Source organism: Carcharhinus amblyrhynchos, chromosome 35 (assembly GCF_965287045.1).
Source record: "Carcharhinus amblyrhynchos chromosome 35, sCarAmb.v2.hapA, whole genome shotgun sequence".
Classification (NCBI taxonomy): Eukaryota; Metazoa; Chordata; class Chondrichthyes; order Carcharhiniformes; family Carcharhinidae; genus Carcharhinus; species Carcharhinus amblyrhynchos.
Window position 1 is genome coordinate 18505619 of NC_137358.1, and position 72089 is coordinate 18577707.

The 72089-nt window shown below is 44.4% G+C and overlaps 2 protein-coding genes across 2 annotated transcripts in view; both read left to right on the forward strand.

Moving 5' to 3' along the window:
• The first annotated feature begins 2009 nt into the window (after positions 1-2009).
• wbp2nl (WBP2 N-terminal like) lies at positions 2010-47169 on the forward strand. Its single transcript, XM_080217309.1, has 8 exons — positions 2010-2123; positions 21053-21161; positions 22778-22913; positions 24984-25076; positions 28975-29172; positions 36541-36639; positions 41376-41452; positions 42655-47169. Exons 1-8 carry the CDS (start codon positions 2065-2067, stop codon positions 42700-42702), a joined length of 819 nt encoding a protein of 272 aa, XP_080073435.1. The 5' UTR covers positions 2010-2064; the 3' UTR covers positions 42703-47169.
• Positions 47170-71536: 24367 nt separating this feature from the next.
• timm8b (translocase of inner mitochondrial membrane 8 homolog B (yeast)) overlaps positions 71537-72089 on the forward strand; it is a 584-nt gene continuing 31 nt past the window's right edge. Inside the window, exon 1 of the mRNA XM_080217427.1 lies at positions 71537-72089. This exon is cut by the window's right edge and continues 31 nt beyond it. Within this exon, the coding sequence (XP_080073553.1) occupies positions 71809-72089 (281 nt within the window). The 5' untranslated portion in view covers positions 71537-71808.

Consider the following 72089-nt stretch of genomic DNA (forward strand, 5'->3'; position numbering starts at 1 on the left):
AGAGGCTGAGGGGAGACCTGGTAAAAGTCTACAAGATCATGAGGAGCTTGGACAGAGTGGATAGTCAGAAGCTTTATTCCCAGGTTGGAAGAGTCAATTACTCGGGGACATCGGTTTAAAGTGCGAAGGATAAGGTTTAAAAGAGATATACGAGGCAAGTTTTTTTACACAGAGGATGGTGGTACCTGGAACTCACTGCCGGGGGGAGGTAGTGGAAGCAGATATGATGGTGACTTTTAAGGGGTGCTTTGACAAATACATGAATAGGATGGGAATAGAGAGATATGGTCTCTGGAAGGATAGGGGGTTTTAATTCAGTCGGGCAGCATGGTCGGTGCAGGCTTGGAGGGCCAAAGGGCCTGTTCCTGTGCTGTAATTTTCTTTGTTCAAGAAGATGAACAATGACTAGATACCAATGGAATGAGAGAGCTGAGATGGATGTGTGAAATATTGAGAAATAAGGACATCAGGAACTAGTGGTCAGTGATTTTGGGGGTGGGCAAGAAGACATTGAAATTGTATGATCATCTGTTGTGGAGAGCAGGGAAATGTGGTGAGGCAATTGCTTTTTTATTCATTAGTGAGACATGGATGCCACTGTCTGGCCAGCATTTATTGCCCATTCCTTATTTGCCTTGGAGAGCAGTTGAGAGCCAATCACATTGCTGTGGCTCTGGCCAGACTGTAGGCCAGACTGGGTACGGATGGCCGATTTCCTTCCGTCAAGGACATTAGTGAACCAAATGAGTTTTTCCGAGTATCAACAGTGGTTTCATGTCATCAGTAGGTTTTAATTCAATATTATTTTATTGAATTCAAATTCCACCATTTGCCGTGATGTGATTGGAACCCAGGTCCCCAAAACATTTGCAGAGTTTCTGGGTTAATAGTCTAACAATAATACCAATAAGCCATCACCTCTCCAACGTTGAAATCCAAGGAAAACTTAAAACCAGCTGGAAAAATGCAACCGAGATAAAGGCACTGGGATTGGAAGATAAATAGGCAACTGACAAGAGGAGATGGAGAAGGGTAATTGACCAGCATTAAGGCAACACCAAGTAAAATAGGAGGGTTATTTAGCTATGCATTCTGTCTCCCTCAGATCAGTGGAGCTGGGCTCACTCTAATTAGATACATTTTTGATCTCCAAGGGTGGCATGGTTCATAGAATCCTACAGTGCAGAAGGAGGCTGTTTGGCCCATTGAGTCTGCACCAACACAATCCCACCCAGGCCCTATCCCAATCACTAGTTTCCCCTGACAGTAAGGCAATTTAGCACAGCCAATCCACCTAACCCGCACATCTTTGGAGTTTGGGAGGAAACCGCAGCACCCAGAGGAAACCCACGCACACACAGGCAGAACTTGCAAACTCCACACAGAGTGACCCAAGCCGGGGAATCAAACACAGGTCCAAGCGTGGTGAGGCAACACTACTGTGGGGCAGGGCAGTGGTCAGCACTGCTGCCTCAGAGCTCCTGGGTTCGATTCCCGGCTCGGGCCACTGTCTGTGTGGGGTTTGCACATTCTCCCCGTGTCTGCGTGGGTTTCCTCTGGGTGCTCCGGTTTCCTCCCACAGTCCAAAGATGTGCGGGTTAGGTGGATTGGCCGTGCTAAATTGCCTCTTAAGTGTCCAAAGTTAGAGGGATTTGCAAGGGCCTGGGTGGGATTGTTGTGGGTGCAGACTCGATGGGCTGAATGGCCTCTTTCTGCACTTTTAGCATCCTGTGATACCGTGCTGCACAAAGTGATGTGGCCTCTTTTAAGGTCAAACCAAATAAACAAACTCAGGTTAAATCAGGTCAAAGTAATGTGGAGCTAACAGGAAAGTGGAGTTGACATTACAATCAGATCAATCACCATGTTCCAGGATGGCGAAACAGACTCAATGTTCCGGAAGCAGTATCCACATGACAGCCACCTGACCGTGTCAGCTGACCCCCCCTCGATTGTGAGTCACCGGTTGCCATGGAGACGGATTCCCGGCCCCGCCCCCCCCGGCCGCGCGTGCTCTGAAAACGCGGTGACGTAGCGCGGCCTTCACCCCGGAGACGGGAAAAGATGGCGCTGAATAGGAACCATTCCCAGAGCGGAGGCATCATCATCAATAACGGCGAAAGGTGAGGAGTCCGCGCTCTCCCTCACCCCGGGAACGGGCGGGTGAAGGGAATAAAATTTAAAAACAAAAAGCGACGGGAGGCGCCTGCGGTCTGACCGTTATCTGGCTGCTGTCTTCCTCTTCCAACGACTGCGTTTAGGTTCGAGAATGTTCTGCCCTCGGTTCTGGTTTATTTCTCTGGCGGGGGGTTTGAAGCGCCAGCGCTGCTGTCAGTGCCGATAGTTATTAGAGTTTCCAGTGTTTACCCTCGAGAGAGGAAGGAGGGAGGGTGGGGGTAGCGCGACTCTCCCCGAAGCCGGGAGGACATCAATCAACCGTTAAATCCCGCCCTCCCTAAATGCTGATTGGCTGTTGACAGGTCAACCCGCGGTACTATTGGCGGAGGCGCCTGTCAATCAGATGGGTGCCCTCCCCCTCTGGAGAAGGATGTAAACATCTTTTAGAGATGGTGTCATCATAATGTTTGTGTAAGAGTGGATGGGGCCAGTCCACATCCAACTTTATTTATTTATTATTATTTTTAATTTATTATTTTTAATTTATTATTATTTAAACACTATTTATCAAGCGTTTTGTTGAAATGCTGGCATCTTCTAGATATCACTACTTTTTAAAGAGTTATTATTGCTCTTGTCATTCCAAGCACCTCTTCATTTATTTGCCTTACTTTTTTTTATTATTGTCACAAGTAGGCTTATGTTATAAACAGATCAGTTAAGTCACTGTGAAATCTGTCTGTGGGATCTTTATCATGCATCTTAGCATCCTCATTTCAGAGACATCCCAGATGCACCTTGGTGGGCCTTGCTGCCATCGGGCAGTGGAGGTCCCTTTTACGGAGGGATCTCCCCCAATTACATCAGGGACCTGGGGTGGAGGGTGATGCATGCAGCAGTTCCGCACAGTTGTTGGGTTCACAGGCTCCGAAGCTCGTCCCTTCTGTGATCTTGTGGAGTCCGTGGACCATGTCTATGTTTCGTGTCTTGGGTTGCACTCCATTTTTGTTTTCTTGAAGAACCTTTTATTGATGTTTTGTTTGCACTTCAGTCCCACGCTCCTGATCTACAGACATCTGGCGCAGAGAGGGGAGGGTCGGGGTGGCGACCTCCTTGTGAACCTGGGCCTGATGAAACATGCCATTTACAGGTCCAGGCAGTGGGCAATTGAGGGGGCTGTCCATCTTGACTGTCTACCCCTATGTTCGCGGCCAGGTATCCCTGGAGATGCCTTCCATGCCCGTTGGGCACTGCAGGGGCTGGGGTGCATTATTGACCCTAATAATCACATTTTAATTTGATGTTTTCTAACTTTCCTTTGTACTTTGATTTTGCTTGGGCTATTCTTCCTTTTGGGGAGCTGCCCCTTTCATGTTGTCCTGATTTTAATTTGCGTTTGTTTATTTGGTTTGACCTTAAAAGAGGTCTTTAATTTATTGTCCAGGTTTCTATGGTTCTATTATTGAGTATAAGAGTTGGGATGTTATGGGGAGGTTGTATAAGACATTGGTGAGGTTGAATTTATTGTGTGCAGTTTTGGTCACCTAATTACAGGAAGGATATTAATAAGGTTGAAAGAATGCAGAGAAGGTTTACAAGGATATTGCTGGGACTTGAGAAACTGAGTTACAGAGAAAGGTAGAACAAAATCAGCCTGGGAAACAGGCCCTTTGGCCCAACGAGCCCGCGCTGCCATCTCAACACCACCAGTCCACCTCTACCCACGACCCCTGTCTAATGTTTTATGGCCATCCAGATTGAGGGAAACTGATTTAGGGACACTTTATTCCTGCCAGTCAGCCTAACAGCACATCTTTAGGGTGTGGGAGGAAACCGGAGCACCTGGAGAAAACCCAAGCAAGCATGGGGAGAATGCGCAAACTCCCACAGACATCGGCCCAAATCCATGTGTCTGCACAGCAATCAGCAATAGTCACTGAGCTGTCGTCTTGCCCAGTATCTTGTCCAGTTTAGGCACACACTAACGACATGAAGCACTAGGCCAATCTCGAACAACCAAGAGCAACCCCAGTACGACCCATCGCATGTATGCCCCTCGTTGGACACGTGGTGGACTGACTTAAAACCTGTGAATGAAAAGAGAAAAAACATTATTATCATACTATACCCATTTACATTACCAGGGACACCCCAATGCTAATGACCCTTATTTAGGTTAGGACTTTATTCCCCAGAGTGTAGAATAATGAGGGGAGATTTGATAGAGGTGTATAAGATTTTGATGGGTATAGACAGAGTGAATGCAAGCAGGCTTTTTCCACTGAGGCTAGGGGAGAAAAAAAAAGTAGGGGACACGGGTTAAGGATGAAGGGGGAAAAGTTTAAAGGGAATATTGGGGGGGGGTCTTCAGAGTGGTGGGAGTGTGCAATGAGCTGCCAGGTGAAATGATAAATGTGAGCTCGCTTTTAACATTTAAGAAAAACTTGGACAGGTTCGTGGATGAGAGGGGTGTGGAGGGATATGGTCCAGGTGCAGGTCAGTGGGACTAGGCAAAAAAAATGGTTTGGCACAGACAAGAAGGGCCAAAAGGCCTGTTTCTGTGCTGTAATGTTCTATGGTTCTGTGGTTTCTGAGGCAAATGGGAAAGTGATTAGAATGTAGCAGATCATGGAGGGATTTGGTCCCTGAAGAGTAGGAGGTTTTAGTTCAGTCAGGCAGCACAGTCAGTGCAGGCTTGAAGGACCTGTATCTGTGCTGTATTTTCTTTGTTCTTTATCATGAGATTTTTTTTCCACGTTCTAAGTTTGAGTTTCATTATTGTTGACACATCTTTCATATCTTCTTCTTCACGAAATTATTTCTGACCATCTCGATCCTTTTTTTTCTAACTTTGTCATCACACCTGCTGTCTTCTGTTATCATTTGTACTCACAGTAAAAAGTCTGACAACACCAGGTGAATGTCACCTGACGAAGGGACTAACCCGAAAGCTTGTGCGTTTACTATCAAGTAAATCGGTTGGACTAAAACCTGGTGTTGTCAGACTTATTACTGTGTTTACCCCAGTCCAACGCCGGCACATCCACTTGTTCCAGTGTGACACCAGCCATTTAAATTTTCACCCTAGTTTCTTGTAATGTGTTCCTCCTGACCAATATTTTGTCTCTTTGGTGTCTGTACTCAATCCATGTTCTAAATGCCAGAAACATAAGAACGGCTGAATCTCCTGGTACTGTCTGGTAAAGTGTAGTTTGAAGACAAACTCTCCTCTTAGTTAGTGTTTAGTGAGCAATATTTTTTCTTTCCACTAATGTTTATCTCTTGTTATCCTTGAGCTGATTTGAGATTTGTTTTCTTAGTTATACATGGCTGTTTTACAGGAAGCAATAATAAATTAGGCTAGGGGAGGGGTAAAGATTGTGGGGCGGCAATGGAAATGTGGTGTTTTGGATCAATCCAGTAAACTAATAGTCTGCCATTACGACTGCAGGTGATGTTCTAGCCTCCCATTTAATGAATTGAATGACTGAATAATGTTGCATAACCAAGCTTTCAGCTGAAAGTAACTCGAGGTACAGGAAGTTGTACACATTGGAACAGTAAGTTATAAAGTGATGGTAGTTGGAATTTAGTATAAAGTGGATGGTTCTTCCTCAAAGTTGAGAGGATAGGACTCCTGCAGGAGCAAATGAATTTAGTAATCCAAAACGTAACTCACTAAAACCAAGTTCAAAGCTACAAAAAGTAATCCAAATAGGTTAATAGAATCTATATTTATCTAAAGGAGATTAGAATAGGAAATGATGCTTTGTTTAATGGTGTCTTGGACAACTCCATCCGGGAGTACTGTATACAACTTTGGGCAGTGCACCTCGGGGCAGGGGTGGGGGTGGGGGGGAATATTGTTCCAATTCACTAGAATGGTACAAGGACTGAAAGATACAATTTTGAGAATAGATTATATGAATCTGTCTTATGTTCCTTTGATGTTTGAGGAGTGATTCAACTAAGGTCTTTTAAATCGATAAAGGAATTTGACAGATTAGATGCAGTTAAACTGTTTCATAGAGTTTAACTGCACAGAAAGAGATCCTTTGATCCACTGTGTCTGTGCTGGCCATCAAACACCTACTTATTCTCATCCCATTTGCCAGCACTTGGTCTTTTATGCTATGGCATTTCACATGGTCATCTGAATACTTAAATGTTGAGGGTTCCTGCTACTACCACCCTTTCAGGCAAGTGAGTTCTAAATTCCCACCACCCTCCGGGTGCAAAGATTTTCCTCGAATCCCCTCTGAATCTCCTGCTCCTTACCTTAAATTTATGTCCCTGGTTATTGATCCCTCTACTATGAGAAAAAGTTTTTTCTTAGCTATATCCCACAGTTTCATACACCTCGTTGAGGTTCCCCCCTCAGCCTCCTTTGCTCTTAAGGAAAAAAATCCAACCTCTCTTCACAGCTGATGCACTCCAGCCCAGGCAACATCCTGATCAATCTCTCTACACCCTTTCTAGTGCAATCATGTTGTTCCTATAGTGTGGCAACCAGGACTGCACATAATACTCAAGCTGGGTGGCCTGACAAGCGTTTTATACAGCTCCTCAGTCGTATCTGTTTCTTCAGAAGGAATTAGAGGCTATTTTAGGGTGGAACCAGAAAGTGTCCTTCCATACAATGGAAAGCGACAATTTACAACTTGCTTCTTCAAAAGAGAGATGAATGCTGGGGCTCTCGAGACTATGATCGATAGATATTTGCCAGGTTATTAAGCATGAAGCAAAGGCTGAGAATTGAAATTGACGTGCAGAGACATCCAAGATCTAATTGATTAGTGAAATGAGCTTAAGACTGAACAATGTGTGTTCCCATGATGATTTTCAATATCCATGATTTGAGGACCTTTAATCATTCACCCACAAGGATATTGCTGAATTTAATGAGCAGAAAATGTGCACATTTGTGCAAAAAAAATTCCATTTCGCAGCTTATTCTGCAAATAATGATAAATACAACTCAGTTGATTATGATGAAAGCTTTGTTTAGTTTCCTACTGTCATCTGAGTCATGTTTGTAGAAAGTCCAAGTGGACCTTGGTGTGCTATGGTTGATTGCAGCTATCAGAGCAGAGTGTGACAGTTGGAAGAGTCCTATGTTTAGGATTTGCCTGACGGTATTGCATTGCTAAATCTGATACTAACGCTTGTGTATGAGAGTATCAGATTTAGCAATGCAATCCTAACACCTGCTTATGTTTTCAGGAGAATTGGGAGAAATAGGTGTGGCGTCTTTCGGCCTCATTCTGATTTACCATGGCACCTCTGTATTTTAATCTTTTTTCTATGCCTTTTTCCACATTCCTTAATATCCTTCCTTCCAAATTAAGTTCATTTCTCTTTTAAACACTGCCATTAGCATTGCATTTATATCTTTTTGGGTCAGTTTATTCCAAATTCTCAGTGATGTGATTTTTTTTTACCTCTTGTATTTCCTTTTTAACTGGCTTAGCTAAAAGTATTATATATCCTTGATCAAGATTCTGCCATTAAAAGTTAAAATTTGTTTCCTATATATTGTTTCTGGAGGCGGCACAGTGGCTAGCACTGCTGCCTCACAATGCCGTGGGCCTGGTTTTGAATGACTATCTGTCTGTGCGGAGTCTGCATGTTCTCCCCATGGGATTGCTCTGGATGCTTCAGTTTCCTCCCATAGTCCGAAGATGTGCCGGTTAGGTGGCTTGGCCATGCTAAATTGCTCCTTCGTGTCCCAAGATGTGTAGGTTAGATGGAGTTGCCATGGTAAATGTGTGGGGTTATAGGGATTAGGGCAGGGGAGTAGGTCTGGGCAAAATGAAAATTTTGGATGGTTAACACTGCTGCCTCACAGTGCCAGGGACCCAGGTTTGATTCCTGGTTTGAGTAACTGTCCGTGTGAAGTTTGCACATTTTCCCCGTGTCTGCATGGGGTTTCCTCGGGGTGCTCCAGTTTCCTCCCACTGTGTAAAATGTTGGTTGGCTGCATTTTCCTATAAAACAGAATTCAAAACCCACGGTCTTGCTTTGCAGACAAGAACAGACGTACTGACCATCTTTATAAGAGGTGCGGACCAGCATTTTATCGCCCATTCGCAGCCACTCAGTGGTGGTGAGCTGCTGCATTGAACTGCTATAGTCCATATGTTGTTATGGAGGGAGTTCAAGGATTTTGACCTCATAATAGTGAAGGAATAGTGATATATTTCCAAATCAGGATGGTGCCCAACTTGGAGGGGAACTTGCTGGTGTGATGTTCACATGCATCTACTACCTTGCCCTTTTAAGTCGTAGAGGTTGAGAGTTTGGAAGGTGCTGTTTGAGTTGTTGCGAGACTTTGCCAGTTGCTGCAGTGTAACTTAACGATAGAACATACTGCTGCCACTGTGTGATGGCTATAGAGGGAGTGAATGTTTAAGGTGGTGAGTGGGGTACCAGTCAGACAGACTGCTTCATTCTGGAAGGGGTTGAGCTTTTCTTCCTGGCTTTTGGATCTACGCTTTTAGGCAAATGGGAGTAATCCATTACGTCAGACTTTTAGATTGTTGACACTGGGGAGTTGGATGACCAGTTACTGACCTGCTCTTATAGCCACAGCATTTTCATGGTCAAGTTAAGTTTCTGGTCAATGGTAGCTCTCAGGCTATTAATAGTGAAGGATTGAGCCATGGTAATGCCATTGACTATCAAGGCGAAATGGTTAAATTCTCTTTTGTTGGAGATGGTGATTGTATGGCACTTAAATGATCCCAAGCTTGAATGTTGTCCAAGTTTTGCTGGATGTAGACAAGAACTGCTTCAATATCTGGAGTTTCAAATGGTCCCGAACACTGCAATTGTCCCAAACATCTCCACTTTTGACCTTGTGATGGAGAGAAGGTCTTTGAAGCAGCTGAAATGGATGGGCCGAGGACACTTTCCTGAAGGGCTTATCCCTCTGTGATCTGGAAACTGACCTTACTGTAGATGCCTACTCTAAGGATTTACATTATTCCCTACTTACTGTAATCTGCTTACTATTTTTAATATGGTCTTGCACAAAGATTCAATCAGTGGATGTTAAAGACCAGCAGCTTACAGACAGGGAAAAATAGGATATGAGTTGCAAAAATACAACAAATTCTGCAACAAATCTGTGTAAATATTCCAGATAGAAAGCCTGTTTACATTCAACAGACAAGGGTTACATTAATGTGGCAAGTTCAGATGTGTTAATAATTTTGGAAAACATTCTATAATATGATGCATGGGTGAAGCTTTGGCATAGTGGTATTGTCACTGAACAAGTAAGTCAGAGACCAGGGTAATGCTCTATGGGTCCAGATTTGAATCCCCATTTGGCAGATGGTAGAATTTGAATGATCATGAAATCATTGTCTTTTGTTGTAAAAACCCATCTGACTCAATAATGTCCCTTGGGGAAGGAAATCTGTTGTCATGTGACTCCAGATCCACAACAACACGGTTGACTCTTAAATGCCTTCTGAAATATGGTTAAACGGCAAGCCACTCAGTTCAAGGGCAATTAGGGATGGGCAAGAAACACTGGCCCAAAAAAAGATTTCCAGTGTATCACAGGTATGTATGTGGTGTAAACGCATTAAAAAGTCTGACAACACCAGGTTTTAGTCCAACCGATTTATTTGATAGTAATTTGGTGCGTTTACTATCAAATAAATCGGTTGGACTAAAACCTGGTGTTGTCAGACTTTTTACTGTGTTTACCCCAGTCCAACGCCGGCACATCCACATTGTGTAAATGCATACCAGAATCCCTTAGTTGAAATAATCCATTGTGCAAAATCTCACTTGTTACCTTTCCCAGTTCAAAAGCTGCCCGCATATTTACCTTGCAGATTGTTTCAGGAGAAACAAGAATGGAGGGGTGCGACAGCCAACGTTCCCGTTTCCCAATTATGAACGACCAGGATAAAATATCAAAAAGTTCCCAATTCACGGAACGTAGGGACAGGAATGCCGTGGAAGGCTGTGACAAGTGGTGTTCCTTAGAGATCAGTACGGGTTACTTTGTTTGTAATAAATAAATATAGGAAAGCATAACTGGTTTCATTAGTAAATTGGTGGATTTGCGGATAGCAATGAGGACCATCAGAGGATACAGCAGGACATAGATCGGTTGGAGACTTGGATGGAGAGATGGCTGATGGGTTTAATCCAGACAAATTTGAAGTGATGCATTTTGGAAGGTCTAATACAGATAGGAAATATACAGTAAATGGCAGGACCCTTAAGAGTATTGATAGGCAGAGGGATCTGGGTGGCAAGTCACTGATAGGGGCAAGTCAGGTGGAGAAGATAGTTAAGAAGGCATATGGCATGCTTGCCTTATTGGCTGGGGCTCTGAGTTTAAAAATTGGCAAGTCATGTTGCAGCTTTATAGAACCTTAATTAGGCCGCACTTGGAATATAGTGTCCAACTCTAGTTGCCATGCTACCAGAAGGATGTGCAGGCTTTGGAGAGGGTACAGAAAAGATTTACCAGGATGATGCCTGGTTTGGAGGGCATTCTCTTTGAGGAGAGGTTGGAGAAACTTGATTGTCCTCACTGGAGCAATGGAGGTTGAGGGGTGACATGCTGGAGGTTTACAAGATTGAGGGGCATGGACAGTGTGGATAGTCAGAAGATTTTTCCCAGAATGGAAGAATCAATTACTGGGGCAAGGTTTAAAGGGTGTATGAGGCAAGTTGTTTTACACAGTGTGTGCCTGGAACTTGCTGCCAGGGGAAGTAGTGGAAGCGATAGTGACTTAAGGGGCATCTTCACAAGTACGTGAATAGGGTGGGATTAGAGGGATATGGTCCCCGGAAGGGCAGGGGGTTTTAGCTCAGTTGGACAGCATGGTCGGTGTAGGCTTGGAGCGCTGGAGGGTCTGTTCCTGTGCTATAATCTTCTTCTTTGCTCTTTGAGCAGCTCCTCAGTCTTGTTCTGCCATTTAAATGTGACTGTGTATAACTCCAGGATTTGCCCGATATCCTTCAATAGCTAATGTAATGGTAAATGTAGCATCACTGGTCATTTGTGGATGAGAGCCCAAAGGTTCTCCATGCTTTGTAACATAGGATCATAAGATGTACGGCACAGAGATAGGCACTTTGGCCCAAACTAGTCCGTGCTGATCAAAAAAGCCCATCTAAGCTAACCCCATTTGGGTGCATTTGGCCCATATCCCTCTAAACCTTTCCTGCTGTGTATCTGTCCAAATGCCTTTTAATTGTTGTCAATGTCCCTGCCTCTGGCAGCTCATTCCACGTACATGTCACTCTGGGGAGGAAAGAAAAATTGCTCCTCAGGTTCCCATTAATTCTTTCCCTTCTTAACTTAAACCTATGATCCTTAGTTCTTGATTTCCCCAACCCTGAAAAGTAAAGTTTACTTATTAATCACACTTATGGCTTACATTAACAATGCAGTGAAGTTACTGTGAAATTCCCCTAGTTGTCATAGTCCGGTGCCTGTTTGGGTCAATGCACCTAACCAGTCTTTCAGAAGGTGGGACGAAACCTGAGGAAGCCCATGCAGACACAGGGAGAACATGTAAACTCCAAACAGTCACTCAAGGCTGGAGTCGAATCTGGACCTGTGAAGCAGCAATACTAACAACTGTGCTGCCATGCTGCCCCGTGTTGGGAAAAAGACTGAGTGCATTCACCCTATCCATGCCTCTCATGACCTTTATACACCTCTATAAGATCACCCCTCAGTCTCCTATGCTACAAAGAAAAAACGTCCTGGCCTGTCCAACCTCTCCTGATAACTTAGTACCTTGAGCCCTGACAACATCCTTGTAAATCCCATCTGCACTCTTTCCAGTTTAATAACATCTTTCCTTAGAAGGGTTTTCGAATTCACAACTGTAGCGTCTAGCTCGAATCTTTGCCATCTCCTGCACCCCCAGCCTGTCAGGTTCATTTTTCAGAGACCCTTACATACTTGATGCAAGAACAAGACACTGATCTGTATAAGAAAACCCAGTCCTTTATTCTCAAGCAAGTACAAGCTCTCCGAGGATCGTTTTACTCAGTCAGCACAGTGTCCTGAGCTTTGCCGAGTGGTACTGTCTCAAACAGGGGATTCTCCCCCTTTATACTCTTTTTACAGCAATTAGTCACGTACACACAGTATAACTTCACCCAGATCACGTGCTTAGCAACAGCAAAAGTAAGTTCAAATGCAGTATGTGAGGAAAAATATGTCAAAAACACTACCCCACCCGCTCGGTTGCCATCGAAACTGCACGACCAACATTGCTCCAGTGTGAGATAGCAACCGTTCTCATGTATCTTGGGACATTACTTTGCCCATAAAGTGAATGTTATCTCCTCCAAACAAGGACAGCATTTAGCCAAGTCCAGAATAGACTGATTTAATAAAGCATGAGTTTGTTATTTACAAGGCAAGGGTGACAATTCAAAATAAGGGAGTATGCACTGGTATCAGTACAGGTTGTTTCAAACGAGATGCAGTTAATCACAGCTTTAAGCTAATGGAGACTTTTCACTTTATCTTAAAGCAACCAGCTGCGTTTGCAATTTTGCAGGATCTCAGCTTGCAAAACCTTTTTTACAAATGGCCAAGATCATAGGAGATTCATTGGATGTTAACCCATTAACATTTAATGCCCAGTCTTCTATTTTATGTGACCCCCTTAACGTCTTAATTTTGATTAAGTGACCCCTTAACTTTCAAATTCCAGAGGATCCAGCCTTGGTTTGTGTTAAGACTCCTAATTTAACCCTGGAGTCCAAGTATCATTCTGGTAAACTTGCACTGCAGTCCCTCCAAGGCCAATTTATCTTCCCCAAGGTGAGGAGCCCAGAACTGTTCACAGTAAGCCTAGATGTGATCTAACCAGATCTGAAGCAGGCCCACTATACTGTTATGGATTCTAGTCCTATTGACATAATGGCTATCATTCCATTATTAGCCTTTTTGATTATTTTCTGACTTAGAGGCATTCAGTCCTAATACTACAGATAGTAATTTCGCACCATTGGCTCCTCAGCCAAGCAGATTTCAACATTTATCCATTATCACTGTTTCTAGATTTTCACCATTTAGGCAGTCATAGAGAGATATACAACACAGAAAAAAGCCCTTCGACCTAATTCATCCATGCCAACCAGGTTAATCAACTATAAGTCAGCCTTCAACACCATTATTCCTGCCAAAACTCATCTCCAGACTCCATGGCCTAGGCCTCAGTTTCTCCCTCTGCGACTAGATCCTGAACTTCCTAACCCACAGACCACAATCAGTAAGGATAGGCAGCAGCAACTCCTCCACAATCGTTCTCAACGTCAATACCCCACAAGGCTGTGCCTCAGACACCTACTATACTCCTTGTATACCTATGACTGTGTGGCCAAATTCCCCTCCAACTAGATTTTTAAGTTTGCTGATGACACCATCGTGGTGGGTCGGATCTCAAACAATGACTAGAGAGAATCTGGTGAACTGTGCGGCAACAATAATCTCTCCCTTAATCTTTACAAAGTAAAGGAGATAGTCATTGACTTCAGAAAGCCTAGTGGAGAACAGGCCTCAGTCTGCACCAATGGGGATGAAGAAGAAATGGTCAAGAGCTTCAAGTTTTTAGGTATCCAGATCATCGACAATCTGTCCTGGTCCCTCCATGTCTACACTATAGTTAAGAAAGCCCACCAATGACTACTTTCTCAGAAGACTAACAAAATTTGGCACGTAGGCTATTACTCTCTCCAAATTTTACAGATGCACTATAGAAAGCATTCTTTCTGGTTGTTTCACAGCTTGGTGTGGCTCCTGCTCTGCCCAAGTCTGCAAGAAACTACAAAGGGTTGTGAATGAAGCCCAGTCCATCTCAAACACGCCTCCCATCCACTGACTTTGTCTACACTTTCCACTGCCTTGGAAAAGCAGCTAGCACAATTAAGGATTCCACACACCCCAGATGTACTCTCTTCCACGTTATTCCAATGGGAAAAAGATACAAAAGTCTGAGGTCACGTACCAAGCAAGTCAAGAACAGCTTCTTCCTGTTGCCATCACACTTGAGTGGACCTACCTCACACACTAGGTTGATCTTTCTCTACACCCTAACTCTGGCTGTAACATTGCATCCTGCACTCTCTCTCCTTTCCTTCTCTATGAATGGGATGCTTTGTCTATATAGCGCGCAAGAAATGATACTTTTCACTAATACATGTGACAATAACAAATCAAATCTTCTTTGCTGATTTCTTCTGTCTTCACTATTGAGATGAGGCTTTCTTTTAAGACAAGTGTGGCTGTTACGCTGGCAGACGCAGTTGCTGTCTGTATCTCTCTCAAGCTGTGAGCTGTGGTAGTAGTTGGCTAAGGCAGTTGCTGTCTGTGTCTCTGGAGCTGGGAGCTGGCTGTTATACCCCTTAATGACATAGCAACATCCCCACAATAGGATTGGCTTACAGAATACCAAAACATCAAATTCAAATGTCTAGTTTGAATTGGTTAGAATTCAAAAACATGTTCTGATTAAAATGGCTGAAGCCTGTTACCAAGGCATCCCTCCTATTTGACCCTTCAATATGATGTTTCAGTCTGTATACTGCATGTACCTGCACCTCTTCAGTACAGAAAAAAAAAACCTTTTTTAACAGAACCGTGAAAAGTTTTTTCATAATTTTATGAATGCATCCTAAGTGATTTCAGACAGATGTCAGAGGTAGGTTCTTTTTACTCAGTAGTAAGGGCATGGAGTGCCCTGCCTGCAACAGTAGTGGACTCGCCAACATTAAGGGCATTTAAATGGTCATTGGATAAGCAAACGGATGGTATTGGAATAGTGTAGGTTAGATGGGATTCACAGGCTGGCGCAACATTGGGGGCTGAAGGGCCTGTACTGCGCTGTAATGTTCTATCTTCTGTGTTAACATTCTACTCAACTTCACAACAGTAGACACTATTTTAGTTATCTCTTTAAAACATTCAATCTGGTTGATTCTTACCTTTGTTGTCGTCGTCATTTTTCTCAATCATTCTTATGGTATTGATCGTACAGCCTGAGTTAGAGTTAGGCTCAGCGTTATATCTAGCTCCTAGTGCTAGATGTAACTATAATCCAGTAATGGACAGTGTTATTGCCTGCAAAGCATTCAGCTTGTTCCTTGTATTTCATGTGTTTTGTTTTGTGCTTATTTGGGCCAAATACTGTAACCTGATCTTCTGCTCTGTTGTTTTACGCTCATGTTTCTTGCTCCTCCTGAATGGATCTGACTCCAGTAAGACTGAGTGCCCTCAGCAGAGGGAGGAATGGAGAAAAATAGATTTGCAATTAGAGTACCGTATACAACCTCAGGATCTTCCAAAGCAGTTTATAACTCATGTACTTGAAGTTCAGGAAGCATTGCAGCCTATTTCCACAGAACAATGAAATGATTAGCCAGAAAATCTGGTTTAATCTTAGAATCTCCACAGTAATGAAGGAGGCCATTTGGCCCATCGAGTTTGAACCGACAACAATCCTGCTAAGGTCATATCCCTGTAACCCCACATAATTACCTCACTAATCCCCCTGACACTAAGGCATTCGTTAATGTGGCCAATCAACCTAACCTGCACATCTTTGGACTGTGGGACGGAATGGGAGCACCCGGAGGAAACCCACATAGACATGGGAAGAACATGCAGTCACCCAAGGCTGGAATTGAACCTGGGTCCCTGGCACAGTGAGACAGCAATGCTAGCCACTGTGCTACCATTGCCACAATCGTGCAATCTCAGTACAGTGACCCAAGCTGAGAATCGAACCTGAGGCCCTGGTACAGCAGAGCTAACCATTGCACCACCTTGCTGGTAAGGGATAAATGTTAGCCAGAACAAGACTTCTCTGTCCAAGACCGCAAGAAACTACAAAGGCACGTGAACAAATCCCAAGTCCGTCAATCAAACCAGCCTCCCACTGCCTCAGCAAAGCGGCCAGCGTAATTAAGGACCCCACGCACCTCGGCCTACTCTCTTCCATCTTCTTCCTTTTGAGGAAAAAGGTACAAAAGTCTGAGGTCACGTACCAGCCAACTCCAGAACAGCTTCTTCCCTGCTGGCATCAGACTTTTGAGTGAACCCATCATGTCTTAAGCTGATCTTTCGCTACACCCTAACTATGACTGTAACACTACATTCTACACTCTCTCTCTTTTTCCCCCCCTCCTTCCTTCTCTATATGTACAGTATGCTTTGCCTATATAACGAGCAAGAATCAGTACTTTTCACTGTATACTAATACATGTGACAATAAATCAAATCAACAGATCTCAATTCCCTGCCTTGTAATGCAGGAAAGCTCAGTAAGCAGCTCAGTAACACGGACAGTAAATTTTGGGTGTGAACTGAGTGTGAATGGAACAATCTTTTGATACAATATTATCCAGTAATTTGTATGGATGTAGAGCTATGGAATATTTCCAGCGATGAAATGGAAAGGAATTAGTTCTGTGGTAAATGCAGCACGTTGCCTATGAGACTAAACTTTCTCTGGTTAGATGGAAATTGCTCAGATTTTCCCCAAGTTTGCTTGGAGCTGAGTCTTTTCACAATGGAGCTCAGATCAACAAAGTCACTTCTGAATAAATAATTTTCCTTTTGTAATGAAAACGTGGGAACTCTCACTCCTTTTCAAATAACTCTCTGCTGGCAGTTCTAGTATTACTGTGGTACCACTGAGGAAATACAGCAGGGGGCGGCATGGTGGCACAGTGGTTAGCATCGCTGCCTCACCGCTCCAGGGAGTCTGGTTTGACTCCCGGCTTGGGTCACTATCTGTGCGAAGTCTGCATGTTCTCCCCATGTCTATGTGGGTTTCCTCTGGGTGCTCCAGTTTCCTCCCACAGTTCGATGCTAGAATCTCAAAATGTACAGGTTAGATGAATTAGTAAAAGGTAAATGAGTGGGCTGGGTAAACTTGATGTGTTAAATGGCCTCTTCTGCACTGTGGGGATTCTATGATTTTCTCAGATATTTAGATGGGTATCATCTATTCTTTTAAATTGTCAATCACTGATGAAATTGTCATTGCTGAGTTAGATGATGATGGACCCAAACTAACTGACTTTTGAATTAGATTAACAAATAACCAGAAGATGTTAGTTCACGTGTAACACCTCCTTCTCTTCCAGCTTTTTCCTTTTCCCCTCTTCTTCTCCCACCCCGACCATTGACGCACAAACTGGCAGTCGCTGTTCAGATAATCGTTTGTAGCTCTTATTCTGGTTCCAAGTTTTCATCATTGTAGGATTAGGGAGTAGAGCTGTATAGGAGGGTAAGCAGGAGACAGCAGTAGCGCACACGTTTGCAATTTCCAAATGTGAAATAAATCCTATGTAGAAGCTTAGAAATCATGAATTAAATAAGTTATTGAAACTGATTATTTAAAATAATTTGTTGGATATATTTATCCAGTTGTTGACTCCAACAGCAACTTGTGATTTAATGTAGCATCTGGTGAATAAAGTTAGGAATAGACTAAAATGTGTATGACTGTGAAGCCAAGTAAAGTAAGAAGTCTGACAACACCAGGTTTAAGTCCAACCAATTTATTTGATAGTAAACTCACAAGGTTTCGGGGTTTGCCCCTTCGTCAGGTGAATGGAGAGCTCTGGCCTCAGACAGAGCATATAACAGCACAGACAGTTTACAGATTGCTGATTAGAATGCGAGTCTTTACAACTAACCTGCTATTCAAGTCTTAGAGGCCAACAATGTGAGTGGAAAGAGCATTAAGCCCAGGTTAAAGAGATGTGTATTGTCTCCAGACAGGACAGTGAGGGTTTGCAAACCCAGGCAAGTCATAGAACCCACAGAACATAGAACATAACAGCGCGGAACAGGCCCTTCGGCCCACAATGTTGCGCCGACCAGTCTTATTTTTAAAAAAAAACATTGACCCACTAATCTAAACCAATCCCTTTTCGTCCATAAACCTATCCACCAATCTCTTAAACGCCCCCAAACTAGGTGCATTTACAACTGCAGCAGGCAGGGCATTCCAGTCCCTCACCACCCTCTGGGTAAAGAACCTGCCCCTGACATCCGTCCTATAACTACCCCCCCTTAATTTAAAGCCATGCCCCCTCGTGCTAGCTTTCTCCATCCGAGGAAACAGGCTATCACTATCCACCCTATCTAAACCTCTAATCATCTTATATGTTTCTATAAGATCCCCTCTTAGCCGCCTTCTTTCCAGTGAAAACAACCCCAAATCCCTCAGTCTCTCCTCATAGGACCTCCCCTGCATACCAGGCAACATCCTGGTAAACCTCCTCTGCACCCTCTCCAAAGCCTCCACATCCTTCCTGTAATGTGGGGACCAGAACTGCACACAATACTCCAAGTGCGGCCGCACCAGAGTTGTGTACAGTTGCAACATGACGCTGCGACTCCTAAATTCAATCCCCCTACCAATAAACGCCAAGACACCGTACGCCTTCTTAACAACCTTATCTACTTGATTCCCAACTTTCAGGGATCTATGTACACATACACCTAGATCCCTCTGCTCCTCCACTCTACTCAAAGTCCTCCCGTTAGCCCTATACTCAACACATCTGTTATTCCTACCGAAATGGATTACCTCACACTTCTCCGCATTAAACTCCATCCGCCACCTCGCGGCCCAGCTCTGCAACCTGTCCAAGTCACCCTGCAAACTTCGACACCCTTCCTCACAATCTACCACACCTCCAACTTTGGTGTCATCAGCAAACTTACTAATCCACCCAACTATACCCTCATCCAGATCATTAATAAAGATTAATATAGACCCAAGTCAGCCTCTTTAAGACTTGAATAGCAGGTTAGTTGTAAAGACTCGCATTCTAATCAGCAATCTGTAAACCGTCTGTGCTGTTATATACTCTGTCTGAGGCCAGAACTCTCGATTCACCTGACGAAAGGGCAAACCCCAAAAGCTTGTGGGTTTACTATTAAATAAATCGGTTGGACTTAAACCTGGTGTTGTCAGATTTCTTACTGTGTTTACCCCATTCTAACGCCAGCATCTCCACATCAAACCAAGCAAAGACCATGTCCATGATGGACTGGGAAACATTACTGAAAGGAAGACTGTGGACAGGCAATGGCAGACATTTAAAGAACGAATAGGTGAACTCCAGAAGTGATTCCTGTTTGTACAAGAGTGGTAAGGGAATTGTGGCCAAACCAGGGCTTACAAAGGAGATTGCGTTAGTATCAGATTCAAGGAAGTAGCATGCAAATTGGCAAGAGAAGGCAGTAGGCCTGAGGATTGGGCAGAGTTTAAAATTCAGTAAAGGAGAACCAAGAAATTAATTAAGAAGAGAAAAATACATGAAAGTAAGCTAATAGGGAACATAAAAACTGACTGTACAAGTTTCTATCAGTATGTAAAGAGAAAAAATTGACAAATGAATGTAGGCCCATTACCGTCAGGAACAGGAGAATTCATAACGGGGAACAAAGAAATGACCGAGGAATTAAATTGTATTTTGCTTCAGTCTTCATAAAGGAAGGTATGAATAAAGTAATGTACTGAGAGAAACATCGTTTAGAAAGGAGCTGAAGGAAACCAGTATTAGTAGAGAAACAGTTTTAGGGAAATTGATGGGATTTAAGGTGGATAAATCTGCAGGTCCTGGTAACCTGCATCCTACAGTACTTAAGGAAATGGCCCTGGAAATAGTAGATCCATTGGTGGTCACTTTCCAAAATTTTTTGAACTCTGGAATAGTTCCTACAGATTAGAGGGTAGCTAATGTAATCTCGCTATTCAAAAAGGGAGGTAGAGTGAAAACAGGGAACAATAGACCAGTGAGCCTAATGTCAGTACTGTGGAAGTTGCTAGAGTCCATTATTAAGGATTTGTAACTCAGCTTTTGGAAAGCAGTGGTATAATCAGACAAGGTCAGCGTGGATTTACAAAATGTTCCCAATGATGGGGGAGTCCAGACCTAGGGATCATAGTTTGAGGATAAGGGGTAAGCCTTTTAGAATTAAGGTGAGGAGATATTTCTTCACCCAGAGGGTGGTGAATGTGTGGAATTCATCACCACAGAAAGTAGTTGGAGACAAAATGTCTGATTTCAAGAAGAAATTAGATATGGCTCTTGGGGCTAAAGGGATCAAGGAATACAGGGGAAGGGGGAATCAGGATATTGAATTTAATGATTAGCCATGATCAAAATAAGTGATGGAGCAGGCTCGAAGGGTCGAATAGCCTACTGCTTCTAGTTTCTATGTTTTCAAAATATTGAGTTGGCTAAAATTAACCCAAATAATTTCTAATCGTCTTTCTCCCCAGGAAGCCTTCAGGAGCCTTTGCAGAGTTATCATTCAGTAGCCCTTTGTTACCTCACTGTTGTTTCCATCTATCATTAATAAGCTTAGGGAGTGGGTTTTCAGAAGTTTTATAACTCTGAAAGCTATCAAAGCTCACCCTGATGTTGAGGTCTACAGACCCTGATCAGCATTGGTTGTGGGTACCATGACTGACATTTCTTTCTTTCCACCTTTCAAAACCACTTCACAATCTGTCCTCATTCTGGGCAGTGGTACTGAGGCAAGAGTATTTCTGTGCTGCTGCTTTGTGTCAAATCAGCTGGTTAAGCATGGAATGAAAATCATACAATGTCTTGTAGCAACCTCTAATCGTTTTATCCATTCTCCTGTTTGGGGCAGGAAGCTTACAGCATGTCTTTGTATTGAGGCAGGTTGCTTTCAGACTATCTGATACTGTGTAAGCATAGAAGAAAATCTATCTCGTGTTTCCTGCAAGATCGGGTCCCAGTGGCTGTTGCCAAAAGAACTATTAGTAAATGTCATGTCAGGTTGGGAACAGAGGGATAGATCAGTTCAGTTTGAGGGGAAGAAAGTACGTTTACGTGTGATATTTTTTGCATTCAAAGTACTCATCCATATCTTGTTTTGCAGCTTTTTAAAGGAGTGCAAAGATGTGGAGCTCTCGTTCAGTGATATGACTGTTAAGTCTGATTTCTTCAAGGGGACCAAGAAGGGCACATTGTATTTGACCCCATACAGGGTAAGTATTACAGTGATAGGCCGCTTAGCAGTGCTCATAAATAAAACTGATTTTGCTTCACAAAAGCCTGTTTTTAATAATTGTGTTTTAAGTGATTGCAGGTGCCAGCTGCACTAGTAACATCGATTATTACTCACTTCAAGAATTATACAATTTAAATCCAATGTAAAGAAAAACTCAGACTGGATCCCTATTGGAATTCATGATCTCTACTGGGAAGAATCATGTAATTCCTAGAGTGCAGGAGAAGGCCATTTGCCCCATCGAGTCTGCACCAACCACAATCCCACCCAGTCCCAATCCCGTAGCAGCGCGTAAGAACATAAGAAATAGGAGCAGGAGTAGGCCTTCGAGCCTGTCCCACCATTCAATAAGATGATGGCTGATCTGAAGTGGATCAGTTCCACTTTCCAGCTTTCTCCCCATAACCCTTAATTCTCCTGTCTATCAGAAATCTATCTACCCGTGACTTAAATATATTCAGCGAGGAAGCCTCCAGCACTTCAATGGGCAGAGAATTCCAGAGACTCGCCACCCTTTAAATGAAGAAGCTCTTCCTCAACTCCGATCTAAACTGCCCCCCCACTGTTTTGGGGCTGTGCCCTCTAGTTCTGCTATCCTTTCTAAGCGGGACAAATCTCTCTACCTCTTCCCTATCTATCCCCTTCATTATCTTGTATGTCTCTATAAGATCCCCCCTCAGCCCCCTCAGTCCATGTTCTAAAAGCACCTATTTACCCTGCTAGTCACCCTGACACTAAAGGGCAATTTACCATGGCCAATCCACCTAACCCACTCATCTTTGGACTGTGAGGAAACTGGAACACCCGGAGGAAACTCGCGCAGACACAAGGAGAACTCCACGCAGACGGTGACCCAAGCCAGGAATTGAACACGGTCCCTGACGCAGTCTAACCGCTGTGCTACTGTGCCGCCCACAGCGCGCACATAGGGGCAGTATGAGAGAAGACAGGGTCAGAATCAGCTCACTACCCATGTAGTTGAATGTGAACTGCTGACTTTTAAATCCTTTTATGATTACTTTTGTTCCCTTGTATGGGAAGGGGTTATTACAATTAAAATGTTGATGCAGTTTTTAGTTTTTTTTAAATTGCATGTGATTAATAAATCCTGTTTATGTAAAAAAAACTGTCCAGGACTTGACACCCAAGCAAAGCACCAGAGAGCCATCAGCATCTTGGGTACTGGGCCGAATAAGGACTTGGGCCTGCAGCAGAGAGGGAGAGAAAATTGGACATGGGTTTTCTTTTTTAAGATGTGAGGTTTTCATTATTTGTGTAGTAATGGAAACAAGGTAAAGATGTAGTGTATTTGATATTGATCTGGATGTTTGCAGGTAACCAGTATGTTACTCTCTTTTTAAAGAGCCTGAACCTAGGCAGAAAATGCCATTCAAACAATCAAGCCTGCTCCGCTATTCACTTAATTCATGGTTCGTCGCCCACCTTTTTAGTGTCATTCATCTCCAGAAAACTATCAATTTCTGCCTTGAACATTAGTATATTATATACAGTTTGTGTAAAGCTACTGAGAAGCTTAAGAGCAAGGTCATAACCTCCAGGTCTTTGCTAAATCCCTTTTTTTTTGTTTTTTAGGTGATTTTTCTGGCAAAAGGCAAGGACCCCATGCAGTCATTCATGATGCCCTTCTACCTTGTGAAGGGGTGTTCTATTGAGCAGCCTGTTTTCTCTGCTAATTATATCAAAGGAACTATTCGGGCTGAACCTGGAGGTATGTAAGATAATCCTGAGAAGTATAGTTGAGGAGGGGGCAAGATTGTTTTCTGAGCAGATTGAAGAAGGAGGAATATCAGGACATTCACATGGCAAAAGAACCCATGCATGTAAAATAATTAACTCAAAAGTCCCAACAGACTTGGTGTCGCTGTCATTCATGTATTAGGTTAACTGACCGGAAGAAGATACTCACCTTCTATCCCACCTCCCAAGTAAAACTGAAACATAAACTGAAAAGGTGGGGTGGGCAGAATATAGGTTTTGTAAAATAACTTATCACCACTACACCCATTAAAAATTTTGGGAGACATTTCTTTATCTACAGTGGCTAGAATGTGGTGAGGGATTGGAATGCCTGCTGCAGTTGTAAATGAGCCTAGTTTGGGGGCGTTTAAGAGATCCGTGGATAGGTTTATGGATGGAAAGGGATTGGTTTAGGTTAGAGGGTCATTGTTTTTTAACTGGTCGGCGCAACATCGTGGGCCGAATGGCCTGTTCTGCGCTGTTATGTTCTATGTTCTATAAAGTAGCTGAGATAAATGGCAATGGCAAAGGCAAGTGTGGAAAAGTGGTTGGCACTGCTGCCTCCCCATCCCACACACACACACTATCTTAGTGGATTTCCTCTGGGAGCTTCGGTTTCCTCCCACGTTCCAAAGATGCATGGATTAGGTTTATTGGCCATGTTAAATTGCCCCTTAGTGTCAGGGCCCCAGCAGGGTTACGGGGCTAGGGCCTGGGTGGGATTGTTGTCAGTGTAGCTTGATGGGCTGAATATTATCCTTCCACACTGTAGCGATTCTATAAATACATGTTTGAGAAAGGAGTAGAAGGATATGCAGAATTGGTTATGTAAAGCAGGTTGGGGAAAGGGGTGCATGATTGCGAGAAGACCCCACGTGGAGCATAAACACCAGCATGGATAAGCTGAGCCGAATGGCCTGTTTCTGAGCTGCAGATTCTATATAACCTGTAATTACACTTGTGTCATGCACCTCATTGAGGGAGCAAAGTGGCTGACAGGTGGAGCGTGCCAATGCCATGCTTGATCTGAGTATGAGAGGCACTTGAGTAATTTGATGGAGAAGCCAAGTGGAGGGGCAGTGTTATGGGTGCAGAGGAGGAGGTGGAGGCAAGTGGTCACATTGATGGATAATGGTGAAAGCTCAGTTTAAGGTCAAACAAGCAGTGAAGGTTGCAAGCAATCTGACTCTGCTCAGTGTTTGGAAATGCAGGGAATTCATCAGCAAGGCAAGATTTTGGCTGGCCCAAGGTGTTTGACTTTGGAAAAGTTAGGACTAAGCCAGGTATTAAGATATACAACATGACAAGAGCTTGCTTTTGAATAATATAGTAAAACGTACCAAGGTGCTTCAGAGGAGTGGAACTGAGCCACTTGAGGAAACATTGGGACTGATGACCAAGGAGGTGCATTTTGAGAAATGTCCTCTTCAAGGAGGAGGGAAAGATGGCAAAGTTTAGGGCATGAATTTCAGAGATTAGGGCTGTGCAGCTAAATAAAATTTGGAGATGAGCACGAGGCCACAATCAGAAGAGAAAAGTGATCTCTTGAGGCCTAGAACAGGTTGTGGAGATTAAGAAGGACAAAACTATGATGGAATTCAACAATTAATATTTCTAATAAATTGGCTTTCATCAGGTTGCAGTCTATCAGCACAGTGACTATAACTTTGTTTCTTTCTTAACCTTGCACATGCTTTTCCCCTTTGGGTGTAGTGAGGATTGATAGGTGTTGCATCACGTTATGAACACTCTTTTTACATAGCCATCAAATCCTGGAGATCTGAAGGTGCAAACTAGGATATGGATAGCAGAGTGCTGTACGAGCTAGAGTGGAAGACCCCATCTTTGTGCTGAGTTAGCTCGTTTCCATTGGGATGTCATTCAGCACAGTAATGCCTCCTTTTTATTTTAACATTAAGAAAGTGATTCATGTAGCGGTGCTATCCATCAAAGGCAGCAAAACTATTCTCAAAGTACTATATGTTGACCTAAAGATCAAATAAAATATTTGTCTTCATGATTGAATGTGTTTGATTTTCAGGTGGTTGGGAAGGACAAGCCTCATTCAAGTTGGTTTTTAACAGTGGTGGAGCCATTGAATTTGGACAACTGATGTTCAAAGTAGCTCAACAAGGTAAATTAGAGATGATTGAACCCTGCCCATCTTATTAACATCATGAGGAAAAAAATCATTTTTGTTAACTTGGTGGAAGTACCTGCTGTTTATTAACATCAAACACAATCCAGGGCCTCGATGGAAATAGGTCCACAAATTAGATACAAGCAGGAACTGTCAAGTAGGACTTCTTCTTCAATTAAAATCAGTGTCTTTGGCAGTAAAAGTAACCCAGAAATTTCAGACATGTTTTAATTTATAAAATTTAAATACAGTTTTAAGTTTGTTTAACCAATCACATTTGTCAAAAAGTTCATAAAATGTTAAATCGTTTATTTGTGGACACCTGCATGTTGTAGAAAACAAGTATACTCGTTAACACCAGGTCTCAGTATTGGTGTTTGCACAGTACATGACAGTGTCATGGAGCCAGGCAGACAGTAAAGTTCCTTTTCAGGTGTGCCCGACAAATGAAAAATATGCATTCCCCTTTTGCATAAAAATGTAAAAAGTAGGAACAGGAGTAGCACCTGCTGAATCATAGAATCCCTGTAGCGCAGAAGGAGGCCAATAGGCCCATCAAATCTGCACCAACCACAATCCCACCCAGGCCCTATCCTATTAACTGCATGTATTTACCCTGCTAATTCCTGACACTAAAGGGGCAATTTATCATGGCCAACCAACCTAAACTGCATGTTTTTGGATTGTAGGAGGAAACCCATGCAGACATGGGAAGAATGTGCAAACTCCACAGACAGTGACCCAAGCCGGGAATCGAACCTGGGTCTCTGGTGCTGTGAGCTAGCAGTCCTAACCGCCGTGCTGCCCTGTGCTCTGCCATTCAGTCTGATCGTGGTTGATCTTTGGCTTCCATCGCCCCCCAGATCTCATGATTTTTTTCTTTACGGCCAAAAATCAGTTTATCTTTTGTCACACCAACTGCTCTTGTTGCATAAGGAACGATATACTCCTTTTTAGAGGGGGGGTGTAATAAAGTTCACTAGATTGATTCCTTGGCTGAGAGGCTTGAGCTGTGAGGAGAGATTGAATAGAATGGACTTTTATTCTGAGTTCAGAAGAATGAGAGGTTAGCTTATTGAAATGCATCAGATTATTAGCGATCTTGATAGGATACAAACCCATGACCTCCACCATCTTGAAGGGTAAGGACATCTGATACACGGGAGCATTGCCACCTGCAAGTTCCCCTCCAAGTCACTCACCACCCTGACTTGGAATTATAATGCCAATCCTTCACTTGCTAGGTCAAATTCCTAGAACTCCATTCCTAATAGCACTGTTATACCTATGCCGCAGAGTACAGCCATTCAAGAACCAGACTTGCCACCTTTTGAAGTGCAATTAGAGATGGGCAGTTAATGCTGGCCTCACCAGTGATGGCCACATCCCATAAATTATTCTAAAAACACGGTGGAGCAGGCTAGTGGGGCTGCGTAGCCTACTCTCCTATAGCTGGCATTCTTGGTTCTGCTCAAGGTCCTGTCAAATGTGGAGGTCAGGCTTGAACTTACAACTCTTGTACTGTCACAGGACAAAATTGTCACTTTAACCAGTGAAGCTTTCACACAAAATCAATCTGTCTGGCAGTGCAATTCTAGATTTTATCCTGACACACTTGTATTATGTCTGTGTTTGCTGGTGAACTGAAAGCACATGGTGGGCACAGTAAGGCTACAGATTAGTAAGAATCTCACAAGGAACACATAATGTTAAAGAAATTTGGTTAGTGTGATGTTTGTGTAAATGTATCAGTACAGATGTACTCGTAACTTTGTGCTCGATCATTTAGTAACGTTTCACCAATCATGCAGATGGAGCATGAGAAGGTAAAATCCAATGCCAGTGTCTTGTGCTTAAACAAAGGAGACTACAAAGGGATGAAGGAGGCGTTGGCTAAGATAGACTGGGAGCAAAAACTTCATGGTGGGACAATTGGGGAACAGTGGAGGACTTTCAAAGCGATCTTTCACATTGCTCAACATAAATATATACCAGTGATAAGGAAGAACTGTAGAAAGAGATAGTCAGCCCTGGATAGCTAAGGAAATAAAGGAGGGTATCAAATTGAAAGAAAGTGTATACGAAGTGGCAAAGATTAGTGGGAGCCTAGAGGATTGAGAAGTCTTTTAAAGGTCAGCAGAAAGCCATGAGAAAAGCTATAAAGAAAAGGAAGATGGATTATGAGAGTAAACCAGCTCAGAATATAAAAACATAGCAAAAGTTTCTACAAATACATAATGAAAGTAAACATTCTTTTTAGAGGATGAGAAGGGGGATGTAATAACTGGACATGAGAAAATGGCTGAGGCATTGAACAGGTATTTTGTGTTGGTCTTCACAGTGGAAGACACAAATAACATGCCAAAAATTGACAGGAAGGATATGGCAGGTGAGAACCTAGAAACTATCAGTATCACTAAAGAGATAGTGTAGGGCAAGCTAACGGGGCTAAAGGTAGACAAGTCTCCTGGTCCTGATGGAATGCATCTCAGGGTACTAACAGATAGCAGGGGAAATAGCAAATGCACTAGTGGTAATTTACCAAAATTCGCTGGACTCTGGGGTGGTTCCCACTGATTGAAAAACAGCAAATGTGACACCACTGTTTAAAAAAGGATGTAGACAAAAGGCGGGTAACCATAGGCCAGTTAGCTTAATTTCTGTTGTAGGGAAAATGCTTGAATCTGTCATCAAGGAAGGAATAGCGAGACATCTGGATATAAATTGTCCCATTGTGAAGACAAAGTAGCATGGGTTCATGAAGGAAAGGTCATGTTTGACTAATTTGGTGGACTTCTTTGCACAATGGACAATGGGAAACCTGTGGATGTGGTGTATCTGGATTTTCAGAAGGCATTTGACAAGGTGCCGCACCAAAGACTGATGCATAAGATAAAGGTGCAGGGTGTTACGGGTAATCTATTAGCACGGATAGAGAATTGGTTAATTAACAAAGCAAAGAGTGGGGGTAAATGGGTTTTTTCTGGTTGGCAATCAATGACTAGTGGCGTGTCTCAGGGATCAATGTTGGTATCGCAATTGTTTATGATTTTGATGACTTTGGAGTTGGGGACCAAATGTAGTGCGTCAAATTTGCAGATAAGATGAACGGCAGAGTACAGTGTGCAGAGGATGCTGAAAGTCTGCAAAGGGATATAGATGGTCTGGCAGCTAGAGTACAATGTTGGGAAATGTGAGGTCATCCATTTTGGTAGGAATAACAGCAAAATGGACTATTATTTAAAAGGTAAAAAATTGCAGCATGCTGCTGTGCAGAGGGATCTGAGTGTCCTTGTGCAAGAATCACAAGCATTTGGTTTGCAGGTGCAGCAGGTAATTAAAAAGGCAAATAGAATGAGGGGAGATCTTGTAGAAGCAGGGAAGTTGTTTCCACTGGCAGGTGAAACTAGAAATAAGGGGAAGCAGATTTAGGATTGAGTTGAGGAGGAACTTCTTCGTATGCATGATTGTGAATCTGTGGAATTCCCTGCCCAGTGAAGCAGTTGAGGCTACCTCATTGCATGTTTTTAAGGCAAGGATGATAAATTTTTGAACAGTAAAAGAATTAAGGGTTATGGTGAGTCCACGAAAAGATCGGTCATGATCTTATTGAATGCCGGAGCAGGCTCGAGGGGCCAGATGGCCTACTCCTGCTCCTAGTTATGCTCCTTCACCGTAAAATAACTACAAATAAGGCTTTGTACTTTTTTTTGCAAATAGTAATGAGAAATTGTCTTGTTTGTGCACGAGGCAGTGTTAGAATACACTTGTTGGTACAAGATATACTCTCACTAACCAGGGCACAATAGTTAGTTTTGAGGCACAGTTGATCCTATGTTATAATAACTTGCGGTTGTCTTTACAAAATCTAATTGTCTCTCTTTTCTTGTAGCTTCTAGAGGTACTCCTGTGCATAACACTGCTTATGGATATGAACCAATGGCCGATATGGCCTTTGGATTTGCCCCAGCTAATGGCCCTTATCCAGCAAATGGCCCATATCCATATCAACCCCCTCCCATGAATGGAGGTTATGGGCCTCCACCTGCACCAATGGGATACCATTATGGAGCACCTGTACCACAGCCAGGTAAAGAAAAAAACTTCCTAATTTACTGGTAGTAAATTTAAATGGTAAATGCATCAACGGGCAATCAACGTCATTCACTGGAATAGGAATAGCATTATTGAGCGCATGCATTCTTATTGAGAAAACCTAAATTGGAGGAATGTAGGACTTGCAAAACCTTAAAAGATCAATGTCCTTCTGGCTTGCCATCTTCCCATTCTGTTCACTGCCTGTTATGACAATGATGGACGCAATGACTACATGGGAATTGAACTGTAGCAATTGGTCTACAACAAACTCAAGTCATTTTTAAAAATTCTTCAATGGGAAGTGGGCATTGCAATTGCTTACTGATAATTCCCTAAGTTGGCAGGGTGAGTCATGAGGTAAGGAAAGCTGCTAATGATGGAGCATTCTTGGAATCATAGGTTCAAAGTCACCTATTAGCTCCAAAAGAATGCTACGTTTACTGCATCATGTCTTGCATTACTCCTGGTATATCCCACAATCTTTTCTGTGAGAAAGGGGTGGCAGTGGTTGGCATTACTGCCTCATAGTGCCAGGGACCCAGGTTCAATTCCGGCTTCAGGTAACTGTCTGTGTGGAGTTTGCACATTCTTCCCTTGTGTCTGCATGGATTTCCTCCCACAGTCCAAAGATGTACAGGTTAGATTGGCCATACTCAATTGCCCTTTAGCATCAGGGAGATGAACAGGGTTACGAGGATAGAGCCTGAGTGGGAATGTTGTCAGTGTAGACTCAATGGGTTGACTGGCTTATCATAGAACCCTACAGTGCAGAAAGAGGCCCTTCGGCCCATCAAATCTGCACTGAACACAATCCCAGCCCCATATCCTTACCTATTATAGCCACTAATCCTGCTAACCTACGCATCCCTCAACACTAAGGGGCAATTTCTTAGCGTGGCCAATCAACCTGACCTGCACATCTTTGGACTGTGGAAGGAAACCGGAGGAAACCCACGCAGACACGAGGAGAATGTGCGAACTCCACACAGACAGTGACCCGAGCTGGGAATCGGACCCTGGAGCTGTGAAGCAGCAGTGCTAACCACTGTGCCGGCTTCTCTCTGCACTGTGGGATTGTGGGATTCTTTGATTCTTCTCTTTACTTCGCAATTGGTGAATTGCTATTATTAGCTCCGACTATCTGTCTCAGAAGGCAGTTTTATAGCCACACTGGCTTAAAATCCCTGCCTCAAAAAAATTACATCATTTTTAATTTATAAAGATTTCTTCAAAATACTTCCAGGTTCCCCAGTATTGGATTTGGGAAGTACCCCAGTGATGCGCCGGGGAATTCCTCTGGGAAGTTCCCAGGTAAGGGTTTACCCAGCAATTGTCCAGAAGCACAAACTTCCCCTGGACAATCACGCTGCAATGGGAGCCATCCAACAAAGCAGTTTAAATGGCTAACTTATGCTAGTTTTACACCAATAGTTACTCTGAAAGAGTCAGAAGGAATAAAACCACGTCAGCATAATCATTTGAAACGCCAGAATGAGCCTTGCACGTGATATCGTCCTCCCACCGTGACTCTGAAGCTCAACCAACTACACTGACCCAAGCCCCACCTCTCCCGCCCCACTCAGCTCTGAACGAATAAATAACCCCAACATCCAAATTCCGTGTAGTTAACTGGACCCTTGCCCTGTCAAGTTCACTTGGCCCTTTAAATCAACGTGCTTTCCAGCAGCCATTGTAGTTAAAAAGAAGCAGTACGTGACTTTTCTGAGCTGGCTGGCGTTACTTCACTCTGTGACTTTCGGAAGCTCTTTTGCTCCAAGTAGCTCCAGCCAGCAACGGTTTCAGCAAAGTTTCTCAGAGCTAGTAAATGTGCTTTAAATCTGTATTTGCAGCAGGCCACGTCTTTACACCACTTGGTGAAAGTAATGGCCCTCGTGTTGTAAATAAATTTGTCAACCATGACATCCTTTTGCCTGAGTTTTTAAATTAGGAACCTGCCAGTAACAAACTCTTGGGGAAGATCTAGTCAGAGTTTTACAGCACAGAAAGAGATCCTTTGGCCCACTGTCTGTGCACCTATCTATTTTAATCCCATTTACCAGCACTTTGTCCATAGCCTTGTATGCCATGGCATTTCAAGAGCTCATCTAAATACTGCTTACATGTTGAGGGTTCCTGCATCCCCCTGTGAATGAAAATGTTTTTTCTTAAATCCCCTCTAAACCTTAACCAGTGGCATAAATTTAAGGATATTGACATCTCTACTAAGGGGAAAAGTTTCTTCCTATCTATATCGCTCATTATTTTATACACCTCGATGAGGTCTCCCGTGGCTGTCTTTGTCTTAAGGAAAACTATCCCAGCCTAACCAGCCACTCTTCATAGCTGAAACACTCCAGCCCAAGCAACGTCCTGGTGAATCTCATCTGCACCCTCTCTAGTGCAATCACATCCTAAAGTGTGGCAACCAGAACTGCACACAGTACAGTGACCTAACAAAAGTTTTATACAGCTCCATCATAACATCCCTTCCATATATTCTATGTCTTGACTAATAAAGGTAAGTATCCATATGCCTTCTTAACCACCTTTACTGCCTGTCAGTGTCATAGAGGTTTATAACATGGAAACAGGCCCTGTAACTTGTCCATGACGTCCTTTTTTTTAACCACTTAATCCCAATTGCCTGCATTTGGCCCATATCCCTCTATGTCCTTCTTAGCCATGTAATTGTCTAAACGCTTTTTAAAAGACAAAATTGTACCCGCCTCTACTACTATCTCCAACTTGTTCCAGACACTCATCACCTTCTGTGTGAAAAAATTGTCCTCTGGGCCCTTTTTTCTTGTATCTCTCCCTTCTCACCTTAAACCTATGCCCTCTAGTTTTAGGCCCCCTTACCTTTGGGAAAAGATATTGACTATCTATGTCCCTCATTATTTTATAGACCTCTACAAGATCACCCCTAAGCTTCCTCTGCTCCACTGAAGAAAAGTCCAGGTCTATCCAGCCTTTCCTTTATACCTCAATCCATCAAGTCCCAGTAGCATCCTAGTAAATCTTTTCTGCACTCCTTCTAGTTTAATAATATCCTTTCTATAATAGGGTGATCAGAACTGTACACCATATTCCAAGTGTGGCCTGACCAATGTCTTGTACAACTTCAACCAGATGTCCCAACTCCTGTATTCAACAACATTGGTTCTCACCAATGAAACCAAGCATGCTAAATGCTGCCTTCATCATTCTGTCCACCTGTGATTCCACTTTCAAGGAGCTATGAATATGTATCTCCTAGATCTTTGTTCTGTAACTCTCCCCAACACCCTACCATTAACTGAGTAAGTATTGTCTTGGTTTGATGTACCAAAATGCATCACCTCGCATTTATCTAAATTAAATTCCATCTGTCATTCATCAGCCCACTGGCCCAATTGATCAAGATCCCATTGCAATCCTAGATAACCTTCTTCACTGTCCACTATGCTTGGTGTCATTTGGAAACTTTCCAATTGTGCCTCCTAAATTCTTATCCAAATCATTCATATAAATGACAAATAACAGCACTGGTCACAGACCTCCAGTTTAAAAAAACAACCCTTCTCCAACCACCCTCTGTCTTCTGTCATCAAGGGCAGCACAGTGATTAGCACTGCTGACTCACAGTGCCAGGGACCAAATTAAATTCTGGCCTTGAGTCACTGTCTGTGTGGAGTTTGCACGTTCTCCCTGTGTCTGCATGGGTTTCTTCCGGGTGCTCCGGTTTCTTCCGGGTGCTCCAGTTTCCTCCTGCGGTCCAGAGATATGTGGGTTAGATTGGTCATGCTAAATTGGCCCTAGTGTCAGGGGATTAGCGAGCTAAATATGTGGGGTTACAGGAATAGGGTCTGGGTGAAATTCTAGTCGGTACAGACTCGATGGGCCGAATGGCCACCTTCTATACTGTAGAGAATCTAATGATCAAGCCAATTTTGTGTCCAATTGGCTACCTCACCCTGGATCCTGTTAAAGTTTTACATTACGCAATGTGCGTTACCTTGTCAAAGGCCTTGCTAAAGTCTATGTAGACAGTTTCGACTGAACTGCCTCATCTATCATCTTGGTTATCTCTTCAAAAAATTCAATCAAATCCACTCAAAGCTATGCTGACTGTCTGTCTCTAATCAGTCCTTAGCCCTCTAAATGCCTGTAGATCCTGTCTCTCAATACTTCTAACAATTTAACCACTACAGATGTTAGACTCACCAGCCTGTAATCCCCAGGCTTTTCTGAAATCCCTCTTAAACGAAGGCACAACATTTGCCACCCTCCAATCTTCAGGCATCTCACCTGTGGCTATCAATGATTCTAATACCTCTGCTGGGGGTTCGGCAGTTTCCTCACTAGCCTCCTACAACATCCTGTGATGCACTTCATCAGGTCCCAAGGATTTATCTCCTTGATGCGCTTTAAGACTTTCAGCATCATCTCCTTTGTAACGTACACTCTGCAAGACATCACTGTTTGTTTCCCCAAGTTCACTAGAATCCATGTCTTTCACAACAGTAAATACTGATGAGAAATATACATTTAGGATCTCTCCCTTCTCTTGTGCATCCGCACATAGATGAACTTATTGATCCTTGAAAGTCCCTATTCTCTCCCTAGTTACTCTTTTGCCCTTTATGTATTTGTAGAATCTCTTTGGATACTCCTTTGCCTTATCTACCAAAGCAATCTCATGTCCCCTTTTTGCCCTCCTGACTTCTCTCTTAACTTCAATCCCACACTTTAAGGCATCCATTGATCCCAGCTATCTAGGCATGTGATATGCCGCCTCCTTTTTGACCAGGGCCTCACTATCCCAAGTCATCCAGGGTTCCCTACTTCTACCAGCCTCGCCCTTCACTCTAAAAGGGAGTCCTGTTCAGCTGCCTTCAGGGAACTTTGGACATCTACCCCAAGATCCTTCTGGGTGCCCTAGCATCCTATCATTCGTTATATGTTCCCGTGCCTTTTAATTCTCCCAAATTGCATCACCTCACACTTTTCAGGGTTAAATTCTGTTTGTCATCGCTCTGCCCATCTGACCAGCTGGTCTACATTATCCTGGAATCTATGGCTTTCCTTATCACTATTTACCATGGCATCTATTTTCGTGTCCTCTGCGAACTTACTGATCACATTCCATCCCCACATTCACAACTAGATCGTTCACGTATGCTACAAACAGCAAGGGACCCAGCAGCCATCGCTGTGGTACTCCACTAGATGCAGGCTTCCAGCCACAATTTCAACCTTCGAACATCGCCTTCAGCTTCTGCCACCAAGTCAGTTTTGGATCTTGATTTGACAAACTGTCCAGGGTTCCATGATCTCTTGCTTTGATCAGTCTCCCATGCATGAGTGACCTTGTCAAAAGCCTTACTACATCAACTCTATTGGCCTTGCCAACACAACTAGTTATCCTTTCTCAAAATTCAGTCAAATTTGATAGACACAGTCTCCCCAGAATAAAGCCATGCTGATTATCTTTGATTATCCTTGATTAATTATTGAAGAGTCGTAGAGGTTTACAGCATGAAAACAGACCCTTTGGCCCAACTTGTTCATGCTATCCAGTTTTTACCATTTTAAGCTAGTCCCAATTGCACGTGTTTGGCCCATATTTCTCTATACCCATCTTATCCATGTAACTGTTACATGCTTTTTAAAAGACAAAATTGTACCCCCCTCTACTGCCTCTAGCAGCTTGTTCCAGACACTCATCACCTTCTGTGAAAAAATTGCCCCTTCTGGACCTTTGTATCCACACACACCTCCCCCCCCCCCCCCCCCCAAATCTTAAACCTATGCCCTCTAGTTTTAGACTCCCCTCTCTTTGGGAAAAGATGTTGACTATCTAGCTGATCCATGTCCCTCATTATTTTATAAACTTCTATAAGGTCACGCTGTCAGGGGAAAAAAAAAGTCCCAGTCTATCCAGCTCTCCTTATAACTCAAACCATCAAGTCCCAGTAGCATCCTAATAAATTTTTTCTGCACTCTTTCTACTTTAATAATATCCTTTCTATAATAGGATGACCAGAACTGTACATAGCACACAACGTTGCCATTCTCCAATCTTCAGGCGCCTCACCTGTGGGCTGTCTTTCAAGTGCTTCTGTCCCTCAGAATCTTTTTCAATAATTTCCCTACCACTGATGTTAGACTCACTAGCCTGTAATTGACTTTTCCCTACTTCCCTTCTTGAATAATGGTAATGAATAATCTCCACACCTCTTCTGTGGTGTGGAGATGCTGGCATTGGACTGGGGTAGGCACAGTAAGAAGTCTCAACACCAGATTACACACACACCTCTCCTGTGGCCAGAGATAATTTGAAAATTAGTGTCAGAGCCCTCGCAATCTCCTCCATTGCCTCATAGCAGCCTAGGATACATTAGATGTCTACCTGAGGATTAATCTGCTTTTAGTCCCACTGAAACTACTAGCACCTCAATGCTAATCTGTTCCACTATATCACAATCCCCCCCCTCCTCCCTGATGTTACATTGTCCATCTCCATGGTGAACACAGATGCTAGATACTCATTTAATACCTTACCTGCATCTTTCAGCTGCACATAGTTTGTCACTTTGGTCCCTAACAATTCTTTCCCTGGTTACCATCTTGCCCTTAACATCTTGGAATTTTCCTTTATTTTGCTTGCCAGTGTTTTTTAATGCCCCCTTTTCATACTCCTATATATTTTTTTTTTGAAAAGTACTGCCTATACTCCTATAGGGGATCCACTGTTTTGAGCCCCTAAATCTGACAGTCTTTTTTTTAATCCTTATCCAATCCTGTATTTTTCTTAACATGCAAGGTTACTGGAACATGTTGGCTTTGTGCTCTGTCTCTTTTTGAATGATTTCCACTGCTCTACGCATCTTCCTACAAGTAGCTGCTCCTAGTCTATCTTGGTCAGATCCTATTAAAACCAGCCTTCCCTGGGCCAGTATTTCTTGCCCAGTTTGAGTTACCCTTTGAACTGAGTGGCTAGCTAAGCTACTTCAGACAGCACTTAAGGGTCAACCACATTACTGTGCTTCTGGAGTCATGTGTAGCCAGACCAGGTGAGGATGGTAGATTTCCTTCCCTAAAAGGATGGGTTTATGACAATGGTTTCATGATCAACATTAGATTTTAATTCCAGATTTTAAATTCAAATTTTACCATCTGCCGTGATAGTCTGGGGTCCTGGGTCTCTGGATTACTAGTTCAATAACTGTACCATTGCACCTCTTCCCAGATGGTTCCCTGTTGATGCCATCATCTTTGTTTTTACTCCTTTTGTTCTTCTAATGATTGCTGTTGTTGAGACCCCTCAAATAGCATAAAAATTGACTATAATCTGTAAATCTCTAATGTATAATTTCAGGAGGCTACCCATCTGCTCCTGCAATGGACATGTATATGCCACCTCCGCCTCCTTATCCTGGACCACCACCAGTCAATGTGGTTGAACCTGGATTGCCTGGTAGGTACACTGCATACCTTAAACATTTTCAGAATGTGGTTTATAGTTTATTTAGTTGCTGCTGCACATGATTGACTGTAAGCCCAGGGTAAGTGTGAGTTTTCTTTGAGAACCCGGAGTCCAAAACGGGCAGCACGGTGGCACAGTGGTTAGCACTGCTACCTCACAGCACCAGGGACCCAGGTTTGATTCCCAGCTTGTCTATGTGGAGTTTGCACGTTCTCTCCCTGTCTGCATGGGTTTCCTCTGGTTTCCTCCCACATCTAAAGTTATGTGGGTTAGGTGAATTGGCCATGCTAAATTGTTCCTTAATGTCCCTGAATGTGTAGGTTAGAGGGATTAGCAGGGTAAATATGTTGGGTAATGGGGATAGAGCCTGGATAGGATTGTTGTTGGTGCAGATTTGATGGGCTGAATGGCCTCTTTCTGCACTTCAGGGATTCTATGAACTAGGTGTCTGAAATCTTAAGATGATAACCAATAAATCTAACAGGAATTCAGAAACCTATTACACGGAGAATGGTGAGAATGTGATGTTCAATACCATTGGCGTGGTTGAGGCAAATAACAATTTAGAACATGAACGTTACAGTGCAGTACAGGCCCTTTGGCCCTCGATGGTTCCACTGGTCGGCGCAACAATCTAATGACCTTCTAACCTAAACTATTCCAATGTTATCCATATGCCTATCCACTGACCATTTGAACACCCTTAAAGTTGGTGAGTCCACAACTGCTGCAGGCAGGGCATTCCATGCCCTTACTACCCTCTGAGTAAAGAACCTACCTCTGACATCTGTCCTATAATTACCTCCCCTCAATTTAAAGCTATGTCCCCTCGTGTTAGCCATCACCATCTGAGGAAAAAGGCTCTCACTGTCCACCCTATCTAATCCTCTGATCATCTTGTATGCCTCAATTAGGTCACCTCTTAACCACCTTCTCGCTAACAAAAACAACCTCAAGTCCCTCAGCCTTTCCTCATAAGACCTTCCCACCATACCAGGCAACATCCTGGTAAACCATCTCTGCACCCTTTCCAATGCTTCCACATCTTTCTTATAATACGGTGACCAGAACTGTACGCAATACTCCAAGTGCGGCCGCACCAGAGTTTTGTACAGCTGCAACATGATCTCGTGGAGTGTCATAAGCGTAGGTCATGGGTGGAGAGGGGACTCTCAATGTTGAAATGGCAGTGTGGGCTCGTTGGGCCGAGGGGCCTGTTTCCCGTGCTGTGTTGTTCTTTGTTCATGGCTCAATTTCACTCCCTCTACCAATAAAAGCTAACGCACCGTATGCCTTCTTTAACAACCTTATCAACCTGGGTGCCAACTTTCAGGGATCTATGCACATGCAATTTAATCTGTATGGAAGCTAAATACATGGGGGAGAAAGGAATAGATGGTTAAGCAGGTTAGATAAGATGAAGAGAGATCGTAGAAGGCTGTAGAGTATGAACACCAGCATGGATTTATTGGACCAAATTATTTTTGTTTATCCATTCTTGGAATGTGAGCAGCACCAGCATGAGCCAAATGTATTGTCCTTCTACAATTGTCCTTCAGTAATACCGTCTTGAAGTGCTACAGTCTATTTGTGTTGTAGGTACCTTCAAAGCATCAGTTCCAACATCAGTGAAGGGATAGGGTGATTATTTCAAAGTTAGAGTGGTGTGCAATTTGAAGGGAAAAGTGCAGGTGATGGTGGTTGTCTTCTAGGCAATGGGAGTCACAGAATGTGCTGCTGAAGGATTTGCTCCTGATTTCTATGTAATCACACTGCAGGTGGCTGTGAGAGCTGCTGTTGGTGAAGGGGCTGGAAGCAGTTTGCAGAGTATTGAGTTTTCTGATTCATTCAGCACCATTACTGCCTTTTAATGGAAATGATCCACAGAATTGTTATGATGCAGAAAGAGGCCATTTAACACTGGGTGGAATTTTACTATCATGTTGCGCCCATTTTGGTAAAGTTGGGTATGAGGTAATAATTGTGATCTGCACCCATTTTCATGCCAATTCCTACCTTACCAAGGGAGAACAATCAGAAGCCTGCCCAAAACGGGGGCAATGTCAATTTAAATATTGTTGCATTCATCTCAGTGTAATTAGCGAGCTGCACGCTCCAATTTACCAGCACATCAGTCTTTGCCACCACATTCACTCAATCCAGTTCAGTCTGGGAAACACCTCTTTAAAAGTTGGCTTCTGACGCTGTATCAGTGAGGGTTAGTGAGGAGGTGAGTGCCAACAGTCACATGGTTACCTTGCATAAGTTCAACAAAGAATAGTACAGCACAGGAACAGGCCTTTCAGTTCTCCAAGCCTGCCCTGATTACATTTACCTATCTAAACTACCCGCTTATATCTCCCTATTCCCATTTGTTTATATGCCTATGAAGATGAGTCTTAATGTTGGTAACGAATCTGCCTCAACCACCTCACTTGGCAGCGTATTCCAGACCCCCACCATCCTCTGTAAAAAAAAACTTCCCCTGCACATCTCCACTGAACCTTTCCCCCCTTATCTTGAACTTGTGCCCACTTGTAATTGTCATTTCTACCCTGGGGAGAAAGCTTCCAACTGTTCACCCTATCAGGTCACCCCTCAGCCTCCCTCTTTCCAGGGAGAACAATCCCAGTTTATTTACTCTCTTCTCATTGTTGACATCCCAGTAAACCTTTTCTGCATTCTCTCCAAAGCCTCCACATCCTTCTGGTGGTGTGGTGACCAGAATTGGACACTGTATTCCAAATGTGGCCTAACCAACGTTTGACATAACTAACATAATCGCCAACTTTTATACTCAATGCCCTAGCTGATGAAGGTCATATGTTTTTTTCCACCTGTGCTGCCACTTTTAAGGATCTGTGGATCTGTACTCCCAGATCTGTGTGATCGTTCTGCCATTTATTTTATAGCTCCCACCTGAATTGGATCAACCAAAATGCATCACCTTGCATTTGTCCGGATTAAGTTCCATCTGCTGTTTCTCCATCTGTTTTTCCAGTTTATCTATATAGATAACCTCCTTACCCTTGTACTCGATCCCCCTAGTAATAAAGCCTTAAGACCATAAAATGCAGGAGTAGGCCATTTAGCCCATCGCGCCTCCTCCACTAATGAATTCATGACTGATCTGAAGTGATGATCCTCACCTCCACTCTCCGTCTTATCCTTATAACCCTTGATTTCCTTTTGATTAAAAACCTGTCTGTCTAACCTTGAACATACTGAACAACCTGGCCGCTACAGTAAATAATTCACCACCTTCAGAGGAAATTTCTCCCCATCAGTGTGATATTGAGTAAACTAGGGTTGTTCTCCTGGAAAGACGGAGGTTGAGGGGCAACCTAATAGTTTATAAAATTATGAAGGGCATAGATAGGGTGAACAGTTGGAAGCTTTTCCAAGGTTGGAAATAACAAACACAAGGGGGGAAAGGTTCAATACAGATATGCGGGGGACGTATTTTCCACAGAGGGTGGTGGGGGCCTGGAATGCACTACCAAGCAAGGTGGTTGAGGCAGACACACTGGGATCATTTAAGACTTATCTAGACAGCCATATGAACAGCGTGGGAATAGAGGGATACAAACAGATGGTCTAGTTCGGAACATGTGATCAGTACAGGCGTGGAGGGCCGAAGGGCCTGTTCCTCTGTGTATTGTTCTCTGTTCTGTATCTTGAATGGATGACCCTTACTCTGGGATTCTGCCCTCTGGTCCTAGACACACTCAAGAGGAAACATCCTTAATAATTACTTAACTAAATTATTTACCTCTCTATGGTGCCTTTTAATATATTTTATGACATAACTACCAAGTTATGCACGATGTTAAACCCCAGGGAAAGAGTGGAACTTACCCAGTTATCAAATTCTCGCCAAACAGCTGACTCCTTTCCCTGTCAGTGTAAGAACCAATTCTAAAGGGTGAGAAAGATAGAAAAAGCAAGGGGAAACAAGTAGGTACTACCGAACTCCCCACTTACTCACTTTCACTCTGAGCCTTTGCCCAGAATACTGTTTTATTAATTGCTGTCTCCACCTTTCCTGACAAATTTGATGATCTACGTATATATACACCAAGGTCCCTCTGCTCCTGCACCCCTCTTAAGAATTTAACCCCTTATTTTGTATTGTCTCTGTTCTACTACCTCACACTTCTCCATATTGACCTTCATCTGTCACCGATTTGCCCACTCCACCAATTTGCCTGTCTCCTCCTTGAAGTTTACAATACTGCCAAGTTTTGTGTCATTCGCAAACTGTGAAATTGTCCCCTGTACGCCAAGATTCAGATCATTGATCTATGTCAGAAAAAGCAAGGGCCCCAAAACTGAGCCCTCGGGAACACCACAACAAACTTTCCTCCAGCCTGAAAAATATCCATTGACTGTTACTCTCTGCTTCCTATTATTCAGCCAATTTTTTTTATACATGTTGTTACTGTCCTGTTTATTCCATGAGCTACAACTTCTCTCAAGTTTAGCTGCTGCCTTTTATATTCAGTGGTCAGAATTACTTCAATTAACAGCAGGTTAGTTGATAGTATTTTAGATGAAAAGGTCAGTTGTGGTACTTTGGGAGGGAAGAGGGGAGAATTTTCCATGCTGTAAACCCCTGACTCTAATTTGGAAGCATTTCTTTAGGTTGGGGAGGAAGAAGAGGTTTCAGTAGAGGGAAGGATTGAAGCAAAGTGCCATTTTAAATTGTTGTATCTCCTCTCTTTCAGGTGGAGCTAAAGCAGCAGAAGCAGCTTCTAGTGCTTACTACAATCCATCCAATCCTCACAGTGTCTACATGCCAATGGTAAGAGTTCAATGCAGCTTAGTTAAACTTTCTTCTAATGTCCATTTATTTCATGGTAGTTAATGAATCTTCCCCAAGTCATAAGCAGTTTACGTCTATCCCAGTACTGGATCTGCAAATCTGCTGTGTAAAAGTTGCCTTCCATCATTTAAACGGATGCTGAATGACACCTTATCTTGATGAGATTCAGTGTGTGGAACATAAGAAATTGGAGTTAGGCCATCTGACCCATGAAGTCTGCCCTCCTTTTCATACTTGATCTGAATGTGGCCTTGACTCTGCTTTCCAGGTTCACTTGCTGTGAATTTCAATAATCTTCAAATAAATTCTTCCTCATCTCTGTCTTAAGTTGGAGATTCTAGACCATCAATGAGGGCAAAATGCCTCTTGACAGCTCCTACATCAGGCCCCTTCAGAATCTTCTTTTTATTCAGTTGCTGACTGGCCAGCATTTCTTGTCCATCCCTAGTTGCTGTTGAACTGAGTGTCTTGTTCGGCCATCTCGGAGTAATTGAGAGTCAACCACTGTAATGTTTTTAATCAGGCAACTGAGTTTGGTCTGTTTGAATATGAACTTCAAAAAAGGTCCCTGATTAAGGGCCAAATGGATGGGCCAATCAGGGAGCCTCTTGCTTTGTATCTAACCAAAAAGACACACAATCCAGGGATATTGAGTATTACCAGTGAAGAACATCCAACAGGAGAAATGATGGAAGAATTGGGATAAAGAGAAAAGAATGTTGGAATTATAGAATGGTTGCAGAACAGAAGGAGGCAAAAAAGAGGCTGGATAGGCTGGGACTTTTTTCCTTGGAGCATAGGAGGTTGAGGGGTAACCTTACCAAGGTTTATAAAATCATGAGGGGCATAGATAAGGTGAATAGCCAAGGTCTTTTCCCCAGCATAGAGGAGCCCAAAACTAGAGGCATAGGTTTAAAGTGAGAGGGGAAAGATTTAAAAGGGACCTGAGGGTGCAACTTTTTTATAGAAGGAAGTGCATAAATGGAATGAGGTGGTGGTAAGGGTGATTATAATTACAACATTTAAAAGACATTTAGACCAGTACACGGATGGGAGAAGTTGAGGGTATGGGGCTGGTTCACTGTAGGAAAGCTGGTTGGCGAGGACAATTGGGCCGAAGGACTTTTTTCTATGACGTCTATATTCAAATTCAGCAATAAAACAAGTATTTTCCATTGTAGGATCAGCCTCCACCGTACACACCAGCAGAGGAGAAGAAGAACAACTGAGCCTGTTTGAAGTGCTGATTCTTCATTTTTTTTTTTGTGAATTGTTTACTTTCTAAAAATCCTGTTGTTAGAAGCTGCATTTTGATTCAATAATCAGTCGTTGCCAGTTTCTTTCCGTCTCTGGCAAATGAATACATCTGGGACTTCAGGCTCCTCCTTGATAATCCTGGATGTCCTTGCACAGGGAATGGGAATGTTTTACCTGCGCACAGAAATCCTTTTCCACTGGGAATTCTTCACCTTTTTGGAGCAAAAATATTAATGTAATGTAATGCAGCTGGGAAATGTTCATAAACTGCATCCTTTAAATAATATAAAAAAAATGCAACTTGTAATGACATAGTCTTTAAAATGTACTAAGAGTTTAATTATAAGAACTACTTTGGGTGATATAAGCAGATGAATAGATTCCTACAAAATCACTTTTAAATAATGCCTCTGAGAGAAAATAGTCACTTTGTCATGATGCTCAGTGGTCAGAAATCATGCAGCATCATTTCTAGGCTTTAGAACTTTTTGGTATAGAAAGGTTAGAATGACTCGAGTCTTTTTAATGTTACATAAAATAAAATATTCCTTCTCGCAGAAAATAACTGAGACTAACCTTGTTTAAAAGTATTGCTGAAAGTTTGGCAGGAGAGGAAGTAGGAATCATCCCTGGAATGTTTGTGAGCTGCTTTGCTAAAAATATTGTTTCATAATTTATTTTGTTTTAAGGAGAATGGGAAAAGATCAGATTCACTTTGTTGCTATAATCTCAAAATCTGGTTTGGGTTTAGTCTGATAGAGCCTCCATCCTATCAAAATGGAGAAAGATGTTGAAACCTGTGCATCAGAGGTACAGTATTGTGTTGGGCTATTCACTTAGGGAGTGATGCTTGTAAATTTACTGAAAGCTATACACTTTCCTGTTCATCACCTTGGGTTGCCTCCAACACAACCTTTTTATTCATTAATGCTTTAACCCAGTGTTTAAAAAACAGTTCTAAAGGTTCCCTTTGCACACAAAATCAGAGGTAGAATCTATTACTGATGTTTTGCCATAGTTCATATAATTATAGTTTGAACATTTGTACTTCCCTGAACTCCTGGTTAACAGTATTAGGCTGCACCTTGGACTCCCATTGTTATCAGTGGGAACATAGGCCACCTTTGTCTGGACCATATATTTTTGAAAAGTTCACTTTCCATGGTTTTTCCTTGATTTGTGCATGAAATTTTCTGAGGATGCTGTGATAGTGTTTGAGTTGGTCTTTCAGAATTTACTGTAACTGGCGAGGAACTAGAAGCAGCATTTAAGAGTGAACTAATCCCTAACTTGTAGTGTTTTTCCACGTTTTTTGCAGGAGAATTAAAATATCCTGTCTACTCCACATGTAACGTATTGTAAAGGGAATAGCTATGCACTCCCACATATCCTAGTCCCCACAGTGTACCCAAAGTATTGGTCAAGACAACCAGAGCACAGACATGTGTAATTTTTAAAAATGCATTGAATAAATTAACTCACCAATTGAATTGGATCCAGGGATTTAATTCTGTCTTTGTGTGATCCCTTTTCAATAGCGAGGCCAGGGTAGGGAGAGAGTTTGTTTCCAGATGCTAGACTCTTGACAGGACAGTCTGGAGTCACCGAGATTCTTCACTCAGATTGAAGGACCATTTGAATGTCTTGGCTCTTTTATCTGTGTTCACCTGGTGAAAGGAATGCTGTAGTGTTTGGGTGGGAGGCAGTGCAACACTTGAGGAAGCCAGTTAAATTAATGGAAGGATTGGTTGAATCAATTGGGTACTGTTCTGATACTAATTATCGCCAAGAAGACACCTTTTAATCCTTCTCTGCCCTAGTCTTGTGTACCATAAACCAACTGTTCGTGGTTATAAAGCAAAAAGCCGTTTGGATTTGGTTTTATCCTACTCCTGAGGCTTTTGCTGAACTGTGGGTACAGATCACTTCCTAATAGTAACATTTCTTCATAGCATCTGATATAACAACCAGATTAAATACTGGAGAGAAATTATCTAAAATCTTTTTCTTTCTTAAATCTTGCTGTAAAGGAAATAGCTGTGTGTTTCCCTGTATTCCATTCCCTGCAATGTACTCAAAGCTTCAGACAACTATTTGTATTGATACATCCTACAGATAAAGGTAAAGCAATGCCTTGAGTAACTGAGCAAAGCCAGCTGCACTCATTCTGAGGGCTTCAGTCTCATGGCCGACTATGTGGACTTTCTGATTTTTAATGTCAACCTGTGAATAAAGAAAACAACTGACTGTGGAAGCAATGGACCTGTTTTAAAAGCTGCCATTTAGTAAACTTCTGTAATGTTAAGACAAAACAAATCATCGGGTGTGCAACCAAAATGAGTTCAGATTGTACGTGGGTGGCGCAGTGGTTAGCAGTGCTGCCTCACAGCACCAGGGTCCCAGTTCTGGCCTTGGTTCACTGTCAGTGTAGGGTTTGCACTTTCTCCCCATGTCTGCAAGGGTTTCCTCCCACAGACCAAAGATGTGCGGGTTAGGTGGATTGGCCATGCTAAGTTGCCTGTTAGTGTCAGGGGGATTAGCTAGGGTAAATGCTTGGGTTTCAGGAATAGGGCCGGGGTGGGATTGTGGCCAGTGCAGACTTGATGGGCTGAATAGCCTCCTTCTGCAATGTAGGGATTCTATGATATTGTCAAAAGCTGGTGCTGTGGGCTATGGAGCAAGTGACAAGATTGATTTAGTGTCGGTTGATTTTTTTTAAAGTCACATTGCCTGTGTTTAAAATGAATGAAGGATCCTTTTATTTAATGTTTTATCCTTGAGTATTGGCAAGTTATTTATTAAAGTAATAAAATGTTTACCACATTAAACCAGTTCAGTAGCCTGTTCTAACACACCAGACTGTAGCACACAAACACTAATGTAACCACATCACTATCCCCTCTTAACTAGCTTGGATTTGTAAAGCACCTCCATGAATAGAACTTAATTTTTTTCCCCCAAGTTCCCCATCATATTGTTGGTGAGTGGTCATAACTTGTTGAGTGAATTAGCCTAGTCTGTGGATTGCAGACACACTCACTGGATACTTTTTACCAGCATTTAGGGGAAGGTTCTGCTGTATTCTTCAGTTTGAGTTGAGGAGCAGAGAATGAAAGGGCAGGCATTGCCTGAAGTGTGTGAATTTGCCAGGAGCTGAATGAGTTCACAGGTCTGTGAGTCTCATGACCATTACAGAGGATGCTGCTTTAAAAGTATTTGTCTTTTTTTTATTTCACTCATCTCTCTTGTATGTGTTGCAAGTAAACCATTTAGTGAGAAATGTGCATGATGCATGCTGAAGCTTTCCTGCTTTTCATCCTATTTACACTGGTTTTTATAGTCGACCTGGTTGTCACTAACTCAACATTGGGGTCTGGTCCCGATCTGAGGCCTCAAAATAGAGCAGGAATGTTGGAGATAACCTCCTGCCTCAGAAGCCATTGCTGCAAATCAAGAATAGAACCCCCCCCCCCGTACCAACACCACGCATTGTGTCACTTGGACAAGGACAGCCAGAATTATTAGTTGCCAGAGTTCACTTTGAGATCAGGAATTGTGTAAGTGGGACTTTCTGGGGGACTGTTCAAAATTGTCAACAACTCCATTACATAATAAACAAAGTAACCTGTCGTTGAAACACTGGAGTGGGGGGAATTCCAGCAGCTGAGTTACTCCCAGCTTACGCTTGGCTCCCTCCAGGCGCTCTGAGTAGAGTGGGGTTTGGCAGGAGGGATGCAACGCCAGGACTTTGAAATACAACATTTTTAAGAAGCTATGCTCGACAATTTTAAAATCTCCCTCAATGAGAATGTTAAATTTGTGTAAAATCTAATGTAAAATAGTCGCTGGTCCTCAGTAATACTGTAGGAAAGAAAAATTATTCTAGAAAACTGATAACATAGGAAGTAAATTAGCAGGACACCTGACGAGTGCACTCTCAGCACATCTTGAAATGCAGAATTTCTGTGAACTTCAGCTGGTTCGCTGGGAAAGTGATCATTTATGTTTATCATCTTGCTGGTACACAAAGCTGTTTACTTTAGATTGATCTTTGGACTTTCCATGTGTTATTAAATGCAAAAAGTACATAAATATTAGTTCCAGTTATTTAGAATGGCAAGGATATGGAGTTTCTATATCCCTTGTTTCAAGTGCAAGTTGAGTGATATAATAGCTTTAACACAACCCGCTCTCTCAAATTTGAATCGGGTAAAGACGGGCCAATGAGATGAGATTCTGGGAGCATAATGCATTGCTTTTTTTTTAAACTTAACCTGTACTTTTGTATAACTGGAGAATTGATTGATAACTGCTAGATTTACAAAATGTGAATGTGTTCATTAATTGTGTACAAGTCTGTATGTATGCTTTGCTAGAGCTTTACAACTTGTTAATAAATGCTTTCATAGGCACCTAAATAAATAAAGACTTTTATGCAATGTATGCGTGGAGTATTTTTGTAGGAAAATTGCTTTATAAAAGGTGCTTCATCTTGTTCAATGGAAATGTATTTTGTTTTGTCATTGAGGGTGTTTTTTTTCTATATTTTGGGGACACAGAAGGTTGTAAAAATTTAACCTGCAAAAACTTAACTGGACCAGCTGATGGGCAACACAACAGCTCAGTGACTATCACTGTTTGCTGTGCAGACACATGGATTTGGGTCGGTGTCTGTGGGAGTTTGCGCATTCTCCCTGTACTTGCGTGGGTTTTCTCCGGGTGCTCCAGTTTCCTCCCACACTCCAAAGATGTACTCTTAGGCTGATTGGTGTAACAAATTGTCCCTAAATTATTCTCCCCTCAATCTGGTTTCCAATGCGGAGTGTCGGAAGTGTAGACAAGGGTCATGGGTGGAAGAGGGAAATCACAATGTTAAAATGGCAACGCGGGCTCGTTGGGCCGAAGGGCCTGTTTCCTGTGCTGTGTTGTTCTTTGTTCTAACTTAGATTGAGAAGCTCACATGGGCCAACATCTTGGGCCTTTTAGAAATGTACATGACGTTGAAAGAACTGAGGGCTGGTGTGAGGGAATAAAAAAAAAAAGTGGCTGAAGAAAGCTTTTGGGAAAACGGGAGAGCGTTTTGAGGCAAACTGGTTTTGGAAGATAATTCAGAGTATAATGGCTAAAAGATTGATCTCTTGCAGTTCAGAGATATAGAACATTACAGCGCAGAACAGGCCCTTCGGCCCACGATGTTGCGCCGACCAATTAAAAAAGCAATGACCCTCTAACCTAAACCAATCCCTTTCCATCCATAAACCTATCCACGGATCTCTTAAACGCCCCCCCAAACTAGGCGCATCTACAACTGCAGCAGGCAGGGCATTCCAATCCCTCACCACCCTCTGGGTAAAGAACCTACCCCTGACATCCGTCCTATAACTACCACCCCTTAATTTAAAGCTATGTCCCCTCGTGCTAGCTTTCTCCATCCGAGGAAAAAGGCTATCCGAGGAAAAACCCTTAACGTAGTTAGGAAGTTTAGAAGAACGAGGGGAGATCTCATTGAGACGTATAAGATGATGAATGGGATGGATAGGATAGAGGTGGAGAGACTCTTCCCGCTCAGAAAGGACAGTAGGACTATGGGGCACAGCCTCAAGATAAAGGGGGGTGCGGTTTAGAACGGAGTTGAGGAAGAACTTCTTCACTCAAAGGATGGTGAATCTCTGGAATTCTCTGCCCGTTGAAGTGGTGGAGGATGCCTCGCTAAATATTTTTAAGACGCGGGTTGATGGGTTTTTGATAAGAGAGGGGATTAAGGGTTATGGGGAGAGGGCGGGAATGTGGAACTGAGCCACGACAGATCAGTCATGATCCTATTGAATGGCGGGGCAGGCTCGAAGGGCCAGATGGCCTACTCCTGCTCCTTTTTCTTATGTTCTATCACTGTCCACCCTATCTAAACCTCTAATCATCTTGTATGTTTCGATAAGGTCCCCTCTTAGCTGCCTTCTTTGTAACGAAAACAACCTCAAATCCCTCAGTCTCTCCTCATAGGACCTTCCCTCCATACCAGGCAACATCCTGGTAAACCTCCTCTGCACCCTCTCCAAAGCCTCCACATCCTTCCTATAATGTGGGGTCCAGAGCTGCACACAATACTCCAAGTGCGGACGCACCAGAGTTGTGTACAGTTGCAACATGACGTTGCGGCTCCTAAATTCAATCCCCCTACCAATAAACGCCAAGACACCGTATATAAGGGATATATTAATGATGAGTCTTCAGATGCTCAAGGAGAGAATTAAGGTCAGACCAGGACATCAATCTCTGGGTATTCTGATTCCTGGACAATGATAACCTGCCAAGATGCGTGTAAATATGGACAACAGGTGTGGACAAGATTAAAGTGGTGATCTGTGTGATGAAATGGCCGATTATATAACAAACAAATCCAGGGATGAGGGACTGGAAAGCTGGCGCTGTTCGTGGACCTGTACTCCATTTGGAACAGTGATAGGTTAACCCAAACCTGACCTTAGCGTTGTTTAAAAGGGCAGCAAGTGCGTAGCAAAGAGGGCTACAGGAAAGAAGAATGTTGACACAGCTGATTTCCATCGAAAAGTGAAGATCAAAGATCACTGATCTTATTGATGTGCTACAATGTGGTTGTTTACATTTCACTGGCTCCTATTACTCGGAATACATTTCATAATAAGGATATTAATGTTATTTTCTACTGCTGACATGTTCCTCCTCTCACCTGATGATGATTTGGCAGAAGCTGTTGATCAGGAAGAGTAAGGTTTTCATACACTGACCCCTGGGGAACTCCCAATACTTCCTCTAGTCTGAAAAACATTTCATCAAGTCTGTTGTGTGACAGTTTACATCAACACCATTACCCTATCTTAATCAAGCCTGATTTATCTTGAATAAATTCATGCTGTCTTTTAATTAACCTGTATTTCCTCAAGTGACAATTCAGTGTGTCCCCAAATTATTATCTGTAGAAGTTTCCCCGCCAGTGAGGTTAAACTGACGTGGCCTCTAGTTAGAGATTGTCTGTCTTTTTTTTAAACAAATATATAACACTTGCAATTCTCCAGATCTCTGGCACAACTCCTGACCCAAGGAAGTCTGGAAACATAGACAATGCCTCTACGAACCCTATACGTGGTTTCTGATCATTCAAATTCTAATTGCAGAATCTAAGCAACCAGAATGCATTCTCAGCTTTAAAGCAATTTTAGCATTGAAAGGGTTTATGTAAAGAATTCTAGCTACAAGAAGGATGTGGAAGCTATTGAGAGGGTGCAGAGGAGATTTACAAGGATGTTGCCTGGATTGGGAGGCATGCCTTATGAAGATAGATTGAGGGAGCTCGGTCTCTTCTCCCTGGAGAGACGAAGGTTGAGAGGCGACCTGATAGAGGTTTATAAGATGTTGAGAGGAATAGATAGGGTGGATTCTTGGAGGCTATTTCCCAGGGCTGAAATGGTCACTACGAGAGGACACAGGTTTAAGGTGCTGGGGAGCAGGTACAGAGGAGATGTCAGGGGTAAGTTTTTCACTCAGAGGGTGGTGAGTGAGTGGAATCGGCTGCCGTCAGTGGTGGTAGAGGCGAACTCACTGGGGCCTTTTAAGAGACTTCTGGATGAGTACATGGGATTTAATGGGATTGAGGGTTATAGATAGGCCTGGTAGGTAGGGATATGATCGGTACAACTTGTGGGCCGAAGGGCCTGTTTGTGCTGTAGTGTTCTATGTTCTAGTTTGGAGACGAGGGGAACAATTTTAACCCCAAAATACAGTCAGCTTTGGTTCAGATGTGAGGTGAAAGGGTTAAATGGAGGAGGGCTGATTGGCAGGCGGGGGTGCTGATAATTGAATCTTTGGGAAACTCAATCGCTATAGAGGTTTACAGCATAGGAAAGGCCCTTCAGCCCAACCTGTCCATGTCATCCTATTTTTTTAATCACTAAGCTAGTCCCAATTGCTGACAATTGGCCCATATCCCTCGATACCCATGTAACTGTCTAAATGCTTTTAAAAAGACAAAATTGTACCTGCCTCTACTACTACCTCTGGCAGCTCATTCCAGACACTCACCACCCTCTGTGTGTAAAAAAAAAATTGCCCCTCTGGACCCTTTTGTAACTGTGTACAGTTCTGGTCTCCTAACTTGAGAAAGGATATGCTGGCACTGGAGGGGGTGCAGAGAAGGTTCACAGGTTGATTCTGGAGTTGGGAGGGTTGGCTTACGAGGAGAGACTGAGTAGACTGGGGCTATACTTATTGGAATTCAAAAGAATGAGGAGAGATGTTATAGAAACATATAAGATTATGAAGGGAAAAGATAAGACAGTATTCCAAGTGTGACCTTACCGATGTCTTGTACAACTTCAACAAGATGTCCCAACTCCTGTATTCAATGTTCTGACCAATGAAACCAAGCATGCTGAATGCCTTCCTCACCACTCTGTCCACCTGTGACTCTGCTTTCAAGGAGCTAGAGGGGATATAGCTCCTAGGGGATCCCCTAGATCTCTTTGTTCTATAACGCTCCCCAACACCCTACCGTTAACTGAATAAGTCCTGCCCTGGTTCAGTCGACCAAAATGCATCACCTCACATTTATCTAAATTAAACTCCATCTGCCATTCGTCAGCCCACTGGCCCAATTGATCAAGATCCCATCGCAATCTGAGATGACCTTCTTCACTGTCCACTATGTCACCAATCTTGGTGTCATCTGCAAACTTACTAACCATGCCTCCTAAATTCTCATCCAAATCATTAATATAAATGACAAATAACAGTGGATCCAGCACTGATCCCTGAGGCCCCCAGTTTGGAAAATAATCTTCTACAGCTACAGTCGTAAAGCCACTTTTGTATCCATTTGGCTATCTCACCCTGGATCCTGTGAGTTTTAACTCACGCAACAACCTACCATGTGGTAACTTGTCAAAGACCTTGCTAAAGTCCATGTAGCCAACATCAACTGCACTGCCGTCTCGGTGACCCCCTTCAAAAAACTCAATCAAATTTGTGAAACATGATTTTCCACTCACAAAGCCATGTTGACTGTTCCTAATCAGTTCTTGCATCTCTAAATGCTTTAGATCCTGTCTCTCAGATTTTCTTCTAACAACTTACCCAGTATCGATGTGAGGCTCTCTCGTCTGTACCAAGAACAAAGAAAATTACAGCACAGGAACAGGCCCTTCGGCCCTCCAAACCTGCACCGACCCGTGCTGTCCAACTGAACTAAAACTCCCTACCCTTCCGGGGACCATATCCCTCTATTCCCATTTCATTCATGTACTTGTCAAGACGCCCCTCAAAAGTCACTTCTGTATCCGCTTCCACCACCTCCCCCACCCCTCTCTGTGTAAAGAAATCTGCCTCGTACATCTCCTTTAAACCTTGCCCCTCACACCTTAAACCTGTGCCCCCTAGTAATTGACTCTTCCGCCCTGGGAAAAAGCTTCTGACTATCCACTCTGTCCATGCCCCTCATAGTCTTGTAGACTTCTATCAGGTCTCCTCTCAACCTCCGTCACTCCTGTAGTTCCCAGGCTTTTCCCTGTAGCCCTTCTTAAACAAAGACACAACATTTGCCACCTTCCAATTTTCAGGTACCTCACCCGTGACTGTCGATGATTCGATTATCTCTGCTAGGAGACCCACAATTTCCTCCCTAGCCTCCCACAACATCCTTCATCAGGTCCCAGGGGGGATTTGTCTACCTTGATGCATAAGAAATAGGAGCAGGAGTAGGCCATCTAGCCTTCGAGCCTGCCCCGCCATTCAATAAGATCATGGCCGATCTGAAGTGGATCAGTTCCACTTTCCCGCTTTCTCCCCATGCGTTTTAAGACTTCCAGCACTTCCTTCTCTGTAATATGTACACGCCTCAAGACATCACTATTCATTTCCCCAAGTTCCCTAACATCCATGCTTTTCTCAACAGTAAATACCGATGAGAAATATTCATTCAGGATCTCACCCATAGATGATCCACACATAGATGAGGTACACAGAATTAGAAGCCAATCTCCGTGATTGAATGTTCCAGACTCATCCTTCTGCACAGCCAACTGACCCGCCAAAAACTGACCTGCCAAGAACTTGGGAATCAAGTAGATAAGGTAGTTAAGAAGGCATACGGTGTCTTGGCGTTTATTGGTAGGGGGATTGAATTTAGGAGCCGCAGCGTCATGTTGCAACTGTACACAACTCTGGTGCGGCCGCACTTGGAGTATTGTGTGCAGTTCTGGTCCCCACATTATAGGAAGGATGTGGAGGTTTTGGAGAGGGTGCAGAGGAGGTTTACCAGGATGTTGCCTGGTATGGAGGGGAGGTCCTATGAGGAGAGGCTGAGGGATTTGGGGTTGTTTTCGTTGGAAAGAAGGCGGCTAAGAGGGGACCTTATTGAAACATATAAGATGATTAGAGGTTTAGATAGGGTGGATAGTGATAGCCTTTTTCCTCTGATGGAGAAATCTAGCACGAGGGGGCATGGCTTTAAATTAAGGGGGGTAGTTATAGGACAGATGTCAGGGGTAGGTTCTTTACCCAGAGGGTGGTGAGGGATTGGAATGCCCTGCCTGCTGCAGTTGTAAATGCGCCTAGTTTGGGGGCGTTTAAGAGATCCGTGGATAGGTTTATGGATGAAAAGGGATTGGTTTAGGTTAGAGGGTCATTGTTTTGTAACTGGTCGGTGCAACATTGTGGGCCGAAGGGCCTGTTCTGCGCTGTAATGTTCTATGTTCTATGTTCTAAAACTTCCCCTGAAGTCTGCCACTACCCCTCACCCAGCTCAGAGACTCCAGATCAACCCCTCCTCCTCCCCCACACCCATCCTGCTGAGGTAGGCCCCAGATTGGCCCTGCATCCTCTCCGGTAATCCCTGGGTACAAGTCTGCCAATTGCGCTGAGCTCAAGGGTCATTGGCATCACACGTGCTGTAGTATTTTTGACGATACTCTGTTTCACGGAGAGGTAACTCACTCCTACCTCACCGGACTGTGCCCCACAACCAGAGAATCCACTGAATCCCATAGCAGCCTCAGGCAAGGCTTGGAGAGGTGGGGCCTGCCTTCTAATCATCACCGCATGGTGCCTAGGCGTAGCAACACTGGAGAGTTTCTGCTCTCCGGACCTAGAATCCCTGACGCTAAAATGCCACCTCACCTACCTTCCGCTGGAGTTCATCTCTGTTATTCTGACGGCAGTTTACATCTCACCCCACACAGATATGAAGATCGCGCTGGACGAAATATACACCACCTCAAATAGCCTCGAGACGAAATATCCCTTGTTCATCACAGCTGGGGACTCCAATCAGACCGAGCTCAAGAGCGTCTGACCAAGTTACCACCAACACGTCTCCTGTTCCACCAGAGGCCCAAACATCCTAGACCACTACTACACAAATATCAAACAACTACCGCTCTATCAAAGAACAAAAACAGCCCGGGAAACAGGCCCTTTGGCCCAACGAGCCTGCGCCGCCATTTTAACATTACCCGCTCCCCCCCCCTCCACCCATGACCCTTGTCTATGCTTATGGCCACCCACATTGAGGGAAAACTAATTTAGGGACAATTTGTTACACCAATCAGCCTAAGAGCACATCTTTGGGGTGTGGGAGGAAACCGGAGCACCCGGAGAAAACCCACGCAAGCACGGGGAGAATGTGCAAACTCCCACAGACACCGGCCCAAATCCATGTGTCTGCACAGCAATCAATGATAGTCACTGAGCTGTCGTGTTGCCCAGCATCTGGTCCAGTTTAAGCACACACTAACGACGTGAAGCACTAGGCTACTCTCGAAACAACCAAGAGCAGCCCTCGTACGACCCATCGCGTGTACGCCCCTCGTTGGACAACAAGGCGTCCACACTTTGGCAACTCAGTCCACAAGGCTGTGCTCCCACTCCTGGCTTACAAGCAAAAACTGAAGCTGGAGAATCCATCAAAGAGAAACGTGCAATGTTGGTCTGAGGAATTGGATGATCTCCTACAGGACTGCTTAGAATCAGTGGACTGGTCAATATTTAAAAACTCTGTGACCAGCCTGAACGAGTACACCCACTACAGTAACTGACTTCATTAATAAGTGTGTAGAAGACTGTGTGCCAAAGAAGCAAATCTGTGAGTTTCCCAACCAGAAACCATGGATGAATAGGGATACCCACTGCTTGCTGAAGTCCAGGTTTGAGGCGTTCAAATCAGGAGACCCTGACCTACACAAGAAAGGCAGATAAATAGCCCACCAACATCTCTGCTTACTCAGAAGACTAAGGAAATTTGGCATGTCAGCTCAGACTCCCGCCAACTTTTACAGATGCCCCATAGAAAGCATTCTTTCTGGTTGTATCACAGCTTAGTCTGGGCTCCTGATCTACCCAAAACCACAAGAAACTACAAAAGGTCATGAATGTAGCCCAATCCATCACACAAACCAGCCTCCCATCCATTGACTCTGTCTACACTTCCCACTGCCTCGGGAAAAGCAGCCGGCATAATTAAGGACCCCACGCACCCCGGACATTCTCTCTTCCACCTTCTTCCATCGGGGAAAAGGATACAAAAGTCTGAGGTCCCGTACCGACCGACTCAAGAACAGCTTCTTCCCTGCTGCTGTCAGGCTTTTGAATGGACCTACCTCGCATTAAGTTGATCTTTCTCTACACCCTCGCTGTGACTGTAACACTACATTCTGCATACTCTTCTTTCCTTCTCTATGAACAGTATGCTTTGTCTGTATAGCGCACAAGAAACAATACTTTTCACTGTATGTTAATACATGTGATAATAATAAATCAAATCAAATCAAATTAGATATGATCCAAGGAGATCCATCAAAGATGCCAAAAGACAATATTGGACCAAGTTAGAATCCTAGGTTAGCCGCACCAACCCCCGCCAACTATGGCAAGGTTTGCAAGATATAACAGGCTACAAGGTGAAGGTGTGTAAAATCGCCAGCTCCAACGCACCCCTCCCTGATGACTCAATGCATTCCACGCCCGTTTTGATCAAGAGGTCAGTGAGAGCATGGCCCCCCACCCTGGATGAACCTGTATCTGGGGGTCACCATCGCAGATATCAGAGCAGCTTTCTCGAAGGTTAACCCATGGAAAGTTTCTGTCCTGGATGGGATACCCGGACGGGCACTCAGATCCTGTGTGGATCAGCTGGCGGGGGGTATTCACAGACACCTTCAACCTCTCGTTACAACGATCTGAGGCCCCTATCTGCTTCAAGAAGACATAGAACATAGAACATTCCAGCGCAGTACAGGCCCTTCAGCTCTCGATGTTGCGCCAACCAGTGGAACCAATCTAATGACCCTCTAACCTAAACTATTCCAATGTTATCCATATGCCTATCCACTGACCATTTGAACGCCCTTAAAGTTGGCGAGTCCACAACTGCTGCAGGCAGGGCATTCCACGCCCTTACTACCCTCTGAGTAAAGAACCTACCTCTGACATCCGTCCTATAATTACCACCCCTCAATTTAAAGCTATGTCCCCTCGTGTTAGCCATCACCATCCGAGGAAAAAGGCTCTTACTGTCCACCCTATCTAATCCTCTGATCATCTTGTATGCCTCAATTAGGTCACCTCTCAACCTTCTTCTCTCTAATGAAAATAACCTCAAGTCCCTCAGCCTTTCCTCATAAGACCTTCCCACCATACCAGGCAACATCCTGGTAAACCTCCTCTGCACCCTTTCCAATGCCTCCACATCTTTCTTATAATGCGGCGACCAGAACTGTACGCAATACTCCAAGTGCGGCCGCACCAGAGTTTTGTACAGTTGTAACATGATCTCACGGCTCCGAAATTCAATCCCTCTACCAATAAAAGCTAACACACCGTATGCCTTCTTAACAACCTTATCAACATAAGACAACCATCATCCCTGTACCACAAAAATGTTGGCACGGTGGCACAGTGGGTTAGCACTGCTGCCTCACAGCGCCAGGGACCCGGGTTCAATTCCAGCCTCGGGTCACTGTCTGTGTGGAGTTTGCACATTCTCCCCGTGTCTGCGTGGGTTTCCTCCAAGTGCTCCGGTTTCCTCCCACAGTCCAAAGATGTGTGGGTTAGGTTGATTGGTCATGCTAAATTGCCCCTTAGTGTCAGGGGGAATAGGGCCTGGGTGGGATTGTTGTTGGTGCAGACTTGATGGGCCAAATGGCCTCCTTCTGCACTGTAGGATTCCTATAAAAAGCCAAGCAGCATTCCTTAATGACTATCAGCCAGTGGCTCTGATATCCATCATTATGAAGTGCTTCAGAAGGTTAGTCATGGCACGAATCAATTCCAGCCTCCCGGTCTACCTGGATCCACTCCAGTTCGCCTACCACCGCAACAGGTCCACAGCAGACGCCATCTCCCTGGCCCTGCACCCAACCCTGGAACACCGAGATAACAAGGACACCTATGTCAGACTCCGATTCATCGACCACAGCTCAGCCTTCAACACCATTATTCCCACAAAACTCATCTCCAAACTCCGTGCTCTGGGCCTCGGCTCCTCCCTATGTGACTGGATCCTGAACTTCCTAACCACAATCAGTAAGGATCGGCGACAACACCTCCTCCATGACCATTCTCAACACCGCTGCCCCACAAGGCTGTGTTCTCAGCCCCCGACTATACTCCTTATACACCTCTGTCTGTGCGGCCAAATTCCCCTCCAACTCCATTTTCCAGTTTGCTGATGACACCACCATAGTGGGTCAGATCTCAAACAATGATGAGACGGAGTACAGGAATGAGATAGAGAATCTGGTGAACTGGTGCGGTAACAATAATCTCTCCCTCAATGTCAACAAAACAAAAGAGATTGTCATTGAGTTCAGGAAGCGTAAAGGAGAACATGCCCCTGTCTACATCAACGGGGACTAAGTAGAAATGGTCGAGAGCTTCAAGTTTTTAGGTGTCCAGATCACCAACAACCTGTCCTGGTCCCCCCCCACGCTGACACTATAGTTAAGAAAGCCCCACCAACGCCTCTACTTTCTCAGAAGACTAAGGAAATTTGGCATGTCCGCTACGGATTCTCACCAACGTTTACAGATGCCCCATAGAAAGCATTCTTTCTGGTTGTATCACAGCTTGGTCTGGGCTCCTGCTCTGCCCAAGACTGCAAGGAACTACAAAAGGTCTTGAATGTAGCCAAATCCATTACGCAAACCAGCCTCCCATCCATTGACTCTGTCTACACTTCCCACTGCCTCGGGAAAAGCAGCCAGAATAATTAAGGACCCCCCCATGCACCCCAGACATTCTCTCTTCCACCTTCTTCCGTCAGGAAAAGGTAACATAAGAACATAAGAACATAAGAAATAGGAGCAGGAGTAGGCCATCTAGCCCTTCGAGCCTGCCCCGCCATTCAATAAGATCATGGCTGATCTGTTGTGGCTCAGTTCCACTTTCCCGCCCTCTCCCCATAACCCTTAATCCCCTCTCTTATCAAGAACCCATCAACCCGCTTCTTAAAAATATTTAGCGAGGCAGCCTCCACCACTTCAACGGGCAGAGAATTCCAGAGATTCACCACCCTTTGAGTGAAGAAGTTCCTCCTCAACTCCGTTCTAAACCGCCTCCCCTTTATCTTGAGGCTGTGCCCCCTAGTCCTACTGTCTTTTTTGAGCGGGAAGAGTCTCTCCACCTCTATCCTATCCATCCCATTCATCATCTTATACGTCTCAATGAGATCTCCCCTCATTCTTCTAAACTCTAACGAGTACAAGCCCAGTTTATTCAGCCTCTCCTCATAGCTCAATCCCCTCAACTCCGGTATCAGCCTAGTAAACCTCCTCTGCACTCCCTCCAGGGCCAAAATATCCTTGCGCAGGTGCGGCGCCCAAAACTGCACACAGTACTCCAGCTGCGGCCTCACCAATGCCCTATACAGCTGCAGCAAGACCTCCCTACTTTTATATTCAATCCCCCTCGCTATGAAGGCCAGCATCCCATTCGCCTTCCTGACCACCTGCTGCACCTGCAAGCTGGGTTTTTGCGACTCATGCACAAGGACCCCGAGGTCCCTCTGCACCGTCGCCTGCTGCAGTTTTTCGCCACGTAAGTAATAGTCCTTCCTACCATTCTTCCTACCAAAGTGGACCACCTCACACTTGCCAACATTAAATTCCATTTGCCATTTCCTGGCCCATTCGCCCAGCCTATCTAGATCCTTCTGCAGACTCTCCACACCCTCTGCACAATTTGCCTTTCCCCCAATCTTGGTGTCATCAGCAAATTTCGACACCCTGCACTCGGTTCCCTCCTCCAGATCATCTATATAAATGGTAAATAGCTGAGGCCCCAGCACCGACCCCTGGGGCACCCCACTAGTCACCAACCGCCAATCCGAATAGCACCCATTGACCCCCACTCTCTGCCTCCTATTTGACAACCAATCCTCTATCCACGCTAACACCCTACCCCCAACTCCATGTCCCCTGACCTTCTGCAATAACCTCTTGTGAGGTACCTTGTCAAAGGTACAAAAGTCTGAGGTCCCGTACCGACCGACTCAAGAACAGCTTCTTCCCTGCTGCTGTCAGACTTTTGAATGGACCTACCTCGCATTAAGTTGATCTTTCTCTACACCCTCGCTGTGACTGTAACACTACATTCTGCACTCTCACCATAGAACCATAGAAAATTACAGCTCAGAAACAGGCCTTTTGGCCCTTCTTGTCTGTGCTGACCCATTTTTTTGCCTAGTCCCACTGACCTGCACCTGGACCATATCCCTCCACACCCCTCTCATCCATGAACCCATCCAAGTTTTTCTTAAATGTTAAAAGTGACCCCGCATTTATCCAGCAGCTCATTCCACACTCCCACCACTCTCTGCGTGAAGAAGCCCCCCCTAATATTCCCTTTAAACTTTTCCCCTTTCACCCTTAACCCATGCCCTCTGGTTTTTTTCTCCTCTAGCCTCAGTGGAAAAAGCCTGCTTGCATTCACTCTATCTACACCCATCAAAATCTTATACACCTCTATCAAATCTCCCCTCATTCTTCTACACTCCAGGGAATAAAGTCCTAACCTATTCAATCTCTCTCTGTAACTCAGTTTCTCAAGTCCCGGCAACATCCTTGTGAACCTTCTCTGCACTCTTTCAACCTTATTTACATCCTTCCTGTAACTAGGTGACCAAAACTGTTCACAATACTCTAAATTCAGCCTCACCAATGCCTTATGTAACCTTACCGTAACACTCCAACTTTTATACTCTGATTTATAAAGGCCAATGTACCAAAAGCACTCTTTACAACTCTATTCACCTGTGATGTCACTTTTCAGGAATTCTGTACCTGTATTTCCAGATCCCTCTGTTCAACTGCACTCTTCAGAGTCCTACCATTTACCCTGTACGTTCTACTTTGGTTTGTCCTTCCAAAGTGCCTAACCCTAACCCTCACACTTGCCTGTGTTAAATTCCATTTGCCATTTTTCAGCCCATTTTTCTAGTTGGCCCAAATCCGTCGCACTTACCTTGCACCAAGTTGACCTTTCTCTACAGCCTAGCTATGACTGTAACACTACACTCTGCACCCTCTCCTTTCCTTCTCTATGAAGAGTATGTTATGTCTGTGTGGTGTATACTTTTCATGTACACTAATTCATGTGACAATAATCTTAGCACCCCACAAGCCACCAGGTCTCTAACTATCCTGGCTGCAAAGTTAAAAGTCCCCAAAAAAAGTCTGGTTTAAGTTAGTCTTATGGGTTGAGATGTGATGCTTACGATCGAATAGTCCTTTACTGATCAGGAACTCTGGTGTGGCCGCACTTGGAGTATTGCGTACAGTTCTGGTCGCCGCATTGTAAGAAGGATGTGGAGGCATTGGAAAGGGTACAGAGGAGGTTTACCAGGATGTTGCCTGGTATGGTGGGAAGGTCTTATCAGGAAAGGCTGAGGGACTTGAGGTTATTTTCATTAGAGAGAAGAAGGTTGAGAGGTGACCTAATTGAGGCATACAAGATGATCAGAGGGTTAGATAGGGTGGACAGTGAGAGCCTTTATCCTCGGATGGTGACGGCTAACACGAGGGGACATTAAATTAAGGGGTGGTAATTATAGGACGGATGTCAGAGGTAGGTTCTTTACTCAGAGGGTAGTAAGGGCGTGGAATGCCCTGCCTGCAGCAGTTGTGGACTCGCCAACTTTAAGGGCGTTCGAATGGTCAGTGGATAGGCATATGGATAACATTGGAATAGTTTAGGTTAGAGGGTCATTAGATTGGTTCCACTGGTCGGCGCAACATCGAGGGGCCGAAGGGCCTGTACTGCGCTGGAATGTTCTATGTTCTATGCTCTAGGAATGAAACACCCTCTCGATGAGGTGAGAGCGCAGTATGTTTAATGCAACATTGCACCATCTTCTGGTGCTGAAACAAATGACATAAAGATAACAGAGAACAAGCTCAGAATGGATGGGTTTTGGAGTAAGTCACCTGGTCCTGCCTTTAAAGTGTCTTTAAGGTTTTTAAAAATACATTCTTGGGATGTGGTGGCTGGGCCAACGTTTATTACTCATCTCTAGTTCCCCTTGGGAAGATGGTGGTGCGCTGCGTTCGTGTGGTTTGGGTACACACGCCTCGGGAGTGCCAGGATTTTGACCCAGTGGCAGTGAAGGAACGGTGACACATTCCCAAGTCAGGGTGGCGAGCGACTTGTAGAGTGGTATTCCCAGGTATCTGCCGCTCTTTGTCCTTCTCGGAGGTAGGTGCAGCCTAAGGAGCCTTGGTGAGTTGCTGCAGTGCTTCTGGTGAACATTGCCACTGTTGGTGGAGGGAGTGAATGTTTGTGGAAGGGGTAAAAAGGGCTATTTTGTGTCAAGCTTCTCGAGTTGGAGCTGAATTCACGCAGGGGAGACTAACCCATTGCACTCCTGACTTGTACCTGTACTCGTTGGGGTTTAGAAGGATGAGGGGGGATCTTATAGAGACGTATAAGATAATGAAGGGGATGGATAGGGTAGAGGTAGAGAGATTCTTCCCGATTAGAAAGGACAGCAGGACTAGAGGGCACAGCCTCAAGATAAGGCGGGGGGCAGTTTAGAACAGAGTTGAGGAGGAACTTCTTCACTCAAAGGGTGGTGAATCTCTGGAATTCTCTGCCCGTTGAAGTGGTGGAGGCTACCTCGCTAAATATATTTAAGTCACAGGTAGATAGGTTTCTGATAGACAAGGGAATTAGTTTAGAACGGAGTTGAGGAGGAACTTCTCCACTCAAAGGGTGGTGAATCTCTGGAATTCTCTGCCCGTTGAAGTGGTGGAGGCTACCTCGCTAAATATATTTAAGTCACGGGTAGATAGGTTTCTGACAGACAGGGGAATTAAGGGGAGAAAGCGGGAAAGTGGAACTGATCCACTTCGGATCAGCCATGATCTTATTGAATGGCGGGGCAGGCTCGAAGGGCTAGATGGCCTACTCCTGCTCCTATTTCTTATGTTCTTATGTAGGATTCCTAGCCTTTGACCTGCTCTGGTAGCCACATTATTTATAAGGCTAGTCCAGTTCAGTTTCTGGTAACATAAGAACATAATAGGAACGGGAGTAGGCCATCTAGCCCTTCGAGCCTGCCCCGCCATTCAATAAGATCATGGCTGATCTGAAGTGGATCAGTTCCACATTCCTGCTTTCTCCCCATATCTCTTAATTCCCCTTGTCTATCAGACAATGGTAACCCCCAGGATGTTGATATATATAAATTGTTTTCAGTCACGATTTCATATTAAGTACTGAAAAACCACTTTCTTTGCAATTACAAATGGATATCCTAAAACAACTTAGTTATAAAGTGCTTTTCATCACGGCATATTTGGTCTTTCAGAAGGCATTTGACAAAGTCCCGTGTAAGAGATTATTGTGCCAGATTAGCGCGCATGTGATTGGGGGAAGTGTATTGAGATGGATAGAAAACTGGTTGGCAGAGAGGAAACAAAAAATAGGAATTAATGGGTGCTTTTCAAATTGGCCGGCAGTAACTAGTGGGGGTGCCGCAGGGATCGGTGCTGGGACCCCAGCTATTCACAATATATATTAATGATTTGGATAAGGGAACAAAATGTAACATCTGAAAGTTTACAGATGATACCAAGTTGGGAGGGTGAACTGTGACGAGGATGTAGAGATCCTTCAGAATGATCTGGACAGGTTGGGTGAGTGGGTTAATCAATGGCAGATGCAGTATAATTTGGATAAATGTGAGGTTATTCACTTTGGAAGCAAAAACAAGAAGGCAGATTATTACCTGATTGGCTGTAAATTGGGAGAGGGGAGTGTGCAGAGGGACCTGGGTGTCCTTGTGCACCAGTCACTGAAGGTAAGCGTGCAGGTACAGCAGGCGGTAAAGAAGGTAAATGGTATGTTGGCCTTCATTGCGAGAGGTTTGGGGTACAGGAGCAGGGATGTGTTGTTGCAATTATACAGGGGCCTTGGTGAGGCCACACCTAGAGTATTGTGGGCAGTTTTGGTCTCCTTTTCTGGGGAAGGATGTTCTTGCTCTCGAGGGAGTGAAGGTTTACCAGGCTGATTCCAGGAATGGCGGGACTGATGTACGAGGAGAGGTTGACTGGGTTAGGATTGTTTTCGCTGGAGTTCAGATGAATGAGGGAAGGATCTCATAGAGATTTATAAAATTCTAACAGGACTAGACAGGGTAGATGTAGGGAGGATGTTCCCAATGGTGGGGGAGTCCAGACCCAGGGGTCACAGTCTGAGGATTCAGGGTAGACCATTTGGGACGGAGATGAGGAGACATTTCTTCACCCGGTGAGCCTGTGGGATTCATAAGAACACAAGAACATAAGAAATAGGAGCAGGAGTAGGCCATCTAGCCCTTCGAGCCTGCCCCGCCGTTCAATAAGATCATGGCTGATCTGCAGTGGATCAGTTCCACTTTCCCGCCCTCTCCCCATAACCCTTAATCCCCTCGCTTATCAAAAACCTATCTACCCGCGTCTTAAATATATTTAGCGAGGCAGCCTCCACCACTTCAACGGGCAGAGAATTCCAGAGATTCACCACCCTTTGAGTGAAGAAGTTCCTCCTCAACTCCGTTCTAAACCGCCCCCCCCCTTTATCTTGAGGCTGTGCCCCCTAGTCCTACTGTCCTTTCTGAGCGGGAAGAGTCTCTCCACCTCTATCCTATCCATCCCATCATCATCTTATACGTCTCAATAAGATCCCCCCTCATTCTTCTAAACTCTAACGAGTACAAGCCCAGTTTATTCAGCCTCTCCTCATAGCTCAACCCCCTCAACTCCGGTATCAGCCTAGTAAACCTCCTCTGCACTCCCTCCAAGGCCAAAATATCCTTGCGTAAGTGCGGCGACCAAAACTGCGCACAGTACTCCAGCTGCGGCCTCACCAATGCCCTATACAGCTGCAGCAAGACCTCCCTACTTTTATATTCAATCCCCCTCGCTATGAAGGCCAGCATCCCATTCGCCTTCTTGATGACCTGCTGCACCTGTAGGTTGGCACTGATGGCAGGGCGTTAAAATTGCAGAGTGCTGACGTCTTAGAGGATTGTGGGGCTGGAGGAGCTCAGACAGAGAGGAGCAGGATTGGAAAACAAGGACTAGAATTTTAAAATCGGCTTGTTGCTTGACTGTGAGCCTGTGTGTATGTCAGCGAGCACAGAGAGGATCCAGCAATAGGACTTTGGATGGACAACAGAATTTCTGATAATCTCTGTTCATGGAAGATAAGAAATGGGGGGGGGGCAGCCAACATTGCCATAGCTGGGTCTGGGGGTAACAGAGGCAAAACCATGAGATAGAAGTGAGGTCAGGTGATGACAGCACAGAAGTGAGATCAGAAGATTATTCAGGGATCGAGTGTAACACCTCATGGGGATTTCCATTTTCATATAAATTGGGTGAAACAGATTGGCAAAGGGATCCCCAACAATGAGTTCATAAACTCTAGTTGGGATTATTTCCTAAAGCAGCAAGTTCCAATAGCAATACAATATAACATTAAGGGTAAGGCTCTTAGCAGTGTGGAAGATCAGAAGGATCTTGGGGTCCAGATCCATAGGACTCTTAAATCGGCCTCGCAGGTGGAGGATGTGGTTAAGAAGGCGTATGGTGTACTGGCCTTCATTAATCGAGGGATTGAGTTTAGGAGTCGGGAGGTAATGCTGCAACTTTATAAGACCCTTGTCAGACCCCACTTGGAGTACTGTGCGCAGTTCTGGTCGCCTCACTACAGGAAGGATGTGGAAGCTATTGAGAGGGTGCAGAGGAGATTTACAAGGATGTTGCCTGGATTGGGAGGCATGCCTTATGAAGATAGGTTGAGGGAGCTCGGTCTTTTCTTCTTAGAGAGACGAAGGATGAGAGGTGACCTGATAGAGAATGTTGAGAGGAATAGATAGGGTGGATTCTCAGAGGCTATTTCCCAGGGCTGAAATGGTCGCTACGTGAGGACACAGATTTAAGGTGCTGGGGAGCAGGTACGGAGGAGATGTTAGGGGTAAGTTTTTCACTCAGAGGGTGGTGAGTGAGTGGAATCGGCTGCCGTCAGTGGTGGAGGCGAACTCGCTGGGGTCTTTTAAAAGACTTCTGGATGAGTACATGGGATTTAATGGAATTGAGGGTTATAGATAGGTAGGTAAGGATATGATCGGCGCAACTTGTGGGCTGAAGGGCATGTTTGTGCTGTAGTGTTCTATGTTCTATGTTCTAGCTCCCTCCAGGTGCCCCTGTTTCCTCCCACAGTCCAAAGATGTGCAGGTTAGGTGGATTGGCCATGCTAAATCGCCTCTTTTTGTCAGGGGGATAAGGCGGGTAAATGTGTGCGGCTACAGGGATAGGATCTGGGTGAGATTGTTGTCGGTGAGCTCGATGGACCAAATGGCCTCCTTCTGCACTGTAGTTTTATGATAATCAACATTTTGAGCAAACTACCCATGCTAATTATCTAAAAGTGCTTGACTTTGTCTGAAATCAGCAGATATTTTGAAACGGGTAAGCTCCAATTCTCTACCCACACCTAGCGGTGCACTAAGGCAGACTTTTGTCTGTTTCTGCAGCTAGTTATTCCCGGGACAGGTCATTAGTCTGTTACCAGAGGCTTAAAGAGATTCAGGGGTGTCACTCCACATCACGCATTGGCTGACCAGGAACCTCTGCCACTCTTATAGTGACGGTGTGGAGATGCTGGCGTTGGATTGGGGTAAACACAGTGAGAAGTTTCACAATAACCGGTTAAAGTCCAACAGGTTTGTGAGACTTCTTACTCTTATAGCTGATATATTGGGATGTGTTTGGAAGGAGGTGTAGGTTGATACCCAACCTGTTTTGCTGCATTTTGAATGCACCTTCCTTGTTTATCAAGTCCTGGGGTGGGGTTTGAACCCAGAGCTTCTTATTCAGTGGCAGGGACACTAACCCACTACACCACAGGACCTCTCAAAATGGGTAAATAGAGGGTAAGCATTGAACAGAATGAAATATTCAGTATGTTTGAGAAGCCTTTGTAATTAACTCCTCATTAGATCATTGGCATTATTTGACTAATTTAAATAGTTGTGTCTGCCACATGTGGACGGTGTAAGGACTGAGAATTATGCTAATTTTTCATTTCTTGCTTGTTTAAGAACTGAATTCAAATTCTCAAAGAATTTGGTGAGATTTGAACTTGATTTGGTTTTGATTTGATTTATTATTGTCATAGGTATTGACATACCATGAAAAGTATTGTTTCTTGCGCGCTATACAGACAAAGCATACCATTCATAAAGAAGGAAAGGAGACAGTGCAGAATGTAGCGTTACAGTCACAGCGAGGGTGTAGAGAAAGATCAACTTAATGCGAGGTAGGTCCATTCAAAAGTCTGACAGCAGCAGGGAAGAAGCTGTTCTTGAGTCGGTCGGTACGGGACCTCAGACTTTTGTATCTTTTTCTCGATGGAAGAAGGTGGAAGAGAGAATGTCCGGGGTGTGTGGGGGGGTCCTTAATTATACCGGTGCTTTACTGAGGCAGTGGGAAGTGTAGACAGAGTCAATGGATGGGAGGCTGGTTTGTGTGATGGATTGGGCTACATTCATGACATTTTGTAGTTCCTTGCGGTCTTGGGCAGAGCAGGATCCCAGACCAAGCTGTGATACAACCAGAAAGGATGCTTTCTATGGGGCATCTGGAAAAGTTGGTGAGAGTCGTAGCGGACATGCCAAATTTCCTTAGTCTTCTGAGAAAGTAGAGGCGTTGGTGGGGCTTTCTTAACTATAGTGTTGGCATGGGGGGGGACCAGGACAAGTTGTTGGTGATCTGGACACCTAAAAACTTGAAGCTCTCGACCCTTTCTACTTCATCCCCGTTGATGTAGACAGGGGCACGTTCTCCTTTACACCTCCTGAAATCGATGACAATCTCCTTTGTTTTGTTAACATTGAGGGAGAGATTATTGTTGCCGCACCAGCTCACCAGATTCTCTATCTCATTCCCGTACTCTGTCTCATCATTGTTTGAGATCTGACCCACTACGGTGGTGTCATCAGCAAACTGGAAAATGGAGTTGGAGGGGAATTTGGCCGCACGGTGATAGGTGTATAAGGAGTATAGTAGGGGGCTGAGAACACAGCCTTGTGGGGCACCAGTGTTGAGAATGATCGTGGAGGAGGTGTTGTTGCTTATCCTTACTGATTGCAGAGTGTGAGTTAGGAGTCTGACATAGGTGTCCTTGTTATTTAGATGCTCCAGGGTTGGGTGCAGGGCCAGGAGATGATGTTAGTTGTGGACCTGTTGCGGCGATAGGCGAACTGTAGTAGATCCAGGTAGTCCAGGACGGGGAAATTGATTTGTGCCATGACTAACCTTTCGATGCATTTCATAATGATGGATTCAGAGCCATCGGCCGATAGTCATTAAGACACACTGCTTGGCTTTTCTTAGGCACTGGGATGATGGTTGTTTTCTTGAAGCAGATAGGGACCTCAGCTTGTTGTAAAGAGAGGTTGAAGATATCTGTGAATATCCCCGCCAGCTGATCCACACAGGATCTGAGTGCCCGTCCGGGTATCCCATCCGCGTCAGTCACTTTCCGTGGGTTAACCTTCGAGAAAGCTGCTCTGATATCTGTAATGGTGACCCCCAGATACAGGTTCATCCAGAGATTCCGGGGTCCGACAATGACATCGTCACTGAACTATAATTCCCTTGAATGTTTGTATAAGGATGTGCATGGTATTGATGTTTTTCTCTTTTAATCCACAGGCGATTCGGTCCACCTTGTTGTCCAACGAGGGGCATACACGTGGTGGGTCGTACGAGGGCTGCTCTTGGATGTTTTGAGAGTTGCCTAGTGCTTCACTAGTGTACGCTTAAACTGGACCAACTGACGGGCAAGACGACAGCTCAGTGACTATCGCTGATTGCTGTGCAGACACATGGATTTGGGCCGGTGTCTGTGGGAGTTTGCGCATTCTCCCCGTGCTTGCGTGGGTTTTCTCCGGGTGCTCCGGTTTCCTCCCACACCCCAAAGATGCGCTCTTAGGCTGATTGGTGTAACAAATTGTCCCTAAATTAGTCTCCCCTCAATCTGGTTTCCAATGTGGAGTGCCATAAGCGGAGACAAAGGTCATGGGTGGAAGAGGGAACTCACAATGTTGAAATGGCGGCGTGTTGGGCCGAAGGGCCTGTTTCCCATGCTGTGTTGTTCTTTGTTCTATGATAATCCAGAGGAACCAGGCTATGGGCACAGGTTCAAATCCCACCTCGGCAGCTGGTGGAATTTAAATTAAATGAATAAGAACATAAGAAATAGGAGCAGGAGTAGGCCATCTAGCCCTTCGAGCCTGCCCCGCCATTCAATAAGATCATGGCTGATCTGTCGTGTCTCAGTTCCACATTCCCGCCCTCTCCCCATAACCCTTAATCCCCTCGCTTATCAAAAACCCGTCAACCCGCGTCTTAAAAATATTTAGCGAGGCAGCCTCCACCACTTCAACGGGCAGAGAATTCCAGAGATTCACCACCCTTTGAGTGAAGAAGTTCCTCCTCAACTCCATTCTAAACCGCCTCCCCTTTATCTTGAGGCTGTGCCCTCTAGTCCTACTGTCCTTTCTGAGCGGGAAGAGTCTCTCCACCTCTATCCTATCCATCCCATTCATCATCTTATACGTCTCAATGAGATCTCCCCTCATTCTTCTAAACTCTAACGAGTACAAGCCTAGTTTATTCAGCCTCTCCTCATAGCTCAACCCCCTCAACTCCGGTATCAGCCTAGTAAACCTCCTCTGCACTCCCTCCAAGGCCAAAATATCTTTGCGTAAGTGCAGCGACCAAAACTGCACACAGTACTCCAGCTGCGGCCTCACCAATGCCCTATACAGCCGCAGCAAGACCTCCCCACTTTTATATTCAATCCCCCTCGCTATGAAGGCCAGCATCCCATTCGCCTTCCTGACCACCTGCTGCACCTGCAGGCTGGGTTTTTGCGACTCATGCACAAAGACGCCCAGGTCCCTCTGCACCGTCGCCTGCTGCAGTTTTTCGCCATGTAAGTAATAGTCCTTCCTACCATTATTCCTACCAAAGTGGACCACCTCGCACTTGCCAACATCTGGAATTGAAAGCTAGTCTCAGTAATGGCGACCATGACAACTACCATCGATGGTTATAAAAGCCCACCTGGTTCATTAATGTCCCTTTAGGGAAGGAAATCTGCAGTCCTCATCCAGTCTGGCCTACATATAACTCCAGACTTACTGAAATGTAGTTGCCTTTGAACTGCTCCCTGAAATGATCAAGCGAGCTGCTCAGTTCAAGGGCATTTAGGGATGGACAAATGCTGCCAGTGGCATGTAGATCCCACAGACGAACAAAAATATTGACAGCAGCGTAAGTAATCAATGGTTTTGAGTTCTGTTGAAAGATCACAACCCTGCAAGTGTGAGGTTATCCACTTTGGCAGAAATAATAGTAGGAGGGATTACTATTTAAAGGGCGAAAAGCTGCAGCATGCTACGGTGCAGAGGGACCTGGGCGTCCTTGTGCACGAGTCGCAAAAACCCAGTCTGCAGGTGCAGCAGGTGATCAGGAAGGCGAATGGGATGCTGGCCTTTATAGCGAGGGGGATAGAATATAAAAGCAGGGAGGTCTTGCTGCAACTGTACAGGGCACTGGTGAGGCCGCAGCTGGAGTACTGTGTGCAGTTTTGGTCGCCGCACTTGCGCAAGGATATTTTGGCCTTGGAGGGAGTGCAGAGGAGGTTCACTAGGCTGATACCGGAGATGAGGGGGTTGGACTATGAAGAGAGACTAAATAGACTGGGTCTGTACTCGTTGGAGTTCAGAAGGATGAGGGGGGATCTTATAGAGACGTATAAGATAATGAAGGGGATGGATAGGGTAGAGGTAGAGAGATTCTTCCCGCTTAGAAAGGACAGCAGGACTAGAGGGCACAGCCTCAAGATAAGGGGGGGTGCAGTTTAGAACGGAGTTGAGGAGGAACTTCTTCACTCAAAGGGTGGAATTCTCAGCCCATTGAAGTGGTGGAGGCTACCTCGCTAAATATATTTAAGTCACGGGTAGATAGGTTTCTGATAGACAGGGGAATTAAGGGTTATGGGGAGAAAGCGGGAAAGTGGAACTGATCCACTTCACTGGGGAGTTCTGATCACAAACAGGGCATATAAAGGCACACACACAGTTTCGAGAATACTGATTAGAATGCGAGAGACTCCCCACTCTCCTGACGAAGAAACAGCGCTCCGAAAGCTAGTGGCACTTACCACCAAATAAACCTGTTGGACTCTAACCTGGTGTTGTGAGACTTCTTACTGTGTTTACCCCAGTCCAATGAAGACATCTCCACATCATGACTGTGAAGTATATCCTGCACAAAAACAGAGAATGCTGGGAAATCTCAGAAGCGTCAGCTAGCCTCGAAACGCTGGCTTTATTCTCTCCCCACAGATGCTGTCAGGCCTGCTGAGATTTTCTAACATTTTCTGTTTCTGTTCATATTCCAGCATCTGCAGTATTTTGCTTTTATCAAAGTATTTCTAGTCTTCACTTGTTTTACCTCCATTCCATTTAGGATTTGTGTTGAATGATCTTTCTTGCAAAGAGCAGCAGGTCCCTGACAGGTTGCAATGACTAAGAGTCTTGGAGGTCTACAACACAGAGAGAGGTCCTTCAGCTCATCAGATCTACACAACCACGAATGGCGGCACAGTGGTTCGTACAGCTGCCTGACAGCGCCGGGAACCCGGGTTCAATTCCTGATTCACTGTCTTTAAACTTCAATTTTGGAGGGGATGTGAGGGAAAAAAACATTATCACCCAAAGGGCAGTAGGTGTCTGGAAGTCACTGTCTGAAAGGAGGCCGAGACCCTCACAACCTTTAAGAAGTTCCTAATGTGCTGCCAAAGTATACAGGCCAAGGGCTGGAAAATGGGATTAGAGTAGTTAAGTTTATTTATTAGTGTCACAAGCAGACTTACATTAACACTGCAATGAAGTTACTGTGTGAAAATCCCCTAGTGGCCACACTCCTGTTCGGGTACACTGAGGGAGAATTTAGCACGGCCAATGCACCCTAACCAGCACGTCTTTCGGACTGCGGGAGGAAACTGGAGCACCCGGAGGAAACCCACGCAGACATGGGGAGAACATGCAGACTCCGCACAGACAGTGAGTGGCTCGAGCCAGGAATCGAACCGGGGTCCCTGGCAGCAGGCACCAATCACACAGGAACATTTTGAGGATTTACCCCAAAGTGGGATCAGTTTAGCTGGGAATCTATTCCATTAGCCAATCACTATCCCCAAAGAGAGAGAGAGAGGAACCCTTTGAAAGAGGAAGAGGATACAAAGCTCCAGTTGATTGGCTAATCGCTCGACATATGCAAATTAACACACGGGCAGACTCAGAAAGAGCTGCTTTCTGCATCTAATTTGCTGCCGAGTAGTAAATCCTGACACAGTTAGTGCAATTAGAGGAAATTTAAAGTAGTATAAATCAATTAGTAGTTGAACAGTGTCAGCCTGATTTAAAAGTGGGAAGGTCAGTCGGACCTGTCTGTGCGCCCCGCCTTTTTCCTGAGTGACAGCCGCGGGATTCGGGCCTAATGGAGGGTTTCAGCCCCGAGGTGGATTTGTCGTCTACAGCCGCCGGCGGCACAGAGCAGACGGAGCTGTCGCGGATGATCGCCCTGGAGCAGCAGAAGGCTCAGTTCCAGCTGAAGGTGCACACTTTCACCGAGGTTTGCTGGGATAAGTGTGTGGACAAGCCGGCCTCCCGCCTGGATTCTCGGACGGAGACCTGCCTGGTCAGTTGTGTGGAGCGCTTCGTGGACACCACGCTGGCCATCACCAACCGCTTCGCCCAGATGGTGCAGAAGGGAGGGCA

Excerpts from the sequence above, each read along its gene's own strand:
- wbp2nl (XM_080217309.1), top strand. The coding sequence starts at position 2,065 with ATGGCGCTGAATAGGAACCATTCCCAGAGCGGAGGCATCATCATCAAT. Across the intron at positions 25,077-28,974 it reads GTTCAAAGTAGCTCAACAAG|CTTCTAGAGGTACTCCTGTG; the intron begins GTAAATTAGAGA and ends CTTTTCTTGTAG. Across the intron at positions 29,173-36,540 it reads AGCACCTGTACCACAGCCAG|GAGGCTACCCATCTGCTCCT; the intron begins GTAAAGAAAAAA and ends GTATAATTTCAG.